This window comes from Sarcophilus harrisii, chromosome 4 (assembly GCF_902635505.1).
Source record: "Sarcophilus harrisii chromosome 4, mSarHar1.11, whole genome shotgun sequence".
NCBI lineage: Eukaryota > Metazoa > Chordata > Mammalia > Dasyuromorphia > Dasyuridae > Sarcophilus > Sarcophilus harrisii.
In genome coordinates, this window is record NC_045429.1 from 175807143 (window position 1) to 175879231 (window position 72089).

Consider the following 72089-nt stretch of genomic DNA (forward strand, 5'->3'; position numbering starts at 1 on the left):
AGGGAAAAGCATCTCTTCCACAACTGTCTCAGCTCTCAAATGTAAACTACATTGAGCTTTAACTGTTTTCCCTTCTCCAGGGTTTAGCGCTTTAAAGGCACCAGATGTGTGGCTAATTTGTTGGCTCAACAGAGAAAGATGTTCACATATTATAAAGGGACATAAATACCCCTTGTTTATACATTAAAATCTCATTAGGTGTGACTAAATTAACTAAGGTGAGAGAGAGAATCCCCTCAGATACAAAAATATATATCATATAATTTCCAGAGAAGGGCAACTAGGAATGGGTGTGGGAATGAAGGGAGATTAGGATCAGTTTTTTCTAGGAAATGATACTTGAATTAAGACTAAAAGAAAAGGAGAGATGAGGAAGTAATATGAGAGGGACAGCATAGGTAAAGGTACAAAGGTGATATTGGCTGACAAATTACTCCAAGCTTAAGCAAAAACAAGGTAATATTTGGCAACAAAGTTTAATGTTAGGGCTCATTTATTGGATTTAAATGAAGCAGAGTTGTATAAAAACAAGACATCAACTGTGATGTCATTGTCCTCTTAGTAAACAAAGGACAACAAGCAACAACAATGTTGGGGTTAAAAAATAAAAAGCTCTTTGTGTTAATGAATCTGAAAATGAATTTTCCATTGTCTTGTTCAGCTTTTTGTTTTTTTGTTTCATTAATATGAAAATGGACTGAATTTAGGGACATTTTCTGCTTGATTCAGTTGCTAGAGCAACAGAATACCTTTCCCAACACAGAGATTCAAGAAATATAGTCATTTGGCTTTCTTCAACAGTAGGGTGATTCAAGGCAATTCCAATAAACTTGTGATGGAAAATGCCATCAACATCCAGAGAGAGAACTAGAAAGACTGAATGTGGTTCGAAGCATGATATTTTCACCTTTTTGTCCTTTGATTGCTCGTTTTTTCCGTCTTTTCTTGTGTTTTTTCCCTTTTGGTCTGATTTTTTTGTACAGCATGACAAATATGAAAATACATATAGAAGAATTGCGTGTGTTTAATCTATGTCAGATTGCTTGCTATCTTGGGGAGGGGGGGGTAAGTAAGGGAGGGAGGGAAAAGCATTTGCAACACATAGTTTTGCAAAGGTGAATGTTGAAAACTGTCTTTGCATGTATTTGGAAAAGTGTGTGTGTGTGTGTGTGTGTGTGTGTGTGTGTAAGAGAGGGAAGGAGAGAGAGAGACAGATCTTCTCCAACTAAGCAATGTGATCTGAGGGTCTCAAGACTACACAAATAAATACAGTTAAATCAAGAAAATAATAGCTCACATTTTTATTAATACTTTAAGTCTATAAAATACTTTCCTCACAATAACCTCATGCTTCAGGTAATACAAGTATCATTTCTATTTTATAAAGAAGAAATTGAAGCTTGGAGAGATTAAATGACTTGTCCAAGGTCATTCTATTAGTATTGATGAGGTCTTCAGTGTTAGGTAAGATTAGAAGAGGAAATGATAATCCCTGAGGCAGGCAGGAAGAAGACTCTGATAGAGATCATTTTAGCTGGAGAGGTCATCCAATCTGAAATCCAATTCTATATCGAACCCCTGAGACCCACCCTCTGTAGAGGTCTCAAGCAGTCTTACCTTGCCATGTCCGGTCAGAAATCCTAATCATGTCCTTAACATTAAATTTTCCCTATACAATCTTCTTATGGGCCATCCCATGGCTTCTGCCTTCCTTTGGGTCAATCTGCCACAGCTCTCTACCTTTGTGGTGTCTTTCCCCTTCTTGTTCCCCCATGCTGCATGGTATCTCTTCTAATTCTACTATACTTCCCAACTCCACTTCTCCTCCTTACAGCTAATTAATCTTTTAGGGTACTAAGTCCCTTTCAGGATTTAGCCTGCTAGCTAAGAACATGCCCCAACCTCATGGGGTGCTCCCTTTCTACTGGGTAATTGTGAATTCCATGAGGAAGTTGTCTTTTATGTGCTCTCCTAACAGTTTCATATTTACCACTTCTGATATCTATGTATCCCTTCATTTTGTCTGTAACCCATTCCCCTAAATAAATCTACCTTTTGCCAAAGAGAATGGCCATTGAAAATTCTTCACATGACTGAACCCCAACTTTTGTTGTTCGAATCGCATCAGTATGTGGGATAGGATTTACACTCAAGTCTCCTGGACCCCAAATCCTGAATTCTCCCCAGTACTCCAAATTATTCCAATACTCCTAGAGTTAAAACATCTAGAACTACACTTCTAAAGTATGTTCTGGGAAATATTTTGGAGTCCCCAAAATCCCTTTAAGGAAACTTGAGGCCAAAACTATTTTCATGAAAGTTTTAGCAAAATGTTCATATTTTAATTGCTAATATATTGATACAAATATCCCTCCTAAATAAAAACAAATATTCAACATAATTTTCATAAGATATTTTAAATTTTAATATATTGATAGATATATTTCAAAATAAACAAAAGCTCTTTGGGGGGGGGGGTCCTTGATAATTTTTAAAAGTATAAATTAGTTCTGAGATTAAAACTGTTGAGACCCAGTGGTCTATGGATAGCTGTCAAGGAGCCTCTGAAGTTGGCTGGAGGAAAAAATACATCTTTATTTTTATTAACTTATAATTAAAAGTTAGCTTTTCTTTCATTTATGGGAATAGGCAGCAAACCACAATAGCTTTAAGTTTTTCCAAACTGCTTGAAAGACAAACACACACACACACACACACACACACACATACATGTATGTTCCTTGATCCTCATCACTACCAACAGCTAGTGTCCTTCTTCTCAAACTACATTACATTTAACTATTGTGATTTTTATGTTTATTCTGTGTATATTTATAAATGTGAAACTCATTTCTAATCATATATATTCTGGATATCTATTATAATAATTCTTATATGCAAATAATGCTTAATAATATGCTATAGTAGAGGTGTCAAAATGGATCCCTAGTATGACCTAAGCCAAATTAAAATACAATTTGGAAAGATTTAACAAAAAAAATTTTTTTTTAGATTTAACAAAATTAATTTAAAAGATGCCATATGCCACTTTTTTAAAAAAAGAATTCTTTTACTAAAGAGATGGTCTTTTATTGGTATTCCTATCTCCAAAAATACTTCATTTCCAGTGAAGAGGAAAAAAAAGTATAAACCATAAATTCCTAAAGAACTAGTGGCATAATAATAATTGCCTTGATTTGTAACATAACCTTCTTTCAAAGACTTCAAAGATTTTTAATATGTAATATGTTCTGTTGGCATTTGTGTTTACCTTCCCAAACAAAAAGGCATATAATGAGAGCACATGTTTAGCAGCAGATTCTGGCTAAGAAACATACTAGATTTCAAGGGAAAGGGTGATTAATGGAGCCTCAGCTGAACTGAAGCTGCATAGATCTGTTGCTATGGCATTTTGACACCTCTTGACAGCAATTTGCTAGATTAACAAGAGAGAAGACAAATGAATACCAGAGAAAAAGCTTCCATGGAACACTAAGGATTGTTCCCAAAACAATTCTGGTACAATTTGGAAAATCATGTCTAGAATAAATTTTTTCAATGAATTTAACACACAGAAAAGATTTTAAGGACAAAAACAAAATACTTCAAATTTTTTATGGTTATCAATGAACTATGCAATGAATAAGGTACTGGATTTTATCACTATCATAAAAAGATCTAGATTTAAATCCTATCTGCTATTTACTAAGGTTTGTAACTATAAACAATTCACTTAACTCTCTGAGTGTGTTATTTTCTAAGATCAAAAGTCATAGACAGGTTACAATATGTGTGGATAAAAGGAGTTCCTACATTGATGAAATCACAGGTCCTTGACAAATTTATGTAACTATGGCATCTGGTTCCATAGCTATGAAGCTTTACCAGATTTCAATCTCCCAAATAGTCTTTCGCCATTACTGTCTCCACAGATTTTAAAGGCTCAATGGTATATGTCTGTAACACAAGAAGAACAATAAAAAATAATGTGAGACCAGATTTCAATTATTTCTTTGTGCAGCGGGCATTGTTCACCTTAAATCAGATAAAGTCACTAGTTTCTTTGAGCTTTGATTCAGAACAGTAAAAATTAAGATCCAAAATATACTGTTTATATTTTTATATGAAAAGCAAAAAATATTTTAAATCTACTAATTTTACAATACATAAGCACTGGTAATTTTTCTGCAAAGGGATGATATACTCAGATACATATGGATGATTATACTTGCCTTAAATGAAAGATGCATTGAAGAAAGGAGAAAGTACAAAAGCAAGATGACCCATTAGGAGTATATTCCAATGGTCTATACAAGTGATAATAAATGCCATTTAGAATAAAAGTGAAAAAGGAAACGGAGAAGGCTGAGGAATTTCAAATGTGTGGTCAGACTGTTAGAGGGGTCAATGAAATGAATATAATGAAGTATAACAGAAGATAGTTGGAAGAAAAAATGATGAACCAAGTATTGGTGATTTAAGAATTTAGAAGAGTAACCTGAAGGTCAATAGATTACAAAAAAGAAAAGTAAAAAGGATAACAGATGGCAAGAATTTGAAAACTGAAAAATTATATGCGCTTCACATATAAACTCCTTAAAATTTGTTGAATGAAATTTAATTGGATAATGATGAGATGGTAGTACAGATTGGACTTGGCATTGGAAAGCAGATAATATGCAATGCCTTTTGGCTTAAAAGACAGGAGAAATGGGAGAAAGAATGGCCTCTAATGGAACAAGATGTGGAATCCTACAGGGAGATCAAGGTTTCAATTGAAGTAAGTGATTGTAGCTCAAAAGTTAACGATTCAATAATAGTCTAAAAGGAAAAATTTTAATGGAGTATCTATTTATAGATGACTGTCTGAGGTAGGACTTGGAACTCAAATTTTCCTGATTCCAGATACAGAGTTCTAGCCATTACTTTACCAGCTTCAGCTTTCTTCTAGAATTTATCTCTTGGGGTTTTTGTAAGGATCAAATCAGATAACATTTATAAAATACTTAACCTTGTACCTGAAATATAGTAGACACTTGATAAATACTTGTCTCCTTCCTTCCCTCTTTTCTTTCTTCTTTTTTTCCTTCTTTCCTTCCTGTGCTTTTTCCTTTCTTCCCTCCTCCTTTCACAATATATCTCAAATAACCCTTTTTTGCTGTTGTCTTTATATTTCCTTTACAATCTTAGTTCATTTGAATCTTCAGTAATCTTGAAACTAGTGTTATAGATCATAATGTGTCTTTTATATTCTTCTTCCATTAATTATCCTTCATTCTTTCATAGTTTGTGTGTGTGTGTGTGTGTGTGTGTGTATATATATATACATATATATATTTTAAATCTAAGTTAATCATTTTTTATGCTCATCAAGCAATAAGCATGGTGGGATCTTACATTGTTTTGTAATTAAAGATAAAGTCTTCTTTAGAAAGGCATTTATGAAAGTCTAATTATTCCTAGCTCATACCTTCATCAATGATGCACTGAATATTTGTGTGTATTATTCTCATAATTTATAAAGATAGCAAAATGGACTTGCCAGTTGGTGGTTATTGACATTTTTTTATCTTTGTTATTGTTGTTGTTATTTTTACCAATAATTAGGTCTGTGATTTTTATCTAACTTTTTGACATTCTTTCCTCTTTTGGATGTCTTAAGAATAAATACTTCAATTCTGATCAATTCTAATAGACTTGTGTTGGAGAGAGCCATCTACATCCAGAGTAAAAAGTCTGAGGACTAAATGTGGACCACAAAATGGTATTTTCACCTTTTTGTTGTTATTTGCTTGCTTATTTTTCTTTCTCATTTTTTGCCTTTTGATCTAATTTTTCTTGCTCAACATAAGTGTGGAAATATGTTTAGAAGAATTTCACATGTTTAGCTTTTATTGGATTACTTGCTGTCTGGGGAAGGGAATATGCATTTTTCAAGTTTCTCACTCCTCTCATTGATTCTCTTCTTGCCTGTTAAATATGCTTCCTAAGGGCATAGCTTTGACCACATTGCCTTTCCTATGCATTAGACTCCCATGGCTCCCTAATATATTTTAGATCAAAGATAACATCCTCTATTTAGCTTTTAAAGCACTTCACAAAATAATCTTTTCCTATACCTTTCCAAAGCTTTTATATCCTGCTTCCAACATACTCTGTGATTCATTTAAACTGGCTTCTTTGCTAATCCTCACACAATACACTATCTATTTTGATTCTAGATATTTTCAATGGCTATCTCTATGCCTGGAACTATATCCACCCCCAAGTTCATCTCCTGGCTTCTGTCACTACCTTTAATATTCAGCTACAATTTCACCTTCTGTTAGAAGCCTTTTCTGTTCCTCCTTAGTATCCCTACTCTTAAGTGCCAACCCACCAAGATCTCCAATTTATGCAGTACTGATAATTTATCTTTTATGTATCTAGTTCATAAATAGTTGCTTGCATGATGTTTTCCCCATTAGATGATGAACTCTGAGGGAAAGAACTCTTTTTTTTGCCTTTCCACATGCAGTGGAGAAAACAGCGCTTGGCACATAATAGATGCTTAATGAAATACTTGTTGATTTGACCTGATTTTTAATATAAATAACTTGTTTAAACAGACTTTTGGAATTGTTTGTTACATAATATAGCTCATTTGTATTCTTTATTTTTTGAATTTAATATTTAACTTTGATTCAACAGGTTAATGACCAGATTATGCAGACATAAAACTGATACAGAAATTATTTCCATATCACTGAAGAATCATTTACTATTTGCTAAGATATAATCAATTTTATTTTCATGAAATTTTATAAGTATTGGCCATGTCAAGCGCTTCTTCTTGAAGAAAATATTACAGATAAATAGGCAAAAGATCTCTGGGCAATCTTTGATTTCTTGTCTTTTTTATTCCTGAAACTTATTTTCCAAAATAGTTTTCTTAAAATTCTCCCCATGGCCACCTTTGTATTGAAGTTCATATACTGCCTCCAGCACATAGTAGCTGAGTAACCCTTACACCAATCTCTCTCTGTTTTCTCATCTATAAAATGAGAAAGTTTGATTCAATGATCTCTATGGTTCCTTCCAGATGTCATTCTGTAACCGCTGTGGAAATAAAAGGAGGCCACAGGTCTCCAGTTAAAAAAAAAAAAAAAAAAACTTTTCTGTTTTGTGTATTGCCAAGGCCATATCATATATCACCCACTTGCCACTATACTGGTGATCAATTTCTCTTAACTAGACTATTCCTAAGAAAGGAGGTGCATTTTTTTTGTTGTTGAAAAAATACTAGGAAAAAAAATTTTTCCAACGGAGTAGAAATAGCTAGAGCTTACATTTCATTGGCATAGGCCTCAAGAATTCAGGGTGACCTCTATGGAATGATGAAACATTAGAATAAGAAGCTATTGAAGACACAATTTCCATCAAGATAACTAAAAAGAAAAAAAAATTAAAAGAAAAATAGATATTACCAAATTATCATTTATATACAAATATTTTATACTTGAGAATTTGAACTTTCACTTAAAATATGGTTCTGTCAACTACAGACTTGTTTATTCAGGACCACATTTAATAATTGTTCTCTGCTGTTGTTTATAAAATGTTATCTTCAAAAGTTTCCTTAAAATAAATGTGATGGAAATTCAAGATAAAGAGAGGGTAGTAACACTGATTCCCAGATAAGAGTTTTGTCTGGAAAACTAGGCTACTAGTTGGTGACTTATACTGAATGTTTTATATGGGAAATACCTCTCAGTACATAAGAAATAAAAATATGAAAATATTTTAGGACAAATGCTAACATTCTACCTTCTTGAAGAAATTAAGTAGGGATCTCAGAGATCATGTAGAACTCATCTTCTTTCTTCATCTCTTCCAAAAAAAGATCCTTCTACTTATCCTACACATTTGATGTAATATGCCTTCAGAAGTTTATCAGTCAGATGTAGTTAATTTTTAGATTACAGATCATCTGAGAATACTAGGTGATATATGATTAAAGTAGTATTTTACAGGAAAAGATTGTTGAGCTTAGTGTCATGGAACCTGGATTCAAATCAAAGTATGCTACTTTCTTTGTGACTATGTGGAAGTCACTTGAACTCTCTGAATCTCACTTTTCTTATATTTAAAATCAGGAGGTTGAACCAGATGGTCTCTGAAATCCCTTCAAAAATTAGTTCCATGATTCTCTTTCATGTGATGTCAGTCATCTACTCATTCACCCAGACTAAACATCCACTTAATTCCTAAATCTCAGGGATTCTACTTGAGCAATAATTTTCTGTTCCCTTCTTTCCATCACTGTAGTCTAAATTTCCTGACCCTTTTCCATATTATCTGTATAAATATTCCCCAACTGGTCTTTTTTCTTCTAGTCTATTCTTTTGCCAGTATTCCCTTCACATCTCTCCCTAAATAACACTTCTATTTTAGCAAAGGGCATTAACTCCTACTTTATTGAGAATTTAAAGGACATCTACCATGAATGTTATCTTATCAAAATCCCTCTATATCATATTCTATCCTTTCCTCTTTTACTTCAGTCTTTGCTGAAGAACTGATTTTTCTCTTTTCCAGGATAAATATATCTGTGTACCCTTGATTGCATGCCCCTTGCAATCTCTCAAGGAAGTCAGACCTTAATCATTTTCTCTCTTTTTTCATTTTCAGTCTTTCTTTAATCACTGGTTCTTTCGCCACTGACTACAAAGATTGTCCCATTTTTCCATAATTCAACTTTTTCATTTGATCTTGCCACCTCTTCAAGTTCTCATTCAATAGTACAAATTCCTTTAAGTAATTGTCTACACTAAAAAACTCGATGTTTTTGTCTTGTTGAAATCTTATCTCTAAACCTAGAAATGATTGAAATAGCTTTCTCAAAGCTTACAACTGATCTTGTAATGATGATCTAAAGATCTTTTTTTTTTTCATTTCTTATTCTCCTTAACTTCACTTAAGCTTTTGACATTCCTGACTGCTCTCTCCCTTCAGACACTACTTTTTTTCCTTCCATCATATTGTTAATTCCTAGTTCTCTTGCTATCTGGATACTTTTTTTCTTTTCTTTTTAGTAAATAAATCTTTATTGAATGAATTACAAAATAATCATGGCAATCATTTATACTTAATTGAATTTAAAGAAATGAGTCAATTTTCTGGCTACACAGTATATAAACAGGTATTTTCTTCTTTTTTTTCTTTTTTTCTCAATATCATTTTATTTTTCCAAATACACATATAGTTTTCAAGATTCGTTTTTGGTTTTTTTTTGGGGGGGGGTGGTATTTTTTGTTGTTGTTGTTGTTTCTGAGGCAATTGGGGTTAAGTGACTTCCCCATGTCATAGCTAGAAAGTATTAAGTGTCTGAGGCAAAATTTGAACTCAGGTCTTCCTGAGTTCAGGGTTGGTGTTCTACCAACATTCATTTTTTATAAGATTGTTCCAAATTTTTTCCCCTCCTTTATTTTCCCTCCCCCAAGACAACAAGCAATCTGATATATGTAGAACGTGTTTCAAAACTTCTCAAACCTGCTGTTTGGCCCCTGCCATTCACAGGTTGGAGACCAGTTTGATCTAGCTGACATTAGTTGGTGCCAGACATGGGAACTTTACATATACACAGATACAGAAATGTGGACTTCGGTCTAATGGTAGCATCTGTAAGCTGGAGGAGAAGGAAGGGAAAAAAGAAAGTTACATAAATTCTGTGTACTTAAAAGCTTTGAAAGACTTAAAACTGTCATCATCATAATGACCAAAAGTAATTCCAGAGAACCCATGATGAAATATCTTAAAAATTGATGGTCTCAGAGTGCAGGTTAAAACATATTTTTTGATCATGGCCAATGTGGAAATTTGTTTGTCTTGATTATGCCAATTTGTTACAAAGAGTTTTCTTTTCTTTTTTTTGGGTGGGGTGGGGTGGGGTGTGTTTGGTTAGCAGTACTGTGTTGTTGTTTTTAATGGAAGGAGGGGAAGAAAAAGAAAATAGGTTTTGGGTAGAGCAAACATTAAATTTTTAAAAAAGAAAAAAATGTTAAAACTCTCAAATGTGAGTATCCCCCAAGACTTTGACTTAGGTTCCCTTTCCTAGCTACATTTTCCTTCTACGAGATTTCGTCTATTCCCATAGGCTCAATTACTATCTTTTTGGTAGATATTTCCTAAATTTATATCTCTATCCTATTTCCTGTCCCATGTGTTAACTACCTGCTAGATATATCCATCTGTTTGATTTCAAAGTCATTACCTCCTGAATTGAAGTAATGATCTTTACTCTAAATCCACCCCTCCATCTAAATCTCTTTATTTGAGAGTATTGTCATCTTCTAGTAACCCAAATTTTTAAACTCATTCTTGACTCTTCTTTCTCCTTCAAATTTCATATCCATGAAGTCATGTGAATATATTTTTCCAAGACTTCTCATCCTGATTTCTTCATTCTCCTATGACTACTACCCTAATTCAAACTCGCATCATATCTTGCCTGGACTGTGAAAATAATCTCCTACTCTCCCCTTTTCAGGTCACTTATTATTTTAATCGATACTCCACATAATCATTCCTAAAATTAAGGTCATACCATGTTACTTTCCTGCTCAAAATCTTCAAGGTCTTCCTATTGCCTACCCTTTGATTAGACTATCCCATGCATATCTCCTCTTTATCTCTTGGAATCCCTATTCTAAACTTAAGACTCAGTTCAAGTACGACCATCTAGAGTAGCTCGTCTTAATTTCCCTTCCCCCCAAAAAAGAGTGTTATAGTCAATTATTTTGTCTGTTATGTGAAAGGTGTACTGGATAGGAGAAAGTGGAAGAAGAGAAGCAAAGAAGATAAAGTCTTCTACTGGGGTTACAGCCACAAGAATGAAGAAAATAAGATGAAGATAAAAGTCTTTAACATATAATCTATGGGACTTTTGAACTGATTGGGTAGGAAGTGTCAAAATTATGAAAAGAGTCAAGGATGATTCTGAGGTGGTTATCCTTAGTGATAATGGGCGAGTGGGGAACATAGTGGCAACCTCAATAGAAATAGGAAAAGCATTAAGTGTAGGAAGTTTGAATTCTTGAAACTTGAAACAGTCAACATAAATGATAAAGTGGAGTTGTTAAAAGAAGAGATGTCCACCAGACACCTGACAATATGAAATAGAAGATCAGGATAGAAAGTTGGACTAGAAAACTGATTTACGTGGTATTTTCAAAGAATGGCTATTTAATACATGGGAATAATTAAGTTTTCCACTGAACAGAGTATAAGGAGAGAAGGTAACCTTGGCTTTACCACTAAAAGATACCCACACTTAAGAGGTAAGAATTTAATCAAGGAGTATGAAGTTACTAAGTTTCCAACATATATCTGGCTCTGCCTGACACTGGGGGTCCAATGGTAAAATCATACTTGATCTAGCAAAGGAGATTGAGAAGTGATCATACTAGTAGTATAAACAGGAGAAAGTAGTGTAAAAATGGATAGAATATCTGGAGGGGTAGGTAGTTTACTGAATAGTATAAAAGCTTCAGAGAGATTGAGGAGCATTCGATTTTAAGTATTCATTATGTACCAGGCATGGTACTAAATCCTGGGGACACAAACATAAAAAGCAAGATGTTCTCAAGGAAATTATAATTTGAGAAAAGAGGATGACACATATAGGTACTGGCCAGGTAGATTGCTTTTAGGTTAGGAAGTCATTAGAATAGTTAGTGTAGCAACAGGTAATTTACTGACAGATCCTTTCCATGAATGATATGGTTTATTTTATTACTATTTAGCCAGGTTTAAAGTAGGAAGGGATAGGATTTCAGGGTAGAAGATGGAGTGCTGCATGGTAGAAAGTGCAGAATAAATTAGTATAGAGTGGAGATAGTCAGATTGTTGCATACAAATGAGGATTAGGCTAGATGCAGAAACTCTCAGCCATCAGAATCCCAAGACTTCACAGCACAAGCCAGCGTATCTAATAGGAGGCTCAGATTGGAGGAAGAGAGCATGGTTAGAAGACATAGAAAGAGTCACTGGATTTAACAATTAAGAAATTACTAGGAACTATATAGAAGTAACTCTACAGAACAAGACAAAATAATAAAATTAATGTGGAGGAATAGAAGTTCAATAATCTCAAGGAAAATACCACAATTTTGCATTGCTGTTACTTCTCAATAACTCCACCACCACCACCATCACCATCAATAGCACTTTGTTTTTAAAAAAATAAAAAAGTTTCTGTTTGGAAAAAAAAATTTTGTGTGTATGTGTAGTGACAAAGAATAAGTTTGTTTTTGCAAAGTGTTAAAGGTTGTTTTTTTTTTAAATTTTTATTATAGTAACTTTTTATTGACAGAATCCATGCCAGGGTAATTTTTTTTTACAACATTATCCCTTGCACTCACTTCTGTTCCGATTTTTTCCTTCCACCCTCCACCCCTCCCTAGATGGCAAGCAGTCCTATATATGTTGAATATGTTCTAGTATATCTTAGATACAATGTATGTATGCAGATCCAAACAGTTTTCTTGTTGCACAGGGAGAATTGGATTCAGAAGGTAGCAATAACTCGGGAAGAAAAACAAAAATGCAAACAGTTTACATTCATTTCCCAGTGTTTTTTTTCTTTGGGTGTAGCTGCTTCTGTCCATCATTGATCAATTGAAACTGAATTAGGTCTCTTTGTCAAAGAAATCCACTTCCATCAGATTACATCTTCATACAGTATTGTTGTTGAAGTATATAATGATCTCTTGGTTCTGCTCATTTCACTTACATCAGTTCATGTAATTCTCTCCAAGCTTCTCTGTATTCATCTTGCTGGTCATTTCTTACAGAACAATAATATTCCATAACATTCCTATACCCCAATTTACCCAACCATTCACCAAATGATGGGCAGCCACTCAGTTTCCAGCTTCTAGCCACTACAAACAGGGCTGCCACAAACATTTTGGCACATACTGGTCCCTTTCCCTTCTTTAGTATCTCTTTGGGGTATAAGCCCAGTAGAAACACTGCTGGATCAAAGGGTTTGCACAGTTTGATAACTTTTTGGGCATAATTCCAGATTGCTCTCCAGAATGGTTGGATTTGTTCACAGCTCCACCAACAATGTATCAGTGTCCCAGTTTTCCTGCATCCCCTCCAACACTCATCATTATTTTTTCCTGTCATCTTAGCCAATCTGACAGGTGTGTAGTGGTATCTCAGAGTTGTCTTAATTTGCATTTCTCTGATTAATAATGATTTGGAACACTATTTCATATGAGTGGTAATGATTTCTTTTTTTTTTTTTTTAATAGCCTTTTATTTATTTACAGGATATATGCATGGGTAACTTTACAGCATTAACAATTGCCAAACCTCTTGTTTCAATTTTCACCTCTTACCCCCACCTCCTCCCTAGATGGCAGGATGACAGTAGATGTTAAATATATTAAAATATAAATTAGATACACAATAAGTATACATGACCAAACCATTATTTTTCTGTACAAAAGAATCAGATTCTGAAATATTGTACAATTAGCTTGTGAAGGAAATAAAAAATGCAGGTGTGCATAAATATAGGGATTGGAATTCAATGTAATGGTTTTAGTCATCTCCCAGAGTTCTTTTCTGGGCGTAGCTGGTTCAGTTCATTACTGCTCCATTGGAAATGATTTGGTTGATCTCGTTGCTGAGGATGGCCTGATCCATCAGAACTGGTCATCATATAGTATTGTTGAAGTATATAATGATCTCCTGGTCCTGCTCATTTCACTCAGCATCAGTTCGTGTAAGTCTCTCCAGGCCTTTCTGAAATTATCCTGTTGGTCATTTCTTACAGAACAGTAATATTCCATAATATTCATATACCACAATTTATTCAGCCATTCTCAACTGATGGACATCCATTCAGTTTCCAGTTTTAGCCACTACAAAGGGCTGCCACAAACATTCGTGCACATACAGGTCCCTTTCCCTTCTTTATAATCTCTTTGGGATATAATCCAGTAGTAACACTGCTGGATCAAAGGGTATGCACAGTTTGATAACTTTTTGAGCATAGTTCCAAACTACTCTCCAAAATGGTTGGATTCGTTCACAACTCCACCAACAATGCATCAATGTCCCAGTTTTCCCACATCCCTCCAACAATCATCACTCATTTTTCCTGTCATCTTAGCCAATCTGACGGTGTGTAGTATATCTTAGAGTTGTCTTAATTTGCATTTCTCTGATTAATAATGACTTGGAGCATCTTTTCATATGACTAGAAATAGTTTCAATTTCTTCATCTGAGAATTGTCTGTTCATATCCTTTGACCATTTGAGTGGTAATGATTTCAATTTCATCATCTGAAAATTGTCTGTTCATATCCTTTGACCATTTATCAATTGGAGAATGGCTTGGTTTCTTATAAATTAGAATCAGTTCTCTATATATTTTGGAAATGAGGCCTTTATCAGAACCTTTAACTGTGAAGATGTTTTCCCAGTTTGTTGCTTCCCTTCTAATCTTGTTTACATTAGTTTTGTTTGTACAGAAGCTTTTTAATTTGATGTAATCAAAATTTTCTATTTTGTGATCAATAATGGTCTCTAGTTCGTCTTTAGTCACAAATTTCTTCCTCTTCCATAAGTCTGAGAGATAAACTATCCTATGTTCCTCCAATTTGTTTATAATCTCGTTCTTTATGTCTAAATCATGGACCCATTTTGATCTTATCTTGCTATACAGTGTTAAGTTTGGGTCCATGCCTAATTTCTGCCATACTAATTTCCAGTTATCCCAACAGTTCTTTTCAAATAATGAGTTCTTATCCCAAAAGTGAGGATCTTTGGGTTTGTCAAACACTAAATTGCTATAGTTGACTATTCTGTCTTGTGAACCTAACCTGTTCCACTGATCAACTAATCTATTTCTTAGCCAATACCAAATGGTTTTGGTGACTGCTGCTTTATAATAGTTTTAGATCAGGTACAGCTAGGCCACTTTCATTTGATTTTTTTTCATTAATTCTTTTGAGATTCTTGACCTTTATTATTCCATATAGATTTTGTAGTTATTTTTCTAGATCATTAAAATATTTTCTTGGGAGTCTGATTGGTATAGCACTAAATAAATAGATTAGTTTGGGATATTGTCATCTTTATATTAACTCAACCTATCCAGGAGCATGATATTTTCAATTGTTTAAGTCTGACTTTATTTGTGTGGAAAGTTTTTTGTAATTTAGCTCATATAATTCCTGACTTTCCTTTGGTAGATAGATTCCCAAATATTTTATGCTGTCAACAGTTATTCTGAATGGAATTTCTCTTTGTATCTCTTGCTGTTGGATTTTGTTGGTGATGTATAAAATGCTGAGGATTTATGGGGATTTATTTTATAACCTGCAACTTTGCTAAAGTTATGGATTATTTCTAATAGCTTTTTTGTAGAATCTCTAGGGTTCTCTAAGTATACCATCATATCATCTGAAAAGAGTGATAGTTTGGTTTTCTCACTGCCTATTCTGATTCCTTTAATCTCTTTCTCGACTCTTATTGCCGAGGCTAGTGTTTCTAATACAATATTGAATAATAATGGTGACAGTGGGCAACCTTGCTTCACTCCAGATTTTACTGGGAAAGATGCCAGTTTTTCCCCATTGCATATGATGCTTACTGATGGTTTTAAATATATGCTCCTGACTATTTTAAGAAAAAGTCCATTTATTCCTATACTCTCAAGTGTTTTAATTAGGAATGGATGTTGGATTTTATCAAATGCTTTTTCTGCATCTATTGAGATGATCATATGGTTTTTGTTAGTTTGCTTATTGATATAGTCAATTATGCTAATAGTTTTCCTAATATTGAACCAGCCCTGCATTCCTGGTATAAATCCTACTTGATCATAGTGTATTATCCTGTGGATGATTTTCTGTAATTTTTTTGCTAATATTTTATTTAAGATTTTAGCATAGATATTCATTAGAGAGATTGGTCTATAATTTTCTTTCTGTTTTCAGCCTATCTGGTTTAGGTATCAGTACCATGTCTGTGTCATAAAAGGAGTTTGGTAGGACTCCTTCAGTCCCTATTTTTTCAAATAGTTTATATAGCATTGGGGTTAATTGTTTTTTAAATGTTTGGTAGAATTTAAATGTAAATCCATCTGGTCCTAGGGATTTTTTCTTAGGGAGTTGGTTAATAGCTTGTTCTATTTCTTTTTCTAAGATGGGACTGTTTAGGATATTTACTTCTTCCTCTGTTAATCTGGGCAAGTTATATTTTTGAAGGTATTCTTCCATTTCATTTAAGTTGTCGAATTTATTGCCATAAAGTTGGGCAAAATAATTCCTAATTATTGCTCTAATTTCCTCTTCATTAGTGGCGAGTTCTCCCTTTTCATTTTTAAGACTAACAATTTGATTTTCCTCTTTCCTTTTTTTAATCAGATTTACTAAGGGTTTGTCTATTTTGTTGGTTTTTTCATAGAACCAACTCTTAGTTTATTAATTAATTCAATAGTTTTTACTTTCAATTTTATTGATCTCTCCTTTTATTTTTAGAATTTCAAGTTTAGTGTTTGACTGGGGTTTTTAGTTTGTTCCTTTTCTAGCATTTTTAGTTTCAACCATTCGTTGACCTTCTCTTTCTCTACTTTATGCAAGTAAGCCTCTAGAGATGAAATTTCCCCTTATTACGCTTTGGCTGCATCCACACACTTTTGATATGATGTCTCATTATTGTCATTTTTTGGGTGAAGTTATTAATTATGTCTATGATTTGCTGTTTCACCCAATCATTCTTTAGTATAGATTATTTAGTTTCCAATTATTTTTGGTCTACTTTCCCTGGCTTTTTGTTGAGTGTAATTTTTATTGCATCGTGGTCTGAAAAGGATGCATTCACTATTTCTGCTTACTGCATTTGAGTTTGAGGTTTTTATGTCTAATTATGGTCTATTTTTGTATAGGTTCCATGAACTGCTGAAAGAAAGTGTACTCCTTTCTATCTCCATTTTGTTTTCTCCAGAGGTCTATCATATCTAATTTTTCTAGTATTCTATTTACCTCTTTGACTTCTTTCTTATTTATTTTGTGATTTGATTTATCTAATTCTGAGGTGCAAGTTGAGATCTCCACTATTATAGTTTTATCTATTTCTTCTTGCAGCTCTCTTAATTTCTCTTTTAAGAATTTAGATGCTACACCACTTGGTGCATATATGTTTAATATTGATATTGCTTCATTATTTATGCTACCCTTTAGCAAGATATAATGCCCTTCCTTATCTCTTAATTAGATCAATTTTGTTTTTGCTTGATCTGAGATCAGGATAGCTCTCCTGCTTTTGACTTCACCTGAAGCATAGTAGATTTTGCTCCATCCTTTACCTTTATTCTGCATGTATCTCCTGCTTCAGGTGTGTTTCCTGTAAACAACATATTGTAGGATTCTGGCTTTTAATCCATTCTGCTAATCGCTTCCTCTTTATGGGGGAGTTTGAGTTCACATTATGGTTATAATTACCAATTCTGTATTGCCATCTTGTTAACCCTATTTATGCTTTCTCCCTTCTTTCCCCTACCCCCCTTCCCAGTTAAACTTGTGAGCACCATTTTGCTTCTCACAGCCCTCCCTTTTAGTATCCTCCTCCCCACCTTAGGTTCCTCCCTATCTACTCCTTCCCTCCAGTTTCTGTATTCCCTTCTGCTTAGCTTATTCCTTCCCTTTTCACTTTTCCTTCTCACTTTTCAATGAGATGGGAGAAGTTTCTCACTATTGAATATGTCTAAAATTTTTCTCTTAAAGTCAATTCTTATGGCAGTAAAATACCCACTATATTCATCCCCCTCCATTCTTTCTCTCAGATATAATAGGTTTCCTTTGCCTCTTTGTGAGATATAGTATCCCCACTTTACCCTTTTTCTGATACAATGTCCTTTCCACCTCTAATTTCTAGAACAAGGTATACATGTATTTTTTATACATCTTTACAGCAGAAATATAGTTCCCAAGATTTCTTTTTACCTTTTAGGTTTTTCTTGAGTTCTATATTTACAGATCAAACTTCTTGTTAAGTTCTGGTTTTTTCACCAAAAATAGGTGAAATTCACTTATTTCGTTGAATGACCATCTTCTTCCCTGGAAAAAAGATGCTCATTCTGGCTGGGTAAGTTATTTTTGGTTGCCCTTCGTTCTTTTAATGTGGATGCTGCTAGATCTTGGGTGATCCTTATTGTGGCTCCTTTATATTTGAATTGGGTTTTTCTAGCCGCTTGGAGTATTTTTTTCCTTTGTTTGAGGGTTCTGGAATTTGGCTACTATATTTCTTGGTGTTTTGATTTTAGGATCCCTTTCAGTGGGTGATTGGTGAATCCTTTCAATGTCTATTTTACCCTCTGTTTCTATGACTTCTGGGCAGTTCTCTTTGATAATTTCCTGGAAAATAGTGTCCAGGCTCTTTTTTTCATAGTGTTTTTCTGGGAGTCCAGTGATTCTCAGATTGTCTCTCCTAGACCTGTTTTTCAGGTCTGTTGTTTTCCCCAGAAGGTATTTCACATTTTTCTCCATTGTTTGGTTATTTTGGTCTTGCTTGACTGATTCTTCTTGTCTCCTCGAGTCATTCAATTCCATTTGTTCTATTCTTATTTTCAATGAAGTGTTTTCTTCACTCACCTTTTTTATATCTTTTTTTAATTGTCCTATTTGTTCTATGGAATGTTTTTCCATTTCGCCCATTTTATTCTTTAGTGAGCTGTTTTCTGTTTCCAGTTCACTAATCTTATTTTTCAAGGATTTGTTTTCTTTATCCACTCTGTCTTTAAATGAGTGGAATGACTTCTCCAGTCTCTCTTGCCAAGCCTCCCTCTCCTTTTCCCATTTTTCTTGTAGCTCTCTTGTGAGAGCCTTTTTAATTTCTTCTATGAGATTCATCTGTGCTGAGGAACAGATGATCTCCTCCTATGGGGATTCACCTGAAGATTATCTGTTTTTTGTCTCCTCAGGGTTTGGAGTCTGTTCTCTGTCTGTATAAAAGCTGTCAATCGTTAAAGTCCTTTTTAACTTTTTGCTCATCTTGTCAGAGAAGAATCAGAGACAAACTAGCAAAGAAAAAAAGGAAAAAAACCCCAAATGGAATCTGCTTTTTTGGGGGAGGGGCTGGGTGGCATTACCGAGCTTCCTCTACAGACTGCAGGGGCAGCAGCGAGGCACTAGCAGGACTGTGTTGAGCCTGCGCTCTGAGCTCGGCTGAGATGCTGTGGGGGAGGGGTGGCCGGTCCCAAGGAACTCCAGCTGTTTGGGGTTGTATTCTTCACCCCCGGTGTTTTTAGCTTCTCTGCTGGGCCACTGACTTGCTGCCAGGGCAAAGTATCCAATCCTGTAGTGAAGCTCTCCCCGCAGAGACAGCTGAGATCACACCCCAACGCCCTCTGGTCTGCTCAGCTGTGAGCTGCCTGCCAAGCTCTCGCTGCCGCTACCCTCAGCCTGTGCCCAATCTAAAACCGTCCCGCCCTCGAGCAAAAACAGACCTTTGCTGGCAAATCTCAAGGATGTCTTCTCTTAGTAACTGTTTGTGGGTTTTTTTTTTTCAGTCAGGCATTAATTCAGAGGCTTGTAATGAGATGGATTCTGAGAGAAAACGCGGAGCTTACACAGCTGTGTACCTCCTTGCCGCCATCTTGGCCGGAAGTCAGTGTTAAAGGTTTTATTGGTGGCAGGGAGAATCACTGGAAACTGATGGTGATGTAAAATAAATGGTATTGTTGTTATTGTTTTTAAGAAATAATTGTTAACTTTTAAAAAGTAAATTTCTGTAGAATGGCAGAATCAGGAGCCAAATTGCAAATGCTGAGAAGTATGTGAGTGGTGAGTTAAGTGAAATACTAATGAATGGATCTAGACATGAAGAATAACATTATAAATAAATTAGAAGAACATAGGAGAGTTTATCTCTCAGACCTTTGGAGGAGGAAGGAATTTGCGATCAAAGAAGAACTAGAGATCATCATTGATCACAAAACAGATAATTTTGATTATATTAAGTTAAAAAGTTTTGTATAAACAAAACTAATGCAGATAAGAGTAGAGGGGAAGCAATAAACTGGAAACACATTTTTACATTCAAAGGTTCTGATAAAGGCCTCATTTCCAAAATATATAAAGAACTGACTCAGGTTTATAAGAAATCAAGTCATTCTCCAATTGATAAATGGTCAAAGGATATTTTCAGATGAAGAAATTGAAACTAATTTTTGTCATATGAAAAGGTGCTCCAAATCACTATTGATCAGAGAGATACAAATTAAAACATCTCACACCTCTCAGATTGGCTAAAATGACAGGAAAAGATGACAAATGTTGGAGGGGATGTGGGAAAACTGGAACACTGATACATTATTGGTGGAATTGTGAATACATCCAACCATTCTGGAGAGCAATTTGGAACTATGATCAAAAAAGTTATCAAACTGTGCATACCCTTTGACCCAGCTGTATTACTATTGAGCTTATATCCCAAAAGGATCCTAAAGGAGGGAAAGGGATCCACATATGCAAAAATGTTTGTGGCAGCCCTTTTTGTAGTGGCTAGAAACTGGAAACAGAGTGGATGCCCATCAATTGGAAAATGGCAGAATAAGTTATGGTATATGAATGTTATGGAATATTGTTGTTCTGTAAGAAATGACCAACAGGATGATTTCAGAAAGGCTTATATGAATTGATGCTACATGAAATGAACAGAACCAGAAAATCATTATACCTGGCAACAAGAAGACTATAAGATGATCAATTTTGATGGATGTGGCTCTCTTCAACCATGAGATGATTCAAACCAGTTCCAATTGTTCAGTAATAAAGAGTTATCTACAACCAGAGAGAAGACTATAGCATTTTTACTTTTCTGTTATTGTTTGTTTGCATTTTTGTTTTCCTTCTCAGGTTTTTTCTTTCTTTCTTGATCTGATTTTTCTTGTACAGCAAAATAACTGTATAAATATGTATACATATATTGGATTTAACATATATTTTAACATATTTAACATGTATTGGACTACCTGCCACCTGTATTTCTTTTTGTACTTAATTTTAAAAAGAAATACTAATGAATGTAAAATTAATTCATGTTCTGCAGTGAAATGAAGCAGAGAGAAAAGATAATACTTTGAAGGGACGCCAAGGTCAAATGAAAATTTTCTTTTAAAATGTAAAAAACAAAAATAAATGTAGAAGACATGGGCTGGTTTGTATGAAATGAGAAGTAAGGCAATACACAATCTACAAAATACTTAAATAGTTTGTAAAAATAAATCACAAAACTCACAAAAGAAATCTTTCTCAGATAATGTTCCCACAGGTAATAAGTATACTAATGTAAATTATGTATGGTTCTCTATGAGCAGTCAGGACCAAGGACAGAAATGTCTGTAAATAAACCAAGACCTTGCCAAACATTGCTATCCACCCCCATCTATTATCCTAGAATATGATTCATTGTATTGTTCATGCCCTCATACTACTGCTATATCTTTTTATTTCTTTCCCAGCATGATGCTTCAATCAAATCTCTGCAAACTTCCATTATTTTAGCAAGCAGTTTAATTAGATTAAGTAAAACTAATAATATGCAAAGCTACAAATTATATATTATAATGCTCAATTTTACATACTTATCTCAGATCCAATCCTCCCAAGGCAGTAGAAAGCCCCAATCACCAGTTTTGCAAGCGTTCATAATTTTTTACTTCTCCCCCAAGCCCAGGTGAAGTCTGAATTACAGGACAATTAGAAGTTAGTATCATATAACAAACTTTCTACTTCATTATGTAATGAAAGCTAAATACAAGCAATTAACTTAGTTTAGAGTCTAGATAAAACAACACCAAGAAACTTTGGCGATTTTCACAGTCACAGATGCATGCACGATTAATAACACAGAATTACTTTCCCAGGAACACAAGGGAAGGTGTCTCATAAGTTCATTTCAGAAGTTGCCTGTGCCTGTTTGCCCTTGCAACCTTATTATTGAAACAATTCTGTGCAACCTAAAGCCAATGTAGTGACATCTGTGGCAAATCTGACAGTACAAGAGGACAGGTAAGTCTTAGCCATCAGTCTTACTCCCTATCCATTTCATCTTCAACATCTGTATGCAGTCTTATATCTGATATTCAAGTCCTTCCAGCCTTAGCCCAAAAGAAGGTCAAAAAAGTAAATGAAAATATGTCCAAAAGGAATAAGGATTAAAATATACTATCCCTCCTAATTCATTATATCACAAATACAGATCTGTTTGATTATGTCTAAATCCTAACATTTTTAGAATTCCTTGAGAATCCACTAGGTGGGGTAATTTATCTCTCTCCTTTTATTGTTTTTGGTCACAAAGTCATAGATTTCCATATCCAAATCAGATTGCAAAATAAATGGTGTTGCTGAAAATCTTACCTATTATGTACTTAATTTTTAACAAAGCACAAATATTTTACTAAACTTAAACCACAAGTGTTCAATCTTCAGAATGTAGGTAGGAATGCCTAAGGGGAATCTCGTTAGTATTCCACAAATGGGAGTTAAGTACTTCTAGTACTTGGGAACTGCCAAGTTACCTCTTGACCATACTTATTCTCTAAATTTGTGCTCACTTTCCCTGGTATTATATATGTACTTGACGTACTTGTCACAGAATTGTATGTGTGGAGGGAGGGAGGTTTTATACACAATATTATAAATGTTTCACCTTAGTTACCCTTTTTTAAAATGCATGTGTCCATGTGAATATGTATATAAATATATGTATTTTATACATACACATAAAGATAGATATTCAGTACTATATGTATAACCTATTTATATTTTTATTATTTCTTCTCAGGGGTGACCTTGCTAGACCTCAAGAAGACCTCATTATTCATTTGAAAAACCTCTTCTCATATATATGACACTGTTAAAATTTCTTTCACCTTCCTTAGTGACTTCAGCACATAACTCACAATCTTTCTTTCTACCCAAGTAATTATCTTTGGTGACTTCAGGATTCACAATGATACCTCTTCTAATAGACTGATTTCCAATTCATCAACCTCTACAATTTCTGACTTTTGCTCTATCTCAACCAAAAATAGATTGGCCACACTTTAGACTGCAGCAATATCGGTCTACTTCTGATTCTGACCACTATCTTTGCCTTTCCCATGTCTTTGCTCTTTAACTTCTCTTTGCCCTTAATCTTTATGTTACAATCATTTAACAAGCCACTTTCCATTTTTATTGAATTTGTTGGCCTACTTTTCCTGCCTGCTATTTTCCAGATGGATAATACATTTACCATTTGACTTCAAAAGTATTCTCAAACATCTGAAGTCTGCAGAAGAAATTACAATTGTCCTGATTGGCTCCACTAAAAGTTCATCACTACACGGGTACACTGTAATTCTTTTATTCATTTAACTATCATAGTCCTTATGACATGAATAATGTATATGCATATACATGTACATATACATACCCATAAAGAACTAATCCAAACCTAGCTTGGCTCTCCCTGCAGTGCTAGTTGAACATTTTGAACTTCCCTCCTTTTATGCCATATACTATTTCTATTGTGGAGGCTGAAGACAAACCCCAACAAGATTAGGATCTCCCCCTACATTCTCACACCTGTTCACTATGGTTTCTCCTACTTGGAGAAACCTAGCTCTGTAAAAATCAGCAGCCATTTAGAAGAAAACTGTCCCCTTTCTCCTCCTCATGTCTTTCATCTCCATACCTCTCACCCCAACCCCACTCATTTCCCAATCCTACCCCGTTCACCCCTTTCACTGTGTTCACTAGAATTCCTACTGCATAGAGAACAAATTCCCTTTATCCTGAACCTCTACTTTCTGACATTCTTTCCATAACCCTCACAAAATCTGGCTGAACTCTGATGACACTGCACACCTATTATCTCCAGTATTAACTATTCTCCAACCCTCCTTTTCTTCTTCCCTTCTTCTCTCTCTCTTCTTCTCTTTTTCCCTCCTCTCTCCCTCTCATGCATACACATGTATATGTGCACACATACACAGACCCATTCTCACACTTTCACACACTCACTCACACATTGGTCCTCAAGTAGGAGTTATAATACAACTTATTCTCTTCTAGACTTTCTCTATCTCCTTTAATTAGTATCTTTTCCTCCTCGGTAATTCAAATGATCAAAAATAAGATAACTTATTATCTTCCTTCCTTCTTAAGGATTTCAGAAGCTGGATTACCATCTTCTTTGTTTCCTCCATTCCTAGCCTTATAATATAGTACCCTCCCAAGCTCTGTTCTTTTTAAAACTGACTCAGCTCAAGAGACCCAAGACTACTTCTCAACCTTTGTCCATTGCCTAGAACCTCAATTTGAACAAGTACTCATACTCTTCATATTTCATACCTGAATCCCCCATAATTATTACTCTACCTTGTAATACTCCCCTCTCCCAGATTTTCAGCTTTTAAATTTATTGACTTCTCCCCTTCCTCCTCAGTATCCATGTATATTTTCCTCTAGGTTTTTCTGACACTGTTCTCTCCTGGTTCACCTCCCACTTTTCTGTTTCTTCTTCCAGTTTATTGTGTCCCTAAGGTTTTATCTTAGATTCTCTTCTCTACTTCTCCACTCTTAGTAACCTCATCGACAACTTTGGGTTTAACTATAACTTCTATGCAGATGATTCCCAGATCTACATATCCAGCCCACTAAGCTTCAAATCCAGATCACCAATTGCTTCTTAAACATTACAAACTAGTTAGTTCATAGACATCTTAAATTCAACCTGTCTAAAACGGAACTCATTAAAGTTTTCTCTGCCACACTGCTACTTTCCCCATTGTGGTTGTGGTATATTGTGAATTGACATAAGAAATTAAATGGGAATTTTTTAATTTTGTAGAAATTGTAAACAACATTTAAAGACCTGCAGATGACATAGAAAAAGTTTCGGAATCCACAAATGCATAAAATATATGCAAAGAATTGCATAATTATCAACATATTTTATCTTTTAATATCCTAATAATTCAGACTTCTCTAGTACAAAGGCCCAAAAAATTATATGCAGATTTTCTGGACCATGAGAGCTCCATGCCCTTAACCTCTATGATGTGGAAAGGATAACCATAGATTTTTCTATAAATCCTCTTTTTCCAAGCTTCCATATATTTGACAAAGGGACTGCTATCTTTATGTCTTAGGTTCATAATCTATGCATATCTTCCCACTTCTGATGTTGAGTGAAATAAGTAGAACCAGGAATACTTTGTTCACAACAACAGCAAGAATGTGTAATGATCAACCATGAAAGACTTGGTTCTTCTCAGTGGTTCAGTGATCCAAAGCAATCCCAATAGACTTTGGATAGAAAATGCCATCTGCATCCAGAAAAAAAAGTATGGAGATTATAAATCAACACATGCTCTGCTAACTTCTTTTTTGTTTTTCTCTCTCATGGTTTTTCCCTTTTGCTCTGTCTTTTCTCTGGCAACTTGATTCATAAAACGATGTGTAATAAAAAGAAATAAATTTAAATTTGGGGAAAAAAAGTTTTTCTTAAGTATAAATCTGGGCCTGTGACTCTTCCTTTCAACCTAATTTCTTCCGTCTCCCTCTATGACAAACTATAAACCCCTCTATTTAGCTTTTAAAGCTTACAAAACTGACCTCAGCCGACTTTTCTAGTCTCACTGGATGTTCCCAACTCTATCTCAAAAGTAGCCTTCTATTATTCTCACAGCTCTTCATCTCCAGTCTGTTCCTTTTGCATTGGTCATACATTCCCTTCATCCAGAATATATCCTTTCCTTACCTCTGCGCCTCAGTCTGCCTCTTCTTTTAAGAGGCAAATAAGGCATTATCTTATGTAAGAAGCCTTTCTTGATAACTACTACCACCATCCCCCAATTGCTAGTGCCTCCCCTCCCCAAACTATCTTGTATTTAATTATTTTGTATATAGTTTTATTTATTTTATACCTCATATATATTTTATACATATTTGTCTCCCCATTAGAAAGCTTACTGAGAGTAGAGATTGTTTCATTATTTGTACTTGTATACTCAGAACCTCATAGTGCCTGATTCACCGAAGGTATTTAATGTTTGCTTATTGATGAAAAATAGATCAAAATTTATAAGAATGAGAAGCATTTTAAATTGAAGCCATTAAAGGATATGAGTAGTTTTCAAAGAAACCTAAAGCTATCAACATTCTTATGGAGAAAAAAATTATTTCCATCACTAATAATTAGGAAAATGCTAATAAAGAACACTACTATATTGCCAAAAATAATAATAATAAAGGAAGATAATAAATGTAAGTATTGGAAAGTCATATTGACTCACTGTTGGCGGATCTATGAACTGGTCCAGCCATTCTGGAAAGCAATTTGGGGACAAGGTCCTAATAACAATCACTAAACTGTGTACACTTTGACTTAGATATACTATTATGAAGTCAATACCTCTTAAGTCAGCAAAGTGTCAAAAGGATAGTGAAGTGAGAATTCCATAGGCATGAAACATTTATTTTCAGTTTTTTTTTTCAATGCAGTCATTATTTTTGATAATTTTTTTTCTCTTTAAAAATATTTTCTATGTAGGATAATTCTTGAGGAGCAACTGGGGGGAGGAATAAGTAGAATAAAAACAAAATAGTAACAAAATTATTTATTAAAAGGATAAACTTTTTAGAAAAAAAGGAAAATAATTTCTATGTACAAAAAATATTTAGCAACTTTTTTTGTGGTAAATTAGGAATTAAGGGAGTTATCTATTTACTGCTAAATAACAAACAAATTTGCCTTATAAATATAATGGAATATTATTGCACTGTAATTACAAAATAGAGAAATTCAGAGAAATGTGGGATGATCTATATAAACTGATGCAGAGAGAAGTGAACAGAATCAGGTGAACAATTTATACAATAATCATATGAAAAAGAAAAACTCTAAAAACTTGAGAACTTGATCAGTGCAATGAGCATTGTAATTCCAGAAGGCTGATGATAAAACATGTTACTTAACCTCTTAAGAGAGGTGAGGGATTTAAGCTAGATTTTCAGACAGAGTCAGTGTTAAATTCTTTTGCTTTATTCAACACATTTATTATTTGTTATGGGGGCTTTTTTCCTCTCCAGTATTAGGGGAGAGGAAGAAAGGAATGGAAGGAGAGAAAGAAGGAGAAAGAAGGTGGTTGTTGTCCTTCGTTCTCAAAAAGGACCAATGACATCAGGAAGATGATTTCTTGACTTTCAAATGAATTGGATTTTCAAGTGAATTGCACAGAGCTGTGCAAAGTCACGAACTTCATTCTCTCTTCCAGAACCATATGAGTCCAGTGGTAAGTCATACATCAGGACAACTGATCTTAAACTAAAGTCTCCATTTGTCTGAGGCAACACTGATGGGTTCACCATTCAACAATGATGGAAATATAGGAAATGAGGCCAAAAAAAATGGCCTCTTTAACCTACTGAAAAGAAAAGCCAATCTGGAAGGGAAAGCCTCTCAACGTTCCTGACCAGAACAGAAACAAAATAGGAACAATGACCAAGTGAGGTTTGGGCTATTATCCAATTATTATCCAAATATTGTTATCCAATCAGTGAGAGCCAGGGATTTGGGTTCAAGGAAAGGTCAAGTAGCTCCCTAAGGCAGCTTTATCCTAAAAGGGCTTTATCAAAGTCTAATTTTTCACTGATGTTTTTCAAAAAATCATAAATGAATCTACATTCAGCAGTTAATTGTCCCAGTTTGGGTTTGTGGTTTTTTTTTTTTAATGATAAAATAAATAAGTACAGAAGAGAAAAATATCTACCATATAAACTCCAAGATTCTCTTGTGAGATTTCAACAAACAAAATTCATATGCCTATCAGTAGGGTACTCATAGGTAAGGGTATGATTCCCCATGTGGATAGAAGGAAAGAGGAAAGGAGAGAAGAAAGAAAAGAAAGAAAGAGTCTTTCAGACATTTTTAATGCACGAAAGAAAACACAAGGAAGACCAGAAAAAAAGCACAAAAAGAACAACTCTGAAAGCTCTACGCTGAACTTATTTTATATTTAAAAAGAAAAGCAATCTGTAGGTAAGAATCTACATTTTCCATGTATAATGCTCTTTTCCTATTCAACTATATATATATGAAAATGTTCATTTTGCATTGTATTTTAGTTCAGTATAAAAATAACTTATTTTTAACACTTAGGCTGGTCTTCAGACAACATATATATATATATATATATATATATATATATATATATATATAAACACACACAAAAAATTACTGTGCTCTATAATTGAAGCCTTTTCCACTTGGCCAGTTCTTTTGCTCCTTGTCTTTAAGAACCTAGAATTCATCTCTATCCTAGAATACAGCATCACTGTAGTATTTTAGAAGAGTAACTAGTAATGCTAACAAAATGAAATCTCCATTGTACCCCAGTGGCCTCGATATATATGCAAATGAGTAACTGTAGTTACTGGGTACTAAAAATCTATAACGTCAGAATAGTATTAATCAGTTTTTAAAATTTGAATAATGACAGTAGCTCTATGTAGTTATAGCTAGAAATAGTATGACATATATGCTTAACTCTATAACCACCTAGACAAGTCAATTCAAGCAAATGGTTAAATCAATGAAAATAAGTATCTTTCAAATTTGGCTTTAAATTGAATTGATTATTTGAAGTCTGAAGCTGAATGTGACTTTAAACTCAAACAAGGAATTAAGCTAATAAAGTCTCAAAAGATCTATAAATGAAAAGGAAAAAGTTAAGACAGAGTCATTACTGTAGACATATTATAATTTATTGTATATTTGGACACAACCTGAAATGGATATTATAAACAGGCATAAAAATTGCCTACTGCTTCTGAAGAATGCAGAAATTATGTAAGTACTGATCAAAATGGTCCTAGATTTTCCACAGTTTATTTAAATTGCATGTTCCAATTTTCTCAGTAGAAATAAAAATAATTTATAAAGTGGTTGGTACATTCATAATATCAGAATACTATCATCCAGTAATAAAAACAATATTGCACAGTACCTGCCTGCCATTTTTTACAGTTGGAGGCATGTATAAAGTGATTTACCCATAGCATATATACAAATTATTAAAACAAAATATTTTTTCAGCATTTTCATTTCAAAGCACAATAAATTTCACCTTTTAAAAAACACAGCAAAAAACCATGTTACCTAATGAGTACCAAGTGCAATATTTTCTATATTCACTCTATCCAGTTTAGGATATTTTCTTTTCTTTCTTTTCTCAGTCCTATAGAAATCATGATAACTTTATTTTACTCTTAAGAACATCTTTATTTATTGAACTTATTAATCCATGAAGTCAAGATTTTAAAAATGCTTGAACATAATTCTTCTCTTTGGTTTGTAATAAAGACACTGACATAGCCTTCATAGCACTGCAAATAAATTATACCAGTTTTTCCAATTCTCATTCCCTTGGGAAAAAAATATTACATGAGGCAATAACTTGTGGTCTAGTTAAGAGAATAAAGACAAAAAATGGTAAATATATCCCTACCTACAATAAGAACACCTTTTTTTTTCTCTCTTCTCATTTATGTTCCTAACACAATCACTTTGAGAGCCTTTCTTTATCCAAAATCTAACATGTATAGAGTTAGTGTACTAGAGGTACAATGGGAGTGGGAAAAGTATGGATTGCATTCTTTTCCTTCAAACCCCAATCACAAAAATGCTATGTAGGGCTCTATTTCCCAGAGAGGATAAGGTGAATTGGATTATATATTCAATTATTATACAAAAAGTTGCAAAAGCAGAAACTGGCATAAATAAATTCAGTGGTTTTACCTAACTGTAAAGATGAAAATAAATTTCACTTTTCCATTTTTCACCTAGTTAGTTTAGAATCTGGCTTATACAAACTTTATCAAAAGCAAAACCTACATTATGTAGTTTTTTTTTTCCCCATATAAAACTGTTTCCGATTGAATTGAAAGACAATAAAATTGGTCATGTGGCTTTTGCTCAAGTGGTCATTTGCTTTGCTGTGTAAATGACAAGTTCCGCTACTTTGAAAATAATTATACAACTAAGGAAATGAAAATTCACATCCAAAAGTCACTGAATAATAGCCTATATAAATATTGTTCCAACAATATTGAAAAATCAAAATGTTAAGCAAATATATAAAATTGGACACGATTAAAGAGGGAAAGACCTCCATTTAATGCCACAGTAATTCACAGAAGAATTTACATAAATTCCCACAAATTAATCAATAAGAAAAAGAACACTTTAAAAAAAAATAATGAAGAAATAACTATTGCCTGTGCTAGAGGCCATATTGTTTGAAGCAGTCTGTATAGGATGCCTCGTCAAGATTCATAATTGCACAAATCTGTTCAATCTTGCATTCTTTATCGCAAATTACACTGCTATCATAACTCACAAAGAAATACTTGTAGTATGTTAAGAACTGTTTACTATCTAAGGTGGCAAATTGCTTAGCTAAGTCATATAAATTTTTTGGCTGCAAATCTTCAATGCCATAAGCCTTTGTCAGGATGTATTCCAACTTCCAGCTGGGTTCTTCTTTCATGTTAGCCTCTGTAAGGTTTAAATAATACTGCCAAGTATCCTACAATTAAAAATATGTATATATGTATAAATCTCAACATTGACTATGGATTAGAAGGAAAACAGTATGACAAAATGAAAGGAAAACTTGACTTAATTTCAGAAATCCCGGATTTAAGACCCTGTTCTGTTAACTCCAAATAATCACGGGCAAGACACTTACCTTTTCAGATATCTATTTGCCTTATCTTTTAAATGGGAATAATAATATTTGTGTCAACTACTTTATGGAATTGGGGAAAAAAAGCAATTTGTAAGCCATGACATGTTGCTTGAATGTGGCCTCTTATTATACAATAAGAACACCAATTAAGAGTTGTGTAAGTTATTGCTAGCTTATAAAATCAAACTGGAAGTTTGTAGCTCATATATGAACAAAGAAAGGGAATGTCAGAAAGAACTTATGCACTATTAAAAACCCTTTCTTTTCTTTTCTTCAACCTAATGTTTAAGTACCATCAAGCAACGAATAAAAAAGCATTACTTAGAACCCAACATATGCCAGGAACTATGCAAGATGCTGGGGGTTTTGTATATAAAAAGAAAGAAAACAACTAACATTTATGTAGCACTTTAAGGTATAACAAAGCATAATAAATGCCAATTCATTGATAAGAAACAAAATCCTTACTTACAAAAACTTATTATAAGGGAGGAGATATCATAGTTATAAATATTTATTTATATTTATAAAGTAGCATAATTCCAAAAATTCTCTATTTTCCTCCTTAGTTATTGGTTTATTTCAATCTGAGAAATTACATTATTAGTTTTCCATTCACAGATGCTGAATCTGTATGGGAAAAGTGAACTGTTGGACTGATAAAATTTATAGGATGATTCAGGTCAAAAAAAATACTTCTATTAGAAAAAGCCAGATAATTGAGGTCAAAAAGGTTACACTAGCCCAGAATGCTAACTAGTTATTTTAATTCTCCACTTCACTTGGTGGGATAGATACAGATAGAATCTCATACTTCAGGTCTTCTTGTATGAAAATGTTTTACCAAGAGAAATATCAAAATAAAGCCCTTCAGCACTCTCAATATCATAAGGGGGGTGGGGAATGAAATTGCTACCAAAAATAGCATCGAGAATCCTGTGACTATTTCTTAGGATATCTCCCAAGATCATTTTTCAAATACTATTGAGAATAAACTTTCTCTGTACAAAATCTTTATTTAAAATTCTGTTTAAATATGTTTTTAACTGTTCTAGGGCATGAATTTAGAATTTGTAAATTGTATATTTTTTAAAAATATTAGGTTACCTTAGAAAATAAAAGTATCTAAACGTGTTTATAATAGCTTTAAAGAGAAGAATGAATGTGAATATTAGGTCGATGATATCTAGCTAAGTGACTCAGAAAATCATGGAATAAATTTGTAATGTGGCTATGAAATTCTTTTCTGTTTTGGGTGGAAGAAGCTCTGAATAGACAGAGGCTAAAACTTACTGGAGAATCCTATCAATTTCAGGCTGAGGAAGAGGAATGTTTCCCTCCCTCCCTTACCTTCCCCCTCCTCAGAAAGGCAAGCAGTCTGAAGTGGGTTGGATATGTGTAATTCTTTCAGACATTTCCACATTTGTCATGTTGTACAGGAGAATTCAGATCAAAAGAAAAAGAACCATGAGAGAAAGGAAAAAAAAACAAGCAAACAACAACAGAAAGGCAAAGACACTGTGCTTTGATCCACATTTAGTCGCCACAGTTCTCTCTCTGGATGTGGATGGCATTTTCCATCCCAAGTCTACTGGAATTTGCCTATGATTTATAGCAATAGTTCTCAATGTCCAGTGATCTCTGGGAATTGGCAATTTTTTAAACTTGCTTGAACAAATTATTGATCTAGCTTTTTATTGACTCAAGTGCTTAGAGACAAACTTTGCATGTCGATTTAGAAAACTTCAAATTAACTATCTCTGATGCATTGTATTTTTGTTCACTTTTTAAACAACTGCCAATTAAATTTTAAACTGGTTCCATCTGGAATGCTATGGGCCTCTTAACTAGCTCACAAGAATGTTTGACATCTCTGGACTAAATGACATCTAAGGTACCTTCCAGTTCAAAATCTAGGGTCCCTAATTTGTCTCCTAATTCCCTTCATCCTCCAATCCATGATTCAAAATAATAGCTGCCAAAATATGCTTCCTTAAGCATAGGCTTGTTCCCTAGAGTAAACAATTCATTTCTCATCTCCATGTCTTTTCTGAGGCTTAAAATACTTCCTCTTCCATCTCCTAAAATCCTTAATTCCTTCAATGGCTCAGATCAGGTGCCACTTCTAGGACAACTGTTTCTGATTACTCTAGTTATTAGTACCTTCTTCCTCTTCAAATTATCTTCAATTTATTTATCTTTTTAGATATGATATCCCTCAGTAGAATATAAGTTTCTTGAGGGCAAGAACTATTTTCCAATTTGTCTTTGAATTCCTAATGCATAACACAAGGTCTTGCCTAAGGAAGTGTTTAATTGAAAAATTATAAATATTACACATACAAGCAGAATATAGAAGACAATACTATAGATAGATACATCTATATAGATAGATAGAGATATGCTTTAATTCCAGGACATCTATACCACATTATTTTATGTTGTAGGGATATGTTAAAGAGACAATATGATAGAGCTAGTAAGGGAGCTACCTTAGAATTAGGAAGAAATGATTTGAGACCTTGCCTCTGACTCATAATTGTTGCCTGATTTTTAAAAATCCAACAAAACATATATTAATGTTTCTAATTGGATAATATCAACTTACCAGCAATCGGTAATCATCAAGATCATACTGAAACAATCTGACGCCAGGGTTGTTGGTTTGCTTTTCAAGAACACTCTTCACTGGTGTCACAGCAGGAGCCACAAACAAGGAACTGACTGGATTTCCTATTTAAAATACATATACAAATGCAAACTACATTAAATAAATGTTTTGAAAATACATGTGATTTATCCAGCTTTTCTTCCCTAATTTGTTCCAATAGATAACATTAAGAATTTTGTTCAAATGTCATGTAAGCACCTTTCATCATTCTGAATCTCTTTTGAAAGGAAAATAAATCACAATATCCTAGAGAAAACAGCCATTTTACTCAAGCTTCTTAATTATCAGGAGAATAAAATAGAAAAAAAATACAAATTTAAAAAAAAGATTTAGTTGAAAATAGAGAGAATGATAACTTTTTTCTTCCTACAAGAGAAATATTTCCAAATTTCTATGGGAAAAACATATATATTAGCTATTTTTGTTGACTGCTAATATGTGTATATTATATCTATACATATACAGCTACATAATTTTGTGTATATATCTGTGTGTGTACATATAAAACAAATTATTTTGTGATTGGAAACCAGTACAAATGTTGATTCAGTTCTTACTTATCTGCAAAACAAAGAGGAGTAGACATATAAACAAAATGTAGAGAATTTACATTGCAATTGCCTTAAGAATAGATGTTTTCTCTTATATATATAATATGAATGTTTCAGATATTTCGAGAATTACCAATACCTTAGGCATATGATTGGTTTTTCAGTCTGATGATATGACTCAAAATGTTCTACAAAGTTGCCATTATTTTCCTTTTCTGCCCTTTTTACAAGCTCTTCATGCCACTGCCAAGGAAAACAGCATCATCCCTTGGACTAATATAAAGCCCCAGATGGGTACAAAGCTGATTTCTCAAAATTAAGTTGCAGAGTGTAGCACACCTTGCCTTGAGTGCCTTGTTTCCTGCTTCTCTTAGGGTAATTTAAACAAGATCTTGTTTTGTATCAAGAAAGGTTTTGATATAAGCAGAGCAGGTGACAATATAAGGAAGTACTTGAATGAGAAATTCATTGTAGATTAACCACTGATAATCAAAAGCTGAATTTTTTAATTTCTAAACAACTGATTAAAAAAAAGCTTTGCCCTCTAGATTCCTTGGGCTTTAAAATAAATCAAGCTAAGAACAATGGAAATAACAATCAGCAGATTACCTCTAAAATCAAGGATAACATTTATACTAAAACAAAATTAACTTAAGAGGATCTCTTGCTGAGGCCAATCAAGTAATGTTAAACAGATACAGACTAGGGAAAGTATTGTATACAAGCTTAAAAAAAAAAAATCACACTATCATAACCTATTAGAGTAGATAGAATAATTTCTACTTCTAGGATAAAACTCAAAAGGCTAGAGAAAAAGATGGGATTTGGGGATATGAATCACGTACTTTTCTGTACACATAACTTTTAACCGCTTACCATTGTAATCTTCTATATCATATTAGCTGTTCAGACAGACACTTTGCTGAAGCATTAATTTGCAAACATCTCATTAAACATTACCTTTTCTATCTGCAAGGACCATAATACTATCCCTGTGAGTGTGTCCGTAAAATTGTCCTACAATAATATCACTGTATTTATGGAAAATACCAATCAGTTTCTCATTGTAATATTCTCTTATAGCAGTTGTATTTCTTGAATATGGTAGATAGCCCACTGGTACATGTCCTATCACATACACCTGGAAAAAAAAAAGAAAACTAAATACAGTAAAGCATAATAGCGCATTTCTAAGTGATAATCTAAATCTCTCTTATCAACCTTATATGCTAAGACTGCCAATCAATAGTACTGAATTTTGTATTTGAGACATATTAATAAGTTACATTCATTGTAAAATAAATAATAAGAAAGTCATTTAAAATGTGTGGAATCCAAGGTATTATAATTACATTTGGGGTGAAGGGAGAGGAGAAAAATGAGATAATAAGCCATTCCCCTGAACATATCCTTGAAAAATTATATAAGCACTAGAGTAAGCTGTTTTCCCATTTAAATCACATAGATGTCTGGCAATGGTTGTACTATGAATTCTTCTCAGGAGCATAGAATCATAGAATTCCAAATCTAAAGTTAGAAGCCTCAGAGGCAGTTGGGTGCATCCTATTCATTTTAGACATGAGGAAATTTATGCACAGAGTGGCCTGCTCAATATTTCAAAGGTAGTAAGCGTCAAAGGCAAGACTGGAACTCAGACTTTTTGATTCTAGAGACAATGTTCTTCCCTCTCTAACAGTCTATAGGGAAGTTCTTTATGAAAATAATTTTAAATTATTTTCTACCTAACTCATCACCCAATAGCCCAACTACTTAAATCTCTTGATTACTCCTGAGGGCTTTAAGACACCATGGTCTCCAACCTTTTCTTTATTTTGCCGAGAGCTGTTTAGCGTGTTCTCCAGCCACTCAAATTGATTTGCTGGATCAGTCTTGTTCAAAGTGACAGCATTGGGGCTATAGTACAAGTTTGTGTTTAGGCTGATGATTCTGAGGGATTGACTGCTCAAATGGGATGGAACAGTCTGTGAGTAAAAGCCACCTGTGAAAATAAATTTAACATATATTACAGGAAAATACACATAACAGACACTCATACACACATACAAATACACAAGCAAATCCTTAACTGAGATGCATCAGGTCTAGTTAGAAAGGGAGTCTTGATTTTTCTATTTGTCCATCAAACAAAGCCATGGTTTGTAATTAGAAGGATATAAAAGAGGAATATTTACATACCATAATGGCATTTCAAATGAGACTAATTTTTTTAAATCTCTAAAATGAAGTAGAATTCTCTCAATTCCAGGGAGGAGATCAGATTCTGACCTGCATTGATAGATGGTGTTTCCTCATTGGAAACTCCAATGAGGAACTTCACCAAGTCAATGAAATCATCTATCCAGTCCAAGTTTTGGAACTACTGAATTCTGGTTTGGGCTTTGGGTTTAACAATAATTAGTTTACATTTATATACTACTATAAAGTTTACAAAATGCTTTTATCCTCACAACCCTGGGACATGGACATTATTTTAATCCACATTTTAGTACTATTAAAACTGTATTTGAGTTTGACATCACTAATATAGATAACAAGTGATAAGGGCCTGAACTAAGTAACAGCTATGTAAACAAAGATAGACAATCAGAATTGAAAGATGTTATAAAGATAAAACAACAAGATTTATCAAATGACTGGATATGTCAGTGATGGTAATTGAAGAATCCAAGATAAAGCTAAAATAAGACTAGGATAATTAAAAAGATGATGACAACCTCAAAAAATATGTAAATAGAGCTGATTGAGGGAAGAGATAAGGAGTTCTATTTGGGGCGTGTTGAATTCAAGCTAATTCTTCAATATCCAATTAGCAATGTTCACTAAGTATTGAAGGACTGAAGTTCAAAAAAAAGACTTGGGAAAGACAGAAGTTTTGAATCATCTGCATAAAGATAACTAAATTCAAAAGACTTCTTGGGTGACCAGGAGAGAATAGAGCAAAAAGGACTCAGTGCCAATCTAAGAGAATACCCACAATTAGGAAGTGTGAAATGAATGATAAACCTGTAAGGAAAACTGAAAAAGAGCAGTGAGACAGGAAAAGATATTGATAAATGTTGGAGAGGATGAGGGAAAATTGGGCCACTAATGCACTGTTAGTGGAATTGTGAGATGATCCAACAATTCTAGAGAGCAATTTGGAACTATGTTCAAAGTACTATAAAACTGTGCATCCCCTTTGATTCAGCAATACCACTACTGGGTCTGGATCCCCAAAACATCATAAAAAACCTACATGTGCAAAAATGTTTGTAGCATTCTTTTTTGTAGTGGCAAGAAATTGGAAATTGATGCCCATCAAATGGGAAGTGGCTAAGTTATAGTATAGGAATATAATGAAATATTATTAAATATTATTGTTCTATAAAAAATGATCAGCAGGCCGATTTCAGAAAAGCCTGGAAAGACAAATCTGAACCTATATTGAATAAAGTGAGCAGAATCAGGAGAACATTAGACAGGAAGATGATCAACTATGACAGAATTAGCTCTTTTCAGAAATGTGGTGATCCAACACAATTCTGATAGACTTAAGATGGAAAATGCCAATCACATCCAGAAGAGAGAACTATGATAACTGAATGGGGATCTAAGCATAGTATTGTTCACTTCTTTTTGTTTGTTTATTTGCTTTTTCTTTCTCACGGTTTTTTCCTTTTTGGTCTGACTTTTCTTCACAATACAACAAATGTGGAAATATGTTTAAAAAGATTGCACGTGTTTAACATATTTCAGATTGCTTGCTGTCTTGGGAAAGAAGGGAGAAAAAAATTTGGAACACAAAGTCTTATAAAGATGAATGTTGAAAACTATTTTTACATGTATTTGGAAAAATAAGATACTATTGATTGGAAGAAAAAAAAGAACAGCCAGATAAGTAAGAAAACTAGGGTATTAGCACAAAAATCCAGGTAGGAAAGGACTGAGGAAACCTGAGCATATTTAAAGATAGTAGTAGATAAGGAGCCAATAAATAGGAAGGATTTGAAGAATAGAGAAAAAGAAGACAATTAAATGGATGATCATCTAAAGGAGAGAAGATGACAAGGAGAAAGATCACCTTTTCATCAGAAAGAGAAAGGACAGATTAAAGGATATCAAGAAATTTAGAGGGAAGAGGGATATAATGGGAAACAGGAAAAAGAATATAAACTAGAAGATATCATGGAATAAGAAGAGTAAAATATTAACAAGAAACTTATGATAGAAATTGTAAAAGTAATTATCCTCTTCCTCCTCTTCCTCTTTCTTATCTTCCTTCTTTCCCTCCTTTTATTAATATTATAGAATTATAGGTTGAAACAAGACTACTAAATTAATCTACTCCAACCTCTTCATTTCATAGATGAAGAAAATAATTCCCAGGGGGTTATGTCTAGCCAAAATTGCACAAAGAGCCCAGATGAGATCTAAACCCAGTTTTCAAATTCCAAATTTATTGCTCTCTCCACTACATTGACTAGGTACAATCAATGTGACCACAGAGTTTGTTTGTGTTTGTCTGTTTTTTGGGGGGGACTATAGGGATAACTGAAGTGAAGAAGAATTAATATGACATTCTACTGAAATTTATTTTTGAAAAACTGATTTTCATGACCTCATAAGACTATAATCACTTTCACTGAAGAGTGTGGGATGGAAAATATTGAGTACAAATGATTTATATCTTATCCCCTAACATCAACCAGAACCACCTGAACCTAAGCAAATAATACAGAAATGTGAATCTACCCTGTTTATGGGTAGCAATGTGACATAATGGATAGAGTATCAATCCTGAAGTCAAAGAAGACTCACCTTTGGAGTTCAAATTTGACCCCAAAATGGACACGAATAAAAGCCAAAATGGTAGAAATTTAACAGAAGCAGAAGAAATTAAGATGAGGTAGCAAGTACACAAAAGAACTAAGCAAAAAAAAAAAAAAAAAAAAAAAACAAAACTTATTATCCTATTTGTTTAACAGATGAATAAAAGGGACCCATACTCGTCTATTGTATGTATTTTGTTTTGTTTTTTAAATCCGGCCTAACAGTGAACAGCAATGTAGTAGGGAGTAGGAGAGTAAAGAAATCACACTGGACTAGAGAAAGAGTATGGTGTAGGACAAAGAACACTGATTAAAAGGACCTAGAGTCCAATATGAGTTTACATCCTCTAAAGTATACATGTCCACAGATAAGCAACACAGGATTTTATAAAATAAATACATAGGACAAAGGTCCTTCTAAAGTTCTTAGTGAATCTTTTGTTGTTTATTGATTGTGTAAGAGGCTTGGGCAAGATTTTGGCCTTAATTTCCTCTCAGTTCACTTCCTGACCTAAATTTTATAAACTTATAAATGCAAAGAATAATCAAGTAACATTAGTATAGGAGTCTGGACTATCTTGGAAGTTGGGCTTAAACTTTCCCAGAAAGAAAGTCACTTAGGTAGAAGAATTTATCAGAGCCCATGGTGGGACATGAAACAGGGTAATGAAAATGCCTTTGTATAGTTTTTCAGGGATGTAAGAAAAGACATCCTTCCTAGTTTAGAGCTATCTCTTTTATAATTTCTTTTTGTTTGTTTGTTTCCCAAGATAGAGACCAAAATAAAATTATAGTAAAATTAAAAAAAAAACAATGAAACAAATATAAAATGTAATAAAGATAAAATCATTTTAAAAATATTGTTACAATTAAAGTTTCACTAAGAACTATAGAAGGACCTTTGTTTCAATCTATCAACCAACAGATATTTATGCTAAATACTATGCTAAATGCTCTGGAAATAAATTCAAAGAAAAACAGATGTCTAAATGTCCAAAATGAGTTTACATCCTGCTAAAGAATACATGTCCACTGATAAATAACACAGGATTTTATAAAATAAATACACAGGGGGCAGCTAGGTAGCACAATGGATAGAGCAACGGCCCTGAAGTCAAGAGGACCTCAGTTCAAATGTGGCCTCAGATACTTAACACTTCCTAACTGTGTGGCCCTAGGCAAGTCCAATTGCCTCAGCAAAAAATAAATAAGTAAATAAATAAAAGCACAGGTAGCTAAGTAGTTCATTGCATAGAGTACCGTATTGTAAAGACTTACCTTTTTTCAGGCACTTAATTATGTGATCTTAGACAAATCACTTAACCTTTATACCTCAGTTTTCTATTTATAAAATGAAAGGATTTAGGAAATCAAGTAAAGTCTTTTGAAGGAGGTAGAATTTTAACTTAGCCTTAAAGGGTGCCAAGAGTTCCATGAGGCTGAGATGAGGAGGGAGAGTATTATAAGAAAGTGTAAAAGTACAGATAGAGATGAATGAGGAACCAAAAGTAAGAACTCCAGCTGGACTGAGGAATATGTGATAGACAGTATATATGTAATCAGCCTGGAATTATGGGCTAAGGAAGGATTATCAAGGTCTTTAAATGATGAATAAAGGAGTTTGTATTTACTGTATTTTAAGACAATGTTGCTGTTGTTTGTCCTTTTTTTCTGAGGACCAATGACATCACAGATGATGTCTTGACTTGTGAATGAACTAGATTTAAATGAGGCAGAGTACAAAATCATCAGCCTAACTCCTTCTTCCTGGTCATCCAAGTGAAGTGACAGAAAAAAAGTCAAGATGACTCGTGATGGCCCAGGATGCAGTGGATGATCTTGGTGCCTTTGAGGAATGGCCAAGCTCTTAGAATTCCACAGCATCTGCTTCAGCTGCTTTCATGGCTATGTTGGAATAAATTGTTCTCATCCATCCATTCCGCCAGGAAGTCTTCACATGCTTGGAGGAGGATATCTTCCTTTTTCCCTTAAAGATTTGGGGCTTGATGGTTACCCCCAAACTAGTTTAGCCATCTGCCAAGACAGTTTACTAGGGGGCCATTGCACATGCTACAGCTTCTTGGAGCCATGGATGAGAGTTAGATGAATCAGGTGAACACCAAAGGTGATTAGAGATCCTAAAATGGACTAAGCAAACCTCACACCAGGGCTACTAATTCCCCTGAACATACAATAAGGAAGCAATGAAGTTCCTTGAGCAAGAGAGTAACATAGTCAAGCGCATCATTTAATATTATCAATTTGGCCACTGTGTAGGGGATAGATTGGACAGGGAAAAATCCAATGTAGGAAAATTAATTAGAATATAAGAGAGTGCTGGTCTGGTTTTCCTCCTAGAGTTCATTTGATAAAGCCACAGGATAAAGAGCTAATGCTTTAACTATCCATTAACAAAAGGACAATAATCCTTTGATTTATGTTGAATAAAATAACCCCAAGGAGTCATAAAGTGGGGAACACCCACTGTCCAAATATTACTTATATTGAATAAAACAATCCCAAGGAGTCATAAAGGGGAATACCCACTGGCCCAGTATTACTTATGTTGAATAAAACAACCCCAAGGAATCATAAAGGGGAACACCCACTGGCCCAGTGAAAATTGGTGATGCCTTTGGATGATTTAGGGAGAGAACAATCCAGGAGCAGCTTTGGGAAAGAGACCTTTGTGCCTACAGCATGAGAAGGAAGGATATTTCTCTCCTCCTCACACTCCATTAGCCTATGGAATCTAGCAGCAGAGTTCTGACCCAGTAAAAAACAAGCTGCTCCATTGGGAACAGTTAGGTAGTACAATGGACTGGTCCTCAGAGTCAGGACAATATGAGTTTAAATCTGACTTCAGAAACTTACTAGCCATATGACCCTGGGCAAATACTTATTACCATTGCCACACAGAACTAAAACCAAACAAACCAAAAACCTCTGTATTAATTCCTGATATTCCCCAGAAGATAAATCCCTATAGATAATAAGAATTAAAGCACAGCTGAGAGAGCAAAGGCAAATTCGAATACAAAGAGGTAGTTTCAAAGAACATGACATCTTGCAGTAGAGAAGAGAATATGACATGGATTTAAAAAAGAACTAGCCGTGGTAATCAAGACACGAGCTACTTGAGGACTCTGTAAGGAGAGAAAAAGATCATGAGGTTATATTGCCTTTGTCATGTGCTCCCAACAAACTTGGTTTGTTACTACTGTGTGGTAAGTCTGTGCCTAATTTTCTCATGGAGACTGTATTTGTGGGAGCACATGCCTCATATTTATGGGGGTGAAAGGAGCTTTGGAGCTACTATTTTTAACTATGCCATCTTAATAAATATCTTTGCTTGAACTAGTTATAACCACTAACTGTTAATGATGCTAATAATGATGTTACTGATGACAGACCAGAGATTTATGAAGACAGAAGGGAAGGAGTTGGTAGTTAAGGAAAAGTATAAAAATATGGAGAAATGACCAAGGAATGTCATATGACAAGAGACAAAGAGAGAGCAGGAGCACAGAAGGATTGAAATTATAGAAGGGCCACTTCATCTTCTCATACTGAAGAAAAAGTATGAGATAATCATGAAATCATTTAAAACTGGGGAAAATCAAAAATTAATACAGTCTCAATTGTTTCAGTGAAGTGTGAATCATGGTCTTCTGATGAAAGAAAAGAAGGAGATGAAAGTGTAAGTAACTTGAAAAGAAAATATCCACTGGGAACACAATGAGGGGAACAGAATGGTCAATCAAAAAAAACCAAACAAACAAAAAAAGGAACTGTCATGCAGTTGTAAAGGTCTTTTAAGATTTAGTGACATAAATTTTTAGTAGAACACAATATATTTAGTAGAACACAATACATTTGTAGTGTGTCTATGTACACACAAACATTTTTATATATGTCTATACACACACACACACACACACACATATATATATATACACACACGTTAAAATAAAATTTGGGGGCATTTATCAGATTGGGTATTATGGTATACTATCTATGTGTTTTTACTCATCCTTACAGACACAGTAAAATACTTCCTGCATGTCCATTTTTTAAAGTGTTAACATCCATTAATTGTACATGGCTGTTAGTCTTGCAAAGTTGTAGCTGACTGGTTAAAGTTGACACTTGCACATGTTTACACTTTTTAATTGATTTGGCTACTGCATTGGTTTCAGAGTTAGTTTTAATTCATATTCAAATCCATATGTAAATTTTTGTTTCATGTGTCACAAGCTCATTTTTTCTCCAGACAGTCATAAATTGAGAAGAGGGAGGTAGGAGACAGAATTACCTACAAGATAAACTGGTTTGTAGCAACTGTACTAAAGCAATGTTAACAACTCACAGACTTGCAGTAAAACAAGGTGCTGGAGTTCTCTGGGACTGGTATGGCACACCCAACCAATGCAATTAATTAAGGACCAAGTATGAACCACATATTTTCAAAGCATGGCAAAAAGGCATCTAAAGTTTTTGAAATTTACCTCTCCTCAAAGTATTGATGGCTTCCTCCGTTAACCATGGTTTCCAGAAGTTTGCTGCAGCTTCATATACTTTGCTGGTGGATACAGGCAGTTGATCCTGACCAAATATAACAACATAAGATATCATTAAATTTTCGATTAAGGTACATGGATGAAAAATATTATGGTAGAACTATTTTTAAAATTAATGACCTAAACATAAGGATCATAGTCTTATGGCCATAAAAACTCTAATTCATACAAAATCTTCTAATAATTTAATATAATTAGCAAGTTAAAGCATAGGTGAGACAGCAAAGGATAGATTCGAATACAAAGAGATAGTTTCAAAGAACATGACATCTTACAGTAGAGAAGAGAATATGACATGGATTTAAAAAAGAACTAGCCTTGGTAATCAAAACACGAGCTACTTGAGGACTCTATAAGGAAAGAAAAAGATTATGAGGTTTTGTTGCCTTAATCATGTGTTCCCAACAAACTTGGTTGCAGTTGAGGAAATTGAGATCAAGGGAAACTGAATCATATTACTGTGTGGTAAGTCTGTGCCTAATTTTCTCATGGAGACTGTATTTGTGGGCTGAGCACATGCCTCATATCCCCTTCCACAATTTCCTCTAGCATGTTCTTTATCTAAGACAATGTGGATGGAGCGAGTGAGGTGTTGGACTTAAATTAGGAACCTGGATTCAAATATTATTTCTTAACACATATTAAACTGTATGATCCAGAGCAAACCACAAATCTCTCATATGTCTCAGGATCAAAACATTTAAAGCTAGGAAAGACTTCAAAGACAACCTAGTCCAAATGTCTCATTTTGCAGTTGAGGAAATTGAGATTGAGGGAAACTGAATGATCCATCCAATATCATATCACTGTCACACTGCCATCATAGATGAATATTCTAGAATATATTTTTCTAAGACTTAACAAAGTTTTAGACAGATTATGAAGGATCTTTATCAGGTAAGGAAGTTCCCAAACTTGGGAATTCTCTATGTTGAAAAAATAAAATGGGCATAATCAATCTGCTTCTCAAATGAAATAAATGTGAAGTACTGAACACAATGTGGGACATATCGTAAGCACTATCTAAATGTTAGCTATTATTATTATTTCAATATTGTCTCTTTATCTGAAGACTCTTTACATTTGTTTTCGTTTTACCTTTCAAAATGGCTTGAGCTTCTAAAAGAATCCTTGACAAATGCATGATATTACTTTTATATTCATGGAGAAAAGACAGTTGTCACAATAGCATAAATACCACCTTAATTTTTATTTATTTATTTATTTTATTGGGGGCGGAGGGGGAGCTGAGGCAATTGGAGTTAAGTGATTTGCCCAAGGTCACACAGCTAGAAGTGTTAAGTGTCTGAGACAAGATTTGAACTCAGATCCTCCTGAATTTAGGGCTGCTGCTCTATATACTGCACCACCTAGCTGCTTCCACACCTTAATTTTAAAGAATGGAAATGTAAATTAAAACTCTATAGCCACTTTCAGAATCAGAAAATCATTGTAATATATTCATATTTTGTGACATTATGCTTAAAAAAAAAATTAAGCTTTTTTACCATGACTGCCCACCCCTATATTATTGATGGAAACGCTTCCAAGATATAGATCTACATGTCAGAACCAATACAGCATCCTAGTCATTGCCCAATGTGACCCAAATCATTAGCTCAAGATGATTTTTCCTAATTGCCAAATATATTATGATGGTAACTCATATATTCGGGTTAAGTAATAACCAAACATCTTGTTTTAACTGAAATTAATTACCTTGTTTTGTTCTGTATCAGAGGTCAGAGTCACTTAATAGAATGTTATACAATGACATATCAAACAACTTTACTAACAATCCATGACTAAGAATCCTAAAGCTTTCTTAGACTTTGTTTATGGCAATTAAGTGGAGATTACAGTATGCTATGTCACTTAGCATTATAGAATTTTTAAAAAAGAACAGGAACTCAGACATCATGTAAGTCAACCCCCTCATTTTATGGATAAGAGAAAAAAACTTGCTCAAGATGACCACAAGAGGACTTCTGCAACCAGAATTAAAGATCTCTTCCAGTATCATGTTTCATCTAGTTCACCATATAGCCTTCTAGGTGTGTTAAATCTATAGCAAAGAATAAAGGAATTTAGAAGAAACAGCATTAGGCTCACCCAGATTACTACTAGTAGAGGGGAGTGGGAAAAATCTAAAAACTAATTAAGGACTCTGAGCCAGGCTGCTTCTTTGGGTGGGAGCAAAAAGGAATCTTAAAGGTTGGCAAGCAAATACCTACCTCTTCTGTGTAATGGGTGGAGATATGAATATGTGTATGTGTTTCTGTATCTATGTGAAACATCTGCATGCTTTCAATATACATTATGCTTCTAATTCAGCAGCATCTTTCTCAGGCATTATTGCCTAATTATCAGCTATAATTATTTATAGACAACTCTGGAAGAAGTTGAATATGTGCTTTTCATGATGCAATTTGTATTTCTGATAATGATGGGAGGACAAAAACCATTTTAATAAAATAATCAAATGAGGAAGTGAGTCTATGAGTATGGACCATTGCACATATTGTCAAACAAAATGAAATGTTGATTATTTTTATTGTTTTTCTTGTCTTTCCTATTATCTGTTATATGCTCTCAATTCCAACAGGCATCATAGAATAAGTATCATTTTGGCATTTGCCACATGTTCAAATTCTCCTTGGTACTAATGCCTCTTAGTTTTCCAACTTTTCTTCTCCTGGTACTTTGAATCTAATAAATCTACACCCTGCCTCGTATACAGATTTTTTTTCATTTTTCTTTCTCTTCCATCCTCAAATAGTCATATATGACCTGACTGTGGTTTGATTTTATGATTCCTAACCTTCTGCTTACTGCTCTCTAGCATTTCCATATATCTTAATTTCTGCTACTCTGTCTGGTTTTTGACTCTTGGTTCTAGTCTCACACTTGATCTGTGCACTCTTCTGGACTTCAGAACAGTTGGTGGACTTTAAGATAGCCTGACTGCAAACTATCAACTTTTCTAATCCCTGTATGATTAGTTCCCTGGTCCTGACTTACTTTTATAATCTCTACACACCACAGTTTCATGGCTGACAATGCTTGCCTCTAGAAGGTCTCCACTCACTTCTAATAGAATACCAAGCATCAGAAATGTCAAACTCATAGTTTGTGGGCTTCTTGGTGTCTTGCTGAAACTAGATTAAAATGTAATTAGAAAATATTTTAACAAAATAAATTAAAATACAAAACAACATAGATGTTAATTTGTGGTATGCAGTTTTATATAAGGAAAATGAAATTTAAATGGTTTAGGTTCTATTCAGTCTATCCAAGCTTTACTGAATAATGGGAGGTTTCAAAATCCTCTCTCCTGCTTGACTTTCACAGACACAGTATCAAGTTGTTTCTCTTCCTACTTGACTAAGTGTTATGTCTCAGTTTATTTCCATGGCTCCATATACAATTGCACAAACTGTGTGCTTCTTAAAGTTTTGTCCATAGATCTCCCTTGGCAAATTTATTTATTCCTAGAGCTTCGGATACTGCCTCAATCAATGCTTATGACTATCAAATTTTTATCTCTAGCATTCATCTCTTTTCTGAGTTTTAGAGTCATATGACCTCCACATGTCTTTAGAATATCTCTACATTCATATTCACTGTCTGTGCCCCATGTCAAGAATTCTGTTCCACCTCACATCTTCCTCCTTTCTTCCTTCAAGTCTTAACTGAAGTCTCACTACAAGAAACTTTTCCTAGAGCTCCATAATCTTAGGGACTTCCCTATGAGATTGTCTCCAAACAATTCTTTCTCTATCTTATTTGTACATAGTCATTTTGCATGTTATTTCCTCCATTAGACTGTGAGCTTCTTAAGGGCAGGGTCTTTCCTTGCATTCTCAAGTGCTTAATAAGTCCTTGTTGACTTATTAAATAGCATGCAATATTTACCACTTCAAACAAAATGTTATCAGTAATTAGAATTATTAATGTGAAGTTGGTGATTGATTCTATTCAGAAGAGACAAGAATACATTTTCAATGAAATTGGCCAAAATGTGTCTTTTGACACTATTTAATGCCCATATCACATTTAAGCACAGACAAAAAATACAATGGATATAAAATGTGTCTTTGGACATTATCTATTGCTTTAACTTAAACAACTGTCTACTTCTGTTGAACCAAAATTCCCCCAATATCCTTCATAGCATTAAATCTTAGTATCTACCAATCATCTGACACTTAAATTTCATTTTAGAATTTAAGAGTAATTTTAAACATATACTGCAGCAGCCTCTTCAGTCATGTTTATTTAAATTTGTAGCACCTGGGAACTACATTCGAATAACTGGAATTCTTAGATAATTCTCAAAACTAACTTGGACCAAGAGTGCCAACCATAATGACAAGGTGACAGGTTTATCACTTTTCCTTTCCTTCCCATCCCCAGGCACAAGCAATTTAAAAAGATATAAATGAAATGAATCAAAAGAAATTAGATGATGAGAGTAAAAGTAACAAAAGGGGCTGTGGTGATTTCCCAAATAAATAATCAGTCTCTGAAGAACCAAGAAGCTGACTCTATATTTTTATACAAAAGCAACAGTTCATTTATTTTTGTTTACTCCCATCCCCACACCTTTCCCATCAAATAGTCAAATAGATCCTAAGAGATCTATCTTTATCCCCCAAGATCATAATTGTTTTAAGATAAATTTACCTGAGGCCAGTAGTCATGATTGCCCAAAGCAGGGAAAACCTGGAAATTGGGAAAGAGGCTTTGGATGGTGGTTGTCATGTTGCCAATGACATTTATGACTATATCCGTAGAGAGTTCCTTTACTGGAACATGAGGAGGGCTATCCCTGAAGAGAAGATAGTGTTCCTTACTTTTATGGCAATTAAAGGAAAATGGAGTTTTAAAAGAAGCTTTTCAATCACCTTAGACATACAATGTTTACAAGTCATAATATGAAAACCTGCTGCAAATAATATTCCAAAAATGTATCAGTACCAGTCATATTTTTCACTACTTCATTAGTGCAATCAATAGTTCTTTTTACCCTTCTTTCTCTTACATACTGAGTTTTCCCATCTGTAAAATTGGAATAATAATAACAATCACATATATTTCACAAGGTTTTTGCAAGGATTAAATGAAATAATATATGTGATGTCCTTTGCTAATCTTAAAGCAGAACAGAAAATGAATAGCTGTCATTAATGATTCTTTCAGAAGTCAATCCAGAGGGACCAGAGAAATAAAAACCAAGGGAAACCATCTAAATCTGAAAAACCAAAAGGTATAGGGGAGAAACATAAGGTAAAAGCTATAAGATTATGAACTTAGAAGGATCAGTTGAATACCTAAGAGAAATTGTTTTGATTAATTCCAAAGGATATAATAAAGCAATCAAAAAGAAGAAACGGGGCAGACAAAAAAATATGGACTTAATGTTAAAAAAAAAAAAAAAAAAGTTCCTAAAAACCAGAGCTCTCCAGTAATGAAATGGACCACCTTAGTAGACAATGGAATACTTTACTGGAGATCTTTAAGCAACTGGGATTGGCGGTGGGGAATAATTGTAGCGGTCAACCCTGTTTGGATCCAGATTGGTCTAGGTAACTTCTAAGGTCCTTTCAAACTCTTGGATTGTGGGAACATGAAAATTTCTGATTTCTGACTTTTTTGGGGTACAAGACACCTAAGCATACATTCATGACAGGAGTGACATAGAAAGAACCTAAGAAAATTATTTTAAAACATATTCCATGGCTTCTTATAAATACTATCAACACAATAAGGTGCATTTAATACTTTCTCTAAGACACATTTTCCAAAAATTTTGAGAAATCTTTACTATTTCACAATATATCATTTTATAATATGAAAATATATAGTAAATTAACTCATCTTACACATAGAGTAGCTTTATTAATATTTCTTATTTCTAAAAGAAGAATCTTAATTTTATTTAATGTTATGGAAACAAATACATGTAAAGCACTTCAGGAAATATATTTCATATAACATCTTCATAAATCATTTGCTATTCTGTTAAGGCTTTTCATAAAGTAGATACCATGTAAATTCTAGCTGCTATTGGCTTGATCACTTACCCAGTCCATATCATGAAAGATGCTTGTTGTCCAGAATTCTTAATGAAATTAAATGCTGATAGAATGAGCTGGTATGGAGAATCACAGAGAAAATCTCCAAATGGACCAGGGTTGGAAGCATTTGCTCCTTGGGATGATGAGCATACTTTTGTATGGTCCTCAGTGATGTGGTATGTAGGATCTAGATGTAAGTCAGTCACATGCCAGAACTGTCCTATTGATTGAAAGGAAATATTGTTGAAACTTCTGCTTTTAAGCTCAGTTTTACACAATTTTGTAAGAAATTGAAAGCAGTTCTCCACACAATGGTGGGGAAGTTCTGAGTCAACAACATGCTTCTGTGCCCTACAGTTAAATGCAATCTTTCCATGTGAGTAGATGAGGAAACAGAACAGTTGGAAGAATGACTTGGCTTACTGACTCATAAACTTGGGCCACAGTGATGGGTTCAGAGATATCATGAATATGTAAGAACTTGATTTGCATAATGAAATATATGGAGACACCCTTGTAACAAGATACTACTTTGTAAGTTAACATCATGTTTCCGTGAAAGATTTATGATTTGACAATTATTCTCTAGGTATGACTATTTGCATTTTTCCAGATAGAAAAATTTATAAGGAAAGGTAATATGATTTGCCCAGTATTATATACTGAGTTAACAGTAGAGCTTGGACCATATACTCTATCTCCTAATTTCTCATCTGGAGTTATACTTAAGATTACCAAAAACTGAATGCAATTTTTAGAGAAGAAGTTTTTAGCCTAAATGTAAGAATTTCCCTTTAGGATTTTTGAAAGCTACCTAGCAGCTGCCCATCATTTAGGTTTTTCTACTATTTTACTTAGCAAGGGAAACAGTTGTAAGGGAGGAATGTCCAATACTGCTTCATTGGAGCAGTTGAGAACTGCTACAGAATGCTCACATTAACCAAAATCCTCTGCCAGGGAATTATCCCAAGGGTCAAAGCCATTACATTTAGGAATATAATAAGAGACTGCACTCAGGCCAGCCACAACCAATTGTATGAAACACAAGAGTTTCAAATATATAATGTGTGTATAGCTACTGAGACTATATAGTGAGATATACCAAAATATACTCTAAACAATGTCAGTTCTTGCTCTTGGTTTTTCTCTATCACTATTACTGATTCCATTTAGGTAGCCGGCAGAGTGAATAGAGATCCTAATCTGAAGTCAAAAAGATCAGAGTTTAAATCCAGCCCCAGATACTTAATAACTATGTAACCATGGGCAAGTCACTTAAATTCTCTAAGTCTCAGTTTCCCCATCTAAAAAGGAAGTCAATAATAGTACCTACCTGCGAGGGTTATTGTGATCATGAGACAATATTTGAAAAGGGCTTTGAAAAGTTTAAAGCATTTGACAAATGCTAGCTATTTCTAGAACCACAGAATTTTAGAGCTGAATGAAATATTAGCAATTACACTAATTTTACAGAGGAGGAAAAAAAAAAGCCTAGGATACATAACCACATAAACACAGCTAGTTCGCAGCAAGATTGGAGTTAGAACCAAATCTAGTTCAAGTAATTGCTCTTTTACAACATTACAAAGAAAATGGCACAGAAGGGGTATCTATAGCTAGAGTGAATAAATGAATGAAATATTTATTTAGAACTTACTAGGTGCAAAGCACTGCTCTGAGGTCTGAGGATACAATTATAAAAGTACGACAGTCTCTGCTCCTAAAGAGCTATCATTCTAATGGAGGTGACAACTCATATGGAAGGTTTCAACTTCAAGTTAGATGGAAATCTCCCATAGTCCTTGGGGTACAGTGCCAAAGCAGATATCCCTGCCTGCTTCTTTAATGTTTCCACTTTATAGAAATGCTTTTAGTTTTTCATGTTGAACCATATAACAGTGCCAAACACTGGCCACCGACAGTCACCAGAAACCTTTACTGGTCAATTAATGATTACCTAAGTACAACTTTGTGAATGTTGATTCATAATATTGATCTCTACTCCAAATGTTAACTCGTTTTTAAACTAACACAAATTCCCCAACACACCGAAATTTGTAATAAGTCTAGTATTACCTTGAAGACAGCTTATCTTTAGGATATTAGGTATCACAATTTATAAGAGGTTAGTAGGAGTTGGAGAGGGAATCATTAACTAAGTTGAATTTTCAATCATTTTACTTATGCATTACCAAATAAAATACCTACTGTTCTTACTATATATGATTACATAATATACTATGACATAAAGTAACTAATTTGTTGTCCATGTTTCTGAAATAAAGAATTTTTAGTATAGACTTAAATTCACTTTCATATAAAAGAGCCCCTTATGAACCTGACAGCTCTCTGAGTTTTATTTTATTTTCCTGCAAAATGAGCATGTTAAACTAGATGGTTTCTAAGACCAATATAATTGGAAGCAATTATATTATTGACTATGATATATTGACTATGACATTCTACTTCTAGAAATCTATGTAGATTCAAAAAATAACTGAAACGCAATGAGGTTTCAACCTTGTAAGAAAAGGAGTGTAGGCATGAACATTCATATTTTATAGATGAGAAAACTGGAGAAGCAAGATAAGTAATTTGCCCAAAATTAGTCCAAGGTAAAACCTTAAGTGGATAAAAATGCACTTGTTTCAACTTCACATCATCTTATCTGTCTTCTCATTTTTAACCTTCTAATTTGCTAGGATTTTTGTAATTTTTCCAATAAGTCAATGATTTTGAAATGATTCCCACATAAACTGTGATTGCCTGCCTGTTAGAATATAATTAATTTCACTTGTGGTGACATTATTCGGTGTTTGCCATTTCTAGTGTAGCAAACGGAATAATAAATATAAAGTATAAACTCTGAAAAGCTATTAATTCATACTGTTAATTTGATTTTCTTAAAAGAAACTTCATGTTTTACTCCATAGGAAATAGATTGCAACTGAAGCTTCTACATCAAGTGAATGGTCAAGTCAGGTTTGCACTTTTAGAATAACAGCTTGGCAGCTTTATGTATAGAAGAGTTTGTAGAAAGAAGAGACTGGAAGGAAAATAATCTAGAGACACATGAGGAGGGCCTGAACTAAGGTGGTGATTGGGTAAGAGAAAAAAGGAACAGACAGATATGTAGTTAGAGAGAAATAAGAAAGAGACTGTTAGGATATCTCTTTTCACTGCTTTCTTTTTACTATTAGAAGACATTGTTTTCCAGAGATAAGGCCCAGCAAACAGGCTGTGTCCTTAGATTGCCATTACGACAGTCCTTTGCTCTTACCTTCTGAGTGAGCTCTGTTACAGCAAAATTGCAGAATTGTTTCAAACCAGCCTCAGGTAGTCCCTGAGCTCAAATACTTTTAAGAACTACATTTTAGTCTTAAAGTCCTGCTATAGGTCAAACTTGCCTTCATTGTTGCTGTTATCCCTTCATATCCATGGCTACAACAGACTGCTTGTTTCTTTATCTTGCTACTACTCTATCAAAGCTCAGAATCTATACTTTGGGTCACAGAGCATGTATCTAGTTCCCACTTTTTACTCACAACAGAATAAAGAATGCTTTTTTTTTTTTTTTTTGCATGTAGCTACTGTTAGAAATTTGTTTTTATGTTATTTTATCTTTTGAAGTTAACAGTTGGAGTATTACCTCTGTGAGCTCTTTGGTATTTTTCAGGGTTAACAACTGTTGCATTACCTTTGTGATTCTGTTGATTTATTTTCTGGGTTTGACAAAACTAAGGCTGAAGAGAGACATACAGACAAAGATCTGAGTCACCTACTTAAGAGATAATAACTAAATGCATAGAGTTCAAGTTTCTAAGAGAAAAAAAGGGGAGAAGAGAAGGGTAAGGAGAGTTATACCCACAACTGGAGGCAAGTATATGAGGTAGTAATATAAAGTATATGAGGTAAGTATATGAATATCATACAGCAAAAGTGTCTGAAAAATTACTAGAAACATAAGGAAAAAACTAAGAGAAAACAGTGACATGAACATTCAGACAGATGAAAATATTCAATGAAGAGTGATCAACAGTGTCAAATGCAGCAGAGGAAATGGACTGGAGAAAAACCTTTAGAATTAGCGATTAAGAAGCCATCAGTAAACTTGGAGAAAGCGGTTTCAGTTTAGTAATGAAGAAGCTGGAAGCCAGACTATAATAAATTGAGAAGAAGCAAGAAGTGTAAACATCTTTTCATAGAAGTTTGTGAAAAGAAGAGATAAAAGATGACAGTTAGCTTGAGTGGATGGTAGAATCAAGTGTGAGGTTTTTTTGTTTGATTTTTGTTTTAAAGAGAAGAGATATCTTGCATGTTTGTAGGTAGCACAGAAGGAATAATCTGTCAGAGGAGGGAATGAGATCAAGGAATAAACAGAAAGACTGGCCTTAGTGAGTAATGCGTCAGGAACTGGTATAAAAGAGAAAATGAGTAATGAAACCAAAGAGATTGCTAAAAGAGAGAACTCACAGAGAATAGGATCTTATTTTCTCAGTAAAACATGAAAGATTCTCTGCTGAGAGGGAGGTGGGAAGAGGGTTGTTAGAAGAGAGAAGAGAAGGTTTGGAACAATCTCTCTATAGGAATGAAATAGAGACTGCATTAGGGAAAGATTGTCAGGCAGCAGTGAGTACACACAACTGAGATTAAACAATATCAATTAGAAGTGGATCTATTCAGCAAAGTAACTTCCTCCAGGACTTTTTAGTAGCCGAAAAAAATGAAAAGGATTCAAAAACAGAGAAAAATGTCAAGAGGAAGAAAAACTCTTGGGAACAGTTTAGATAGCACATCAAACTTACCCTGATAGAAATACACTACATGCTTCAATAATACAAAATAAGACTTGATAGCATGAAAAATAGTATGGCAAAACTAAAGTGAGGTATGGTTACTACAGATTGTGGAGATTAAATAAGAAAGGATTTAGGGAGGATGTGTAATCTAGGTTTAAAAGATTTATAGTAACATAACAAAATAGAGATGTGAAAGGGAAAGAGGAGAAAAAAAAGAAGAGAGGAGAGTGGAAGAAGAGCAGGGAGAGAAAAGAGAAGAGAGCCATAAAAAAGGTAAAAAAAAAAAAAAAATAGGCTTCACACAGGATTCAAATTAGAAGCCTGCTTTGTAACTGAGTTTTAAAAGAGTGGCCAGGGGTACTGATTCATAAAATGATTTGCTCAGAGTGAGTCAACAAGTATTTTTTAAGAATGACAGTCTCCTATCCAGATCTATATCTGATCAGTGGACCCAGATGCCTATGAAGGAGAAAGTGAGGCAGGTGACCTCAAAAAGAGTTCCCTCACCACAATCCAATTCACTTTGAAGTGTATGAGACTCACAATTCATAATCAAAGAGATTCTCTCTTTGTCACAAGAGTTTCTTTATATCATAGTTGACAGGCTAGTCTCCAAAGGAAGTCTAGCAAATTAGAAATAGTTCAGGAAGGGTTTACATACCGAAAAGTTGGGGCTTAGTAAGGTTAAAAGCCTACAAGACTATAAAAGAATGATAAGGAAGAACAACAGTTTTTACAGAAAGACAAATAAGTTAGGATGGGGAATGTTACAGAAGACAAATAAGGAGCAACAGGTAAGAGGTTTTAATTGCTCCACATTCCTTAGCTAGGTATGTAGCTTTTATTTCTCCACGTTCATCAGCTATTTATGCAGTTTTGAGTAAACCTTGGACTATTACCCATAATCTCCCCACTTTCTGTCTTTTGGGGAGAAGAATTCTGGGGACAAAGTCTGGAGACCCATCACTTATGTGTCACAGCATCGCCTCCCAAAGGTAAATACTATTTGTACAGTCAATATATTAGAGCCAAGTTTTGCATACTTGTCTATTTGGCCCCAAGGCCTCAATTTACTACACTCACTCTGCCATCCCTTAAGAGTATGGAGAGGATTAATATAAATGACAAGATGGCATCAAGATTACTTTGTTGTTTGTCCTTCATTTTTGAAGAGGACCAAAATCAGGGAGGGGATGCTATGACATGCAAGTGAATTGGGTTTAAGTAAGAGAGGGCTGTGCAAGCTCACCTGCCTCACCTTTAACTCCAGAGCCATAGGGGTCCGATGGCCAGATATAGATCAAAATGACTGGCGATGGCCCTGGATGAAATGGGAAACTTTGACCTAAGGTCTTCAAGAGGACCCAGTTTGCCTGAGACTGTACCTATTCAATGATTAAAATTAGGTAGCAATTGAGGGAAAAGAATCTCCCCCAAAAAACCTAGTGCCAAAAAAACTAAATAAGAATGAATGAATCTGAGAAGGGAAGACCCTCAGGGTTTCTGGCCAAAACAGAAAAGATTGTTATTTACATTCAATCTGAGTCAATTAGGACCCAAACTAAGACCAAATTGGGTTTGGCTTAGGACCTATAGGTGACCAATTAGAATCAGATTGCTTTTGGTTTAAGGTCAGGTTCTTAAGAAATCAAGCCAGTAAACTTCCAAGATATCTTGGAAGATTTCAGAAGTGCAAAAGAGGGGAAAAAAATGCTTTTAAAAGTATCTGCAGGTAAGGTTATAATATCTTATGTGGACAGAGGGAGGGAAATTGGGAAGGAAGAAAGAAGGGAAGGGAGGGAAGGAGAGTGTAATGCCAGAGAAACTGAGCAAGACAGAGGTTAGAAACCAATTCAATAGTTTATTAAATGAAAAGAGATACTGGGACCAAATGGATGTTGGTCCCAGGGCTGGACGAGACTATCATCTCAAAGAGTCCAGTCCTGAGTATTGGGACAGCAAGCTTTTTTATAGGATAACAAGAACAGTGACATAATGGGGGAGGTACCTAGGTGGGGATAACCTAATGGTGGGAGAGGCCCCTAGGATGACAACAATGGAGGGAGGTTACTGATATTCTAATAACATCTAAAATGGATAAACCTTTATCCTGTCAAACATTAAGAAGGAATGTCCACAACCTAAAGATATAAAAACCTTCATCTCATCAACCATATAAGGGGGAATGATTATAGCCTGGGGTTTGGGGGCAAAGCAACTGAGGTAGACCTTTATCTCATCAAACATTAAGAGGGAAAGGTTATAACCTCAGGCAGAATAACTAAATAGGACAATTGGAGAAACTGGTTCACAACATTAAAAGGGAACTTTTACACAACAGAGAGAAAGGGAAGGAGGCAAAGAAGGAAAGAATGAGTCTTCCAAATAACCAATTCCAGCCCAACTTTGCTCACAGAGGCTGTTATTTGTCCTTCATTCTCAAAGAGGATCATGAAATCAGGGAGATTATGTCATAATATGCAAGTGAATTGGATTTAAGTGAAGGAGGTCTATGCAGTCACCTGTTTCACTTTCCCCTCCAGAGCCATCTGGATCCAGTGGCAAGATCAAGATGAATGGAGATGGCCCATCCATTTCAATAGGCAAAAGTGGGCCAACAAAGATTTTTGAGGGGAGAGACAATCCTATCCAAGTATTTCCCTACTAATGCTCTCAAATTCAGAAGCCCTTTGATCTAGCGTCAGGAATTGTTATTATTGTTGTTCAATGCTGTCTAACTTTGAAAACCCCACTAGGGTTTCCTTGGAAAAGATAAAGGAATAGTTTGTCATTTCCTTCTCCATCTTATTTGACAGATGAGGAAGTAGGGTTAAGTGACTTGCTTAGGGTCACACAGTTCTAAGTGTCAGAGGTTGGATTTGAATTCAAAAAGATGATTCTTGACTCTCGGCCCACTCTATCCATTGTGCTACCTAATTGCCTAGAGAACAAAGAAATTTGTGTTCAAATTCTGGCTCTGAACTTTAATTTTAGTGACAGAAAAAGTACTGGATTTCAGGTCAGAGAACTCAAGTTCAAATCCTGTGTGACCTTGAACAAGTCCTAGCTCTGGACCACTATTTCCTCATCTATAAAATGAAGGAGTTCTGATAGAAAGACTTCTCAGATTAGTTCCAATTCTAACTTATGAAGTTATGACTCTTAGCTCTGACACTTTTTGACTAATAAGCATAGATCTAACCCTTACTCATCAAACTTTAATTGCTCATTACCTTTTGGATAAAACATAAACTCTAACTTGACTCTTCTAAATCTGGTCCTAGCCTCCCTTTCCAGGTTTTATTGCATGTTGCTTCCCCTCATAAACTGGTAGCTTGCTAGCCAAACTAGTTTTCTTGTCCTTCATTAAATGTGAGAGTTCATCCCCCATCCCCATATCCTATACCTCCTCACCTGTAGCATTCTTCCTCCTCACTTGGAACTCCTGGCTCCCTTTAAAGCTCAGTGCACCTGTCATCTCCTTCAAAAAAACTTTCATGATTTCTCCACTTTTCAGTAAGCCTGAATCACTGTGTTTTTTACATATATCCTGAATTTATTTACCTATGAATTCTTGGTATCTCTAGGAGAATATGTTCCAAGAGGTTGGGTTTTTATATACCCCTAACCTAGAAGAGTGATTGATATATAACACAGGTGCTGAATATATGACAATAATATACACACCTACATAAAACCTGGCAGCACTTCTCTAGATTTACTAACAATACTTGACAAAACAGGAGCAAGGGGGTAATTAAATGAAACTGAGGTAACAAAGTTAGCCCTAGAAAATACTGGTCTTTTTTTTTCCCTGTAAACGTTCACTTTGAGTAATAATCACACACATTAATAAAGGAATCTCCTGCTGCATTAGTACTTAGGCTTTCAAACACGTTGCTGCCCTCTTTATCCTTCCTGCAAACCTGGGTCAAATTTAGCTTTCCTTTCCCAAAAAGAAGAAATGTTCACCTTGAGCATGTTCTCCCTAAAATCAGTGATTAGCTCTTTTATATTATCAAATTGCATCTTTAAATCTCAAAGAAGTGTGTCACTTCAACAAAGTCTAGAACAGAAACGTCAGAGGTGGGAACCCCAAGTATCTGGACTCTGTTCTCTTCCCCAGGATCCAGAACCACGGTTGGTATGGAACAGGTGCTCTGCACCCTTTTATAACACATTTGAGCAACAAAAGGCGCTAACAACTGGGACATCATCAGAGACGCTTTCTTGTTATGTCTGTCATTCACTTCAGTTGAGAAACCGACTTGCTTTAATGTTGGAGGAGCTGAGTCACCGGAACTTGGCAACAGGGGTAAGTGTGTGGCCCCAGACCATTACATGAGAATAATCGCTTGTTCAGAGATACAAGTAAGAGATAGAAGTGTTTTCTTCGAGGCTAACTACTGCACACGCTTAAGAGACAGCTACTTCCATGAAAAAGGCAAGCCCTTCCCGGGGACCGTCATTGTAGGAAGAGCTCCGGGATGCGGGGGCTGGGAGGATGCAGGGGCGGGGGTGGGGAGGATGCAGAACATCCCGGTCTTTGAGTAATAGATTAAGATAAGCAAACCGCAGCCTTGCCTGCAATCCAGAGTAGGACTGAGAGAAGGCGGGCCTGTACTCCCGCCAGCCCAAAGTAAGATCACAGGAAGGTGTGTATTTTCACCGGATTTTTCCTCCTTCTCCGGGAACTTGAGGAGTAAGGAGAACGCTTTCTAGTTTTCCATTTCGTGGCCACCTCCGATTTCCAAGCAAAGGTAGAAAAAGGGTGGTTGCACATGTAAAAACAGTGGGAAATTGGAGTTGACTATTCGGGTGTTCGGTGTTCACTCTCACCAGAGGCAGTTTCATTTGACTGACAGTTGGACAGGATCCCAGCACAGCCGTAGCTCTCTCACAATCTCCCTCCGGACCTGCAGGCTGGCAGACAGGGGCACCCTCCTTTCCTTCCCCTCACCCGAACATGCTTTCGCCCTCCGCCTTCCCCCACGTACTTTTATATCCTCCCCTCCTGTAGTCCTTCCTTCCTTCCTGTCTTCTCTCTCTGCCCAAGCCTTATACACCTCCAAAGTGCTTCCCTTCTCCCCACCCCCTTCAGCTAAAATGAAGGCGGGGAAACGAAGAAAACATTTTTAAAATAATAAACATATAATTTATCTGGAGACTCCAACAAGCACCCACGCTCCTGACTGCCTGCAGTTCTCCACAGCTAGTCATTAGGGAGCGATGGCACAGCACTTACCCACCGCAGGGTCCTGCACTCGGGACGCAGGGGCAGAGTCCCCGACCGGGAGGACAAAGACAAAGCAGACATACAAGCTGCTCACCAGGCAGCATGCCCGCGGGAAGGCACCTCTCGGCTCCATAGCCCGGGCCTGGCGCTCGGGAGGCTGCCCTGGAAGCTCGCGCGTCTGGGCTTGGGAAGCTCCCGCTCCGGGTCAGGGCCCTGAGGGTGGGCTGGGAAAAGGAGGAGTTTGCGGGAGGCTCTGGGTGAGCCTGTCACGTGGAACCTGAGAACCTGACTTTAGGAGACGGGCAGCTTTAGTCCGGGGAGCTACCTGCTTTGTAGGTTCTAACTCCGAGTTTTCTTACTCCGAGGTCCACTTCTCCTTCCGCTAGTAGTCCCACTGCTGCTTCTAATTCGGACCCTGCGAATCTCTTCATACTCGTTATCATATTCTACCACACAAGCATTTGTTTTTATTATATGCTGGGCACTGTGTCAGATTCTGGGGGTACTACTACGAAAGAGAAATACAGTTCTTGCTCTCATAGAACTCACAGTCTAATGAGACAACGAGCAAAAAAGTATATATTTGCCAAAAATATATCCTGCCAAATAACTCTTCTGTGAGTTGTTTGAATTTCTTAAAAGAAAAAAAACCCTTGCAAAACACCTCCTGGCCTTTGCAAATTGGCTAAAATAAAGGGTTGTAATGGAATCTTTGCTGTTGAGCGGTAAAAAAAAGTTTATAATGGGGGTATTAGGTTTTCTTTCTCCCTAAAACTCCTTTGAGGCAAGTTAGTTACTGAATCTAATAAGGGTGTGAATCTCCCATTTCTTAATCCTACGGTTTAGTGACTGTTTTGTGGTGGGCCTGAAAAAGTCCTAAAGATCACCAGCCCCTACTTTTAATTATCGGAATGAGGAAATGCTTTCGGAAAGAAAATGCTTTCCTTTTTTTTCTTTGGGAAAGTGCATTCATTTCCCATCAAGAAAAAGGTTCTTTTTTTCCCGGTGTAAGCTAATGGGTGTTGTTACTGTGAATGGGGCTTTGAAAGGGAAACCAAAGCTTCTCAGTCCTGTTTCAAGTCCAGCCAGGGACGTGCTGAAACAACGTTCAAAATTGTAAAAAGTATCAAACTTCTTTCTCACTGTAGGGTAAAAATAACAGTTGGAAACTCTCATCTCAGAAAAGGAGCTTTGGAATTAAAGGTGTGTGCAGGAAAATGTCTGATCAATAAAATCTAGGAAAGAAATAAATGACAGGTTTCAGAATAGCAAAATAACAGAATACATATTGGCAACTGGAATTCAAGTCAATATAATATTGCCTACAATCTGTGAGACAATATATATTACAAAATGAATGTCCATCCATGAAAGGCATTTTAAATAGTATAAAATATTTCCATAAAAGGCATATTTTAAATAGTATAAAATATTCTGTGGCTTCTTTCCTACCTCTCTAATACTCACCAATTTATTACCTTCTTCTCTATCTAATCTAATTGTGCCTATGGTATATACATTTATTAATTGTAGATCTCTATTTCTTCCTGTTTCCAGTAGCCTGTGATTGGGTCATGCTAGCTGAGTATTGCTTCACATCTTTTTAGTATACCCTTTACATTTTAGACCTTGCTATATCAGAAATGACTTCTATACCAAATTGATCTTGCTTTGGAGTTTGTCATTACTATTCTTACAGCAAATACCTACATTCAGTGACATAAAAAGGAAGTAGCTTCTTGACAATGCTTAGAGGCAATGTGGTATGGTAGAAAGGTCAGTAAAGGTGAAACTAGAATAAAGATCTTTCTTTACCTCTGCTCCATTTATTGGGTTGATGACTGTAGGTAAGTCTATTTTCTGAGAATTTTTTTTTTCATATTTAAAATGGAGGTAATGTTATTGTTCATCCTTCATTCTTGAAAGGGATCAGTGATATCACAAGAGCTATGCCTTGTTTTGCAATTGAATTAATTAAGCCAGAGCTGTCCAAAGTCCTTACTCTTTCTTCTAGTCATCAAAATCCAATGGCAAGATCAAAGTCAAAATAACTAGTGTTTGCCTAGGATGCAATGAGTGCCTTTGGCCTCAAGGAATCATGTTAGAGGAAAAGGGGATATATATAGCTTATCCTGCTCTTAAATATGTTGTATAAAGAAAATAAAAACTAAAAAAACACATTACTTTTGAATAAAATAGATTCCTAGGCAAAAGAAAGATCTACCTAAAACAAGAAGAAAACTAAACCAAAGTAATTGCAGTTGGCAGCACTGAGTCTAGCATTAGCAATATCAGACATCTGATGGAAATGGGGAATTTTAAATTTGTCTTAGTAATAGAAATTGAAGCCTTTGAGAAGACACTTATTCAGTTATTGACAATCTGAGGGGGAAGAAAAGAAAAGACGGGCTTCCAAAAGGCAAATATCTAAGAACAAAACATAGGGCTTGGACTAAACAAAACAACTTCAAAAAGGCTACAAGAAAGTCAGGGAGTCCTAGAAATGTTTACCTTAAAAGAATAAATCCTATTAAGAGAATCTTTCATGCAAGAGATCCTAGAACAAAAGAGATGGGGAAAATACTGGGAAAACAACAGCCAGAAAGAAAATCATAATGTGCTAGTGATATGTTATAAAACACTCGGCATATGGTGAAAACTATAGTATTCCTAAGAAAATGATTATGCCAATTGCAATGGAATTAAAACAAAGCACAGAACCTTAAATATATTTTTTCAGTACTGACCTATTATTGTATTGATATGGATAATTCACCAATTTAAATTAACATGTCCTCTTTAATTTATACCCTGATAAATATACTTGCAGCCCTGAAAAGTTAAAAAATTTTCCATGAATACACAGCCAATACATGTCAAAGACAATAGTTAAAGCCAGGTCTTACTGATTCCTAAATAGTCCTCTACCCACTTTGCTTTACACTTTCATAGCTTTGCATACAGTGGGGGCATAACATGAAGTGAATCAAATTGATTCTTACCCTCCATAACATAAAAAAGATATCTGGGTTAACTTAGCCTTATTACCTCCCAACTTTATTTAAATTATTTTTCTTTATGAGGAGTTTATAGGTTTTTAAAAGCACAGGTTCCTCTCTGTTTTTATAGTGGGAAAAAAAGATTGTGGAGCCCTGATCAAAATGGTCCAAAGTTAGCAGTCCCTACTTTCTCTATTATCTTATTCCCAAGATAGATTTGAATTGAGGCATTGCCTTAGAGCATAGCTAAATCATAGGAAATGACCTCCCTGCACTATCAGGGCCCCAATCCTTCCGCCCAAAAAGAATCCCAAAGATTGTACATAATACTCTGAGTCATTTTGTTTTGAGCAACATTTCTGATAAATCTGATGTGACAGTCACTGCTACTGGGGCTCTAACTCTTCCACTGCCCCTCAGCCCAACTAAACAAGGGTTTCCAGGACTCCAGCTGTGGGGAATAATAATATGCACACAACTGAATGCACAGGGATGCTATGAGAAAGTGCTTTGTAAATTGTTAAGGGTTATATAAATGTATGCTATTGTTTCTATGTCAACAGGATAAGATTTGAGGAAGAAAATACTTAAGAATTGGCTTGAATGCATCAGAAGAGAGGGCAGGAAGATTGCCAATATTAGCTCTTTTATATTCAAATTCTGTCACCAATGCTACCCTTTCTAGTTTAACTTTTCTTTCCATCTCATTTAGCAAGCCCCTAACAGGGAAAAGAATTCATCCTTTACTCCATGACAAAAGTACATTGTCATGGAAATTACACTAAGTGCTGAATTTGCATTTATAGAAATGGAGGCCATAAACAAATATTATAGATATGCACAAGACAGATCTGAGTTGATTATTTTCCAGGCAGGGTTTAGAAATCACAGATGTCAGGATATAGTATGGCAAACATCTCACTGACACATTTCAGGCCTTATAATAGTCCTCACACAGTATTTGAAGAGCTGTAGGGATTCCGTACCCAAACAGATCTCTATCTCACCAGCCAGTAAACTGTATGTAGTTATTTTCATTCATATGATAATTCAAGATTCCTATCAGTATTTTAATATTATTCCACTAGACATTGTCTATAATATAATTCAGCATCCTATGAAGATAAGCCACAATACTTTGAGGTAAGTTTTCAAATATTTCTAAATATACAATTTTATTGGATTTAGAATATCTATGTTCATTGCAATGGAAATATATTTTTCCCAGAAAAATAATGTTTACCTTTTTTTTTTCATGTCACATAGTAAGGGATTCCCAAGAAATCAAAAGAATAGTAAATTAAATCTGTATTTTTTGCTCTAGAGATTTAAGTCAGACAAAATGTTAATTCTTTTAAAGGGCTGACCTTAAAACAGCTTTTTAACCTGGGGTCTGTGAACTTGTATGTGTGTGCATTTCTTATAAATAGATATAGATATAGATAGATGTTATTTAAATACAATTGATTTCCTCTGTAACCCTATGTATTTTATTTTATACATTTAAAAACATTATTCTGAGAAGACATTAATAGGCTTTGCCAGAAGTGCACAACAGAAAACAAAGTTTTTCAAATTTAAATCTTAACTGAAAAGTTTCTCCTCTATTCTGGTTTATTTTTTAAGGAATAAAATGTGACAATCCTATTCTGCTTCTTAGACTGTATTAAAGCCCAGTTTTAACAACCCAAGGGAGTAGATGTCTCTTGGCCCCTATGTAAGTGGATCTAATTTTCAGAAGTACCTTATTATATTCTCATCTAAAATTTGGCATTGACTCTAAGAATAGTATTAAAACAAGGCTTCAGTGTACTTAGTTATGTTTTTTTTTTTTTTTTTTTTTTTTTTTTGGGGCATTCTGCACAAAGAGATTCTAAGAACCACAAGTCTTTATAAAAGGCTAATTTGTTATAAGCTGCCTTCATGCCTACCTCCCAAAGAACTTCCATTAACTCACAAAGCTAGACATATTTCTAACATTTTATCTTTATTTGACTTGAATTTCCCCCACAAATCATAAAAAAATTATTTATTTTTCCTTTGTAAAAAATGTGGTTCCAAGACCATGCAAAGTTTTACAAATGGGAAAATTGACTCGAACAACATTTTTAAAAGGCTCATCACCTTCCAGAGCAACATCAGTGGCATTCACATCAGTAGGATGATGGTTCAATGGTACTCATATTAGAGTGACAGAAAAAAACCAAAAACTTTTCCTGAAGTGTTCATCTGGACAGGGGGCCATCATGATGCCATTCATGCCTTCTCATAGTGACGAACAGCCACCACATCTCCAAAGGTGAGAGTCTAGAATATTAAAACATAAATAAGACTTTAAATTGAAGAAACACCATATCAGTGGAGGCATTTTCTTACATTTTAAATTATAGCTTAAACTATCTGGAGTCTTAAAAACTCATATACTTGAAAATTTCCCTGACCCATTTAGGGATTGATTCTTCTGCCTTTTTTTTAAAAGGATCATAGATAGTTCTAAATATTTCACTTATATACCTGTTGCACGTTTCTATGGACAAAATAAACTGATTAATCTTAGCAGGGGGACCAGGTCAAATCAGATATCTTAATTATACCTTAACTGATCAAAGTAATAATAATAGCTTATATTGACTAATACCACAAGAAAGTGTCTGAAGCAAGATTTGAAACTAGGTCACCCTGTTGACAACTCACTTTCTATATCACTTTTATCATAATGTCTTAATTGAGAAAACTGAAGTGACTAAACTTTGGACCTGATGTACCTAGATGATTTTTTCAGCTGTCTACAAGGAAAGTAATGGTAAGTTCAACAATCAGTCTTCATAAAGAGAAAGGAAAAAGAATCTGAATACAGAACTTTCTTGATTTGTTTTGCAAAGCATAGCTTCCCAAGCTTGGTATTACTGAATTTTTGACAGATTTTGAACAATCAAAAATTATCTGGACAAAGAGGTAGTCTCTGTAATAGTTGGACACTAATTCACCATGTGAATGTATGATCCTTTGTTTTAGATGGTGGAATTCAGGAGCAGAGCTATAAATATGATTAAAGTAGTCCAAATTATTGGCTTCTATTTTCTAGCATATGGATGTCAAATTAAAAAATTGATGTTTATAATGCTTTGTCAAACTCATTTTCCTTAAGGATTTGTAATTCCATATACAAATATAAATACATGTGACATTATCTGAAGGAGATCAATTTGTCAATGTCTTCTATCAATTTTTTTTCTGTAATTATTGCATTGCATTGAAATTTGGTTTGTGATTCTTCACTGACCACAGTTGAACCTTTATTTAAAACAGGCATGTGGGGAAAATACATTAGAATTAAAGTCAAAAGAGGCAACATTTACTACCCAAGTCATATTGGGCAAGTTACAGAGTCAATTAAAGAAAACCACTTTGATTTCCTCTTGTGAGAAATGGGCCTGATAATATTTCACTGCCTGCCATTGTATGTAAGATTTTTTCTACTTTGCAAAAATAACATCATATAAATCTAGGTTATTATGGTAGGGGATGAGGAGTGTGTTCTGATTCTTTTTAAAAATAGCTAAGAAAAACTGGAAGAATGAATGAGTTCCCCCAAATATATATGTCACCAAAATGTTGTTCCTTCATTATACATTAAATTGTCCAAAATATATGGGTCAAAATATTATATCTTTTTATATTTATAAAGCCACTTCTGTTCAACTTAATTAGTTGAGGAAATTAAATTCAAAAATTAGTTTTTGTTTATTTTGCTAGCACATATTTGTAACTTTTTTATTACTAAAAATATTGAATATCAATATTTTAATTGTATCAATATTTTAAATGTATACATACATATATGTGTATATACATATATATGTTAGTGACAACATTTTCTTGTTGCTCATCAACTGGATTTGTAAACTTTAGTTTTTTGAGATTTAACTAGTTTATTATTTTTCTAATTATAAAACATTACTGATTTTCATATTTTTATTTATATTTTATTGTCCATATGCAGAATTCTATTTCACTTGAAGTTTAGATATTCCTTTCTACCAAAGTCTTTTTTCTCACATACTATAACTACCAACAAAAACAGTAAATTTGCTCTACTTAATATACAACTAAATTGTTGTATACAATTTATATACAATTGTATATATTAATATACAATTTAGTTGTATATTAAGTAGAGCAAATTTACTGTTGTTAAAAAAAAAGTATACTTTTGCTGTTCACATTGCATATTATACACCAAATAAATTCTAAACAGAATACACTGTTCTTACTCACCATGACCATTTTGCCATCCTTAATTTCTCTTACAAAGTTTGTCTCTTTGCCATCCCATTTTTGAACATGAACTAGCTTATCACCATCCAAGCTCACAACAGACTACAAAGAACAAAAACACAAGAGAATTAAGCCTAAAAAGGAAGCAACATAGCTCTTAACTTCTGTTTGAAGGAACTTGAACTGTTTGAAAACAACTTGAACAACTGACTGGTGTGATGGTAAGATCCCAATCTGTGACTGGAATCACTATTGCTTTACTTCAATGAACTGTAATAATTATATCATTAAAACATGAATTACGTAATCTATTAATTAATCATTTTATTAAAGTGTGTTTCTTTGTTCAAAATTCAATGCCTTCATGTATCAGAAATTAAAAATTCCTTACCAAAACAAATAATCATTCATCTCTATACCATTTGCACTTAAATGAAGCCTTGAAGTGAAAAAAAAATTATATTATTCATCTAATTTTCTCAAAGACTTTAGGAGGAATGCATGTTCCCTTCTTTTGAGAGTATATTTCAGAGGTTGTAGTTTAAGGAATACAGTTCAAATAGAAAAATGAGGGGAAATAACGATAAAAGCTTGTGGATGGGAAAATTTGAACTAGAGATAGAATTCAAAAAAAATCACGAATCAGAACAGTTGATCTGGTATCTCAAGAACCATGCATGGGATGGAAGTCTTCCCAGTAGAAAATAATTCCTTCCTGGACTCCTCACCACTGAAAGAACTCCCCCACAGAAAAGAAATACATGAAGAGTCTTTAAACACGGAATTTCAAAGTTTAGAGTTCCGTGGTCACTTAATTCTACCCTCGCCTTAAAAAGAATTTTAGAAAGAGAGGAAAGGAAGAGGAGGGGGGAGGGGAAGGGAGGAATAGAGGAAGAGAGAGAGAGAGAGAGAGAGAGAGAGAGAGATGGGGATGAATGATTAGTAGTCATCCAGACTCTTTAGGAAGCATGATGGGGAAACTCCCACTTCCAAAGTGGCCCATTCCACTTTTGAATAGCTTTCCTTTTGTCCCTATATCCTAAAGCTTAAAATCCCCTCTTTAATAACTTTACCCTAGCTCTTCCCTTTCTAGAAAGAAGTCAAATTACTTACTTTGCAGTTTCTATCATCTGGAGTTGTTTCGTCAAATTCTTCTCCCAAGTGGAAGCTGATTTCTGTGTTCTTGAAGGTGCTCTGAGTCCTGATCACCACTTTGTCCCCTTCTTGACTGATTATCACTGTTGGTTTAGTCACATTCCCCACCTGCCTAGTGGCAAAGCCCACTCCTAAAGAACCAGGGAGAAATGATACAAGTTACTCTCAGCCATCTAAAAGCTACTGGGCTTGCAACGGAGCTTGCAACTTTCAGACAACTTTCAAAACCTTTCCTTATTTTTCCATTTCCTCTCACTCCCACCCCAAACCATATATTGGAAATCAAGGTATCCTAAGGCATAATCAAATATTTAGCCACGTAACATGATTTTATCTGCCAAAATAACTGAATGCTGATGAAAACAAAGGAAAAATCAAAATGTCTTCAAGCTCTTTTTAGATTCAGATGGTAAACACAACCCAATCAGAAGAGTCTTGATTTAAGAAAAAAGAGGGCAGATTATAAAGGCTGTATTTACATTATTTTGGTCCTTTAATCGTCAGGAAAAAAACAATCTTATAATTGGATACTGGGGTTGCAGCTTTGTTTTTAATCTACACAAGCAGTTGAAAAAAGAATCATAAAGTCACTCACATATAGATAGATACTGTGGTTTTCAAAAAGATTTAATCTTGTGTTTTACTTACCTAGTGCCTTCATGTATTCATCAAAGTTATGGCTGTCAGTCAGCTTCCAGGTAGCACAGAAAGCCTCCACCATTCTTTTTTTTTTTTTAAACCTCCCTCACTAGCTTCAGACAACTGAGAAGATAAGATTGATTTTCCTGGCCCTGAGGTTTAGAATATGTCCCAGCTATTCAGCTCCAGCTTCTTATTTGAAGAAGAGGCGGGCAAAGAGCAAGGATTAGAGCTGAAATCTCCACCCCTCCTCCGTCCCTCTTTCTAGGAGCCTGGAGATGGGGAGGGGGAATGGAATCGAGGAGCAAGGGGCCCAATCCTCTTTGTGATTGGCTCAGGCCACTGGGTCAGCAGAGTAGGACAGGCACCACCCACCCGGTACACTGCGGCCCTTATCCCTTATGGGGCTAGACTGGGGAGGCTTCATTAGGGATGGAGGGAGGGAAAAGGGGAGGAAACAAAAAAATGAGAGGGGTCTTTCAGGTTTAGCTTGAAATTTTGGCAATAGTAATATAAGACTGGGAAAAGGAAAAAGAAAAACGCACAATGGAACATTCAAATTGATTTCCGTTGAACGTGAAGATAGTGACAAATGAAAGCCCCATGAAGAAAATTACAATAATTCCAAGTTTTTTAAACCAAAGGATGCTGGACTCTTTCCCATTCTCATTCTCTGTGTGTGTCTGTCTTTCTCTGTCTCTCTCTGTTTCTGTCTGTCTCTGTCCCTCCCTCTGTCCTCCCCCCAACAAATTGGGAAAAAAAAGGAATCTGTTCCTGGTTTAATTTTATCTCATATACGAGAGATAGAGGGAAGAGAGGGGAGAGACACTCAAATATAAGATTAAAAGAAAAAAAGTTAAGCCAGGAGGGGAAAAAAGGCCTTTCCCCCTATATGATGAATGTTACCCTGCCTGGGTATCAATGAGCTAAAACTATTTTGACATTCTCCTAACAAAGTAAGCAGACTTTAGAGCTTTCACTGTCCTTAGCAAGAGTAGGAGAGCTAATTGCAATGAGAAAGCAACTAAGAAAGAGTGAAATGAGGGTTCTTTATGGGGTAGGGAGGGGAGAAGAAGGGGGAAGGGGGAATAAGAATTGTCTGAATAGAGAAAAGTGAGCTACTTTTTCTTCAGATAATATAATAGGAATTCTAGAAATATCAGGACAAAATATCTGAATGATTAGCATTTTTAAAGACTAAACCCTCACATGCCCGCACTAACCTATGATTTTTTTAGGGCTACCAATCTAAGCCAGCATAGCTAAAGAGGAGAGCAGAAATTAAAAAAAAAAAAAAAATCCTAGCTATTTTAGGGATGTAGCTTCTAAGTGTAGCCCTCCTCATGTCCTTACTCATGTAGAATGTAGTTGAAATGGATGTATGCTTATAAATCATGCTGATGTTAAAACAAAATATTTCTAAGATTACTTGAGAATTTTGAACAGCCATTCGTATACCCCAGGAAGGCCCAAAATCACCATGAATGAATTAAAAGGACTTATTAAGCCCTTACTGTTTTTAACAGTGTCCTAAAAGCTGAGGATACAGATACAGAAAAATGTTTTTTCAATTTTAAAATGTAAAAATTAAAAAATAAATTTAAAGCCAGCTCCCATTTTCAAGGGGGAATAAAAGGAAGTCATACACAGAGGAGAATGATGGATGACCATAAAATGTGAAGTCACAGGAGTATTAAGTAGAACCATATGACAAAGGAATGGTTCCTCCTCAAAAGCAATGACATTTATTTGATTATTATATTTTGAAGGAAAGATGAGATTTGAGGACAAGAGAAGTAAAATGACGTAAGAGAAAGAATATATGTGGCTTTCCTTTGGTGGCTGAGTTGAACTAGAAGTAATGAATTCTCATCAATCTGCAGGGACACAAGGAGGACAATGAGATGCAGTGAGTCTCACAGTTCTTCTAGAACAACCATCTTAAAACAAAACCTAAATCTAGGGTTCTTAACCTTTTGGGTATCATGGCTCCCCTTGCAGGCTGGTAAAGTCTATGAAGTCTTTCTCAGTATTATGTTTTAGATGCATAAAACACATAAAAATACAAAGGAAACTAATTATATAAAAATATTGTTACCCCAAAGTATATTTTTTTAATGTTCACAGACCCCAGATTAGGAATCTCTGACTTAGATCTACTGGTTAGTTCCAGAAATATTGAAAAAAGGAGTTGGACCTTCATGCCTAAGTTTGTCCCTCTTCTCAGGGACAGTTTTGTCTTAGAAAGCAGAATTATTCTACAAAGAAGTCTTAAATAAATATTTACTATAGCTATTAATATTGATATTACTATCTAATTTACTTATTAAAGTGGCATATGTAATCTATGATCATTTTGGTAACTGTCCTGTTTGTTGACTTTGATTTCTCTTGTTTTCACCAGCTGACGCTTTTGCTCAAAACTGATCCATGTTGGGGAATTGATTGGGGAATGATTGAATAAATTGTGGTATATTAATATAATGGAATATTGTTGCAAACCTTAAAGTGCTCTATAAATGCTATCTAGCATTATCATCACCATCATGTTTCCAGCATATAGTTCTCTTATCCCCCACCCAGTCCTCTGCAAATGTGGATTTAATGGTGGCAAATAACTTGTAACTATTCATCCATGTAACAAGTACTTATTGATCACCCATTATGTGCTTAACATTAAGCTAATACAATCCAAATAAAAGCAATTAAGTGGCACTGAGTGCCAGGCTTCAGTCAAAAATATTCATCTTCCTTAATTCAAATCTGGCCCTAGATATAAGCTGTGTCATTCTGAGCAAGTCACTTAATCCTGTTTGCCTTAGTTCCTCATCTGTAAAATGAAATGGAGAAAAAATGGCAACCCCACCCCCACTCCCTTACCCCCATCTTTGCCAAGAAAATCCCAAATGGAATCACAAAGAATTAGACAAAACTGAAAAAAATGGAATAAAACAACTTAAATACATAAAAAGATTCCTGATTTTATCAGTGTTGGCACATTTTCTCCTGATCATCGAAATCCCTCTACTTTAATAAGCAGTTATCATAAGGTATTCATACACATACAAACACAAAATCAGTCCACCAATCTTCTGGTGTAAGTTTTTTTGAACTTGCATATACTAGTTCTCAAGAAACAATACTCACCTGAAAATGATTGAATAGCAACAAAGTAGCCCCATTCTGAGGATTCTACTTGTCTTTGGATTTGGGTTTGAATAGCTCTAGAATATAACATAATATATCCTTAAATTATTATATATTTCTCTGTCTTTAAATGTTGCATTCTATTAAAAATCAACATAATGAGAACAGAGCCCACATCTAACACAAGCCTGTAATGCTTAATAAATACTTTTTGAAGGAATCAAGGTTGCACCTAACATACAGCTCAATAACTTTTTATTGCACAGAATGAAATTAGGGAGTGCTTCTTTGAAACAAGCCAAACTATATCTCTCCTATTT

The 72089-nt window shown here is 34.7% G+C and overlaps 2 protein-coding genes across 2 annotated transcripts; both read right to left on the reverse strand.

Moving 5' to 3' along the window:
- Positions 1–28802: 28802 nt before the first annotated feature.
- On the reverse strand, positions 28803–59955 carry SMPDL3A (sphingomyelin phosphodiesterase acid like 3A). Its single transcript, XM_012549318.3, has 8 exons — positions 59561–59955; positions 49523–49736; positions 48123–48267; positions 43365–43461; positions 35848–36026; positions 34988–35168; positions 33414–33538; positions 28803–30643 (listed from the first exon to the last, which is right to left on the reverse strand). Exons 1-8 carry the CDS (start codon positions 59682–59684, stop codon positions 30338–30340), a joined length of 1371 nt encoding a protein of 456 aa, XP_012404772.1. The 5' UTR covers positions 59685–59955; the 3' UTR covers positions 28803–30337.
- A 4408-nt stretch (positions 59956–64363) lies between these two features.
- FABP7 (fatty acid binding protein 7) lies at positions 64364–68887 on the reverse strand. The gene is made up of 4 exons (XM_003769410.3): positions 68632–68887; positions 67942–68114; positions 66829–66930; positions 64364–64857 (listed from the first exon to the last, which is right to left on the reverse strand). The coding sequence occupies exons 1-4, from the start codon at positions 68702–68704 to the stop codon at positions 64807–64809; spliced, it is 399 nt and encodes a 132-aa protein (XP_003769458.1). The 5' UTR covers positions 68705–68887; the 3' UTR covers positions 64364–64806.
- Positions 68888–72089: the final 3202 nt, after the last annotated feature.

Excerpts from the sequence above, each read along its gene's own strand:
- SMPDL3A (XM_012549318.3), bottom strand. The coding sequence starts at position 59,684 with ATGGAGCCGAGAGGTGCCTTCCCGCGGGCATGCTGCCTGGTGAGCAGC. Across the intron at positions 43,462-48,122 it reads ATCATGACTACTGGCCTCAG|GATCAACTGCCTGTATCCAC; the intron begins GTAAATTTATCT and ends ATATTTGGTCAG. Across the intron at positions 35,169-35,847 it reads CTCGGCAAAATAAAGAAAAG|GTGTATGTGATAGGACATGT; the intron begins GTTGGAGACCAT and ends TTTTTTTTCCAG.
- FABP7 (XM_003769410.3), bottom strand. The coding sequence starts at position 68,704 with ATGGTGGAGGCTTTCTGTGCTACCTGGAAGCTGACTGACAGCCATAAC. Across the intron at positions 66,931-67,941 it reads CAGATGATAGAAACTGCAAA|TCTGTTGTGAGCTTGGATGG; the intron begins GTAAGTAATTTG and ends TGTTCTTTGTAG. Across the intron at positions 64,858-66,828 it reads AGGATGGCAAAATGGTCATG|ACTCTCACCTTTGGAGATGT; the intron begins GTGAGTAAGAAC and ends TTAATATTCTAG.